The sequence below is a fragment of the Clinocottus analis genome, unplaced genomic scaffold (assembly GCF_023055335.1).
Source record: "Clinocottus analis isolate CAN_PGR_092001 unplaced genomic scaffold, fCliAna1.0.p SCAF_14, whole genome shotgun sequence".
Taxonomy (NCBI): Eukaryota; Metazoa; Chordata; class Actinopteri; order Perciformes; family Cottidae; genus Clinocottus; species Clinocottus analis.
In genome coordinates, this window is record NW_027175865.1 from 18,035,598 (window position 1) to 18,106,781 (window position 71,184).

The 71,184-nt window shown below is 43.6% G+C and overlaps 5 protein-coding genes, 1 long non-coding RNA gene and 1 pseudogene across 6 annotated transcripts in view; 5 read left to right on the forward strand and 2 right to left on the reverse strand.

The window, feature by feature from the left end:
* Positions 1-9,542: 9,542 nt before the first annotated feature.
* LOC137785046 (class I histocompatibility antigen, F10 alpha chain-like) lies at positions 9,543-13,358 on the forward strand. Its single transcript, XM_068576067.1, has 5 exons — positions 9,543-9,664; positions 11,331-11,597; positions 12,013-12,294; positions 12,543-12,845; positions 13,222-13,358. Exons 1-5 carry the CDS (start codon positions 9,610-9,612, stop codon positions 13,356-13,358), a joined length of 1,044 nt encoding a protein of 347 aa, XP_068432168.1. The 5' UTR covers positions 9,543-9,609.
* A 208-nt stretch (positions 13,359-13,566) lies between these two features.
* Positions 13,567-15,030, forward strand: LOC137784933 (uncharacterized). The gene is made up of 3 exons (XR_011077445.1): positions 13,567-13,785; positions 13,877-13,931; positions 14,112-15,030. It is a non-coding gene; the product is annotated as an uncharacterized lncRNA (long non-coding RNA).
* A 4,790-nt stretch (positions 15,031-19,820) lies between these two features.
* On the forward strand, positions 19,821-23,760 carry c1galt1a (core 1 synthase, glycoprotein-N-acetylgalactosamine 3-beta-galactosyltransferase 1a). The gene is made up of 3 exons (XM_068576136.1): positions 19,821-19,950; positions 21,474-22,138; positions 23,596-23,760. Exons 1-3 carry the CDS (start codon positions 19,821-19,823, stop codon positions 23,758-23,760), a joined length of 960 nt encoding a protein of 319 aa, XP_068432237.1.
* A 2,401-nt stretch (positions 23,761-26,161) lies between these two features.
* On the reverse strand, positions 26,162-52,423 carry col28a1a (collagen, type XXVIII, alpha 1a). Its single transcript, XM_068575894.1, has 33 exons — positions 52,297-52,423; positions 50,040-50,605; positions 49,106-49,126; positions 48,888-48,947; positions 46,970-47,023; positions 46,829-46,873; positions 46,173-46,199; positions 45,968-46,012; positions 45,824-45,868; positions 42,358-42,411; positions 42,183-42,251; positions 41,999-42,067; positions 40,906-40,974; positions 40,506-40,574; positions 40,329-40,397; positions 40,168-40,236; positions 38,843-38,911; positions 38,597-38,668; positions 37,734-37,802; positions 37,432-37,503; positions 36,351-36,419; positions 35,024-35,092; positions 34,755-34,823; positions 34,234-34,302; positions 33,800-33,868; positions 33,599-33,667; positions 33,210-33,278; positions 33,039-33,119; positions 30,793-30,828; positions 30,660-30,696; positions 28,564-28,712; positions 27,427-27,703; positions 26,162-26,706 (listed from the first exon to the last, which is right to left on the reverse strand). Exons 1-33 carry the CDS (start codon positions 52,421-52,423, stop codon positions 26,534-26,536), a joined length of 2,976 nt encoding a protein of 991 aa, XP_068431995.1. The 3' UTR covers positions 26,162-26,533.
* Positions 52,424-63,399: 10,976 nt separating this feature from the next.
* On the forward strand, positions 63,400-64,833 carry LOC137785048 (GTPase IMAP family member 7-like; annotated as a pseudogene).
* A 1,605-nt stretch (positions 64,834-66,438) lies between these two features.
* Positions 66,439-68,006, reverse strand: rpa3 (replication protein A3). The gene is made up of 4 exons (XM_068576240.1): positions 67,615-68,006; positions 67,465-67,539; positions 66,701-66,812; positions 66,439-66,619 (listed from the first exon to the last, which is right to left on the reverse strand). Exons 1-4 carry the CDS (start codon positions 67,711-67,713, stop codon positions 66,549-66,551), a joined length of 357 nt encoding a protein of 118 aa, XP_068432341.1. The 5' UTR covers positions 67,714-68,006; the 3' UTR covers positions 66,439-66,548.
* A 95-nt stretch (positions 68,007-68,101) lies between these two features.
* umad1 (UBAP1-MVB12-associated (UMA) domain containing 1) overlaps positions 68,102-71,184 on the forward strand; it is a 10,177-nt gene continuing 7,094 nt past the window's right edge. Inside the window, exons 1-2 of the mRNA XM_068576239.1 lie at positions 68,102-68,320; positions 68,532-68,620. Coding sequence (XP_068432340.1) covers positions 68,539-68,620 — 82 coding nt within the window. The 5' untranslated portion in view covers positions 68,102-68,320; positions 68,532-68,538. The remainder of the gene's footprint in view (positions 68,321-68,531; positions 68,621-71,184) is intronic.

Sequence of the window (71,184 nt, forward strand, 5' to 3'; positions counted from 1 at the left end):
CTGTGTGTGTCTGTGTGTGTGTGATTGTTAATGGGTAAATGTTCAGCGTTCCTCGCTGCACATGATAACTGGATACAAACACCACAGAAGAAGAAAGTCTCATCAGTCGCTGAATTAAGTCACTACATTCAAATCTGACAAGAAGAGAGATTTACCAAAACTCTGTTCACGCCCAGGATTCACTTTGAATTAAACGGTAAATAAGCAAACAAAAACAAACAAACGGAAAACAGAAATGCAACAAAAGAAGCGTTTCCCTCCTGGGAACACAGAAACAAGCGGCGGGATGGCAGCGTGACACGCCTCCATCTTGAAAGAGTTCCTGTCATTCGAGGATTTGATGGATTCTCAAATTAAAACGGGTGATTTGGGGAAGAGGAGGGACGTGCAGCGCGACGAGGCTCGGTGATCCGCCGGCACGCTAACGTGTTCCTCCGCTAACGGCTGTTCATGGACGGCTGCCTGCGTGAATGAGCTCTAATGCATTCTGGGAAAAAAAAGCTTTTTTGAAGAAGCTGTTGCCTCTCACCGGATAACGCATGGACATGTTCACACACACACGCTTTCCTCCTGTACACACACACACACACACACACACACACACACACACACACACACACACACACACACACACACACAGTGTTTGATATGCCCCATTTGCCGTCTCATTGGCCCACTGAACCACGTCTCTGTGTGTCGTGTTATTATTATTTTATTATATATTTGTTCTTTAACCACAGACTCCAGTCGGCTGTGATTAAGTCGTCGGCCTCAACGTCACCGCTGCCTGATTAAAGCCGCCGTCGCCACGGTGATATAAATGAGGGTCAAGACTTTGTTGTGAAAAACAAAGATGTTAATGTGGTTGCGGCGAGGAGACTTTGTTGCCATTTGTTTAAGGTTTTTTATAATAGTTTTTTCACCCAACCTTTCTTCTTCCTGGTCAGTTTAGCAATGAAGAGTTTTTTGTCCATCACAGACAATGTTGTGTGACGGACAAGCCCCGGATTTTAGATTTAACTCTCGGGTTCGTGGACGCTTAAAACCGTCAAAAAGGTTCAAGTCTGTCCACGAAAAGACTGAAGAAATAAGTCAACTCAGATTTCAGAGGAGCGTTAACAGCAAGTAGATTGATTAAAAGCCTGTAGTGTTGGCATTATATGTGTGTGTGTGTGTGTGTGTGTGTGTGTGTGTTGTCTTATCATGAAATATTCCTCTACACACCCGTTCTACAATATAAGGCTTTAAAAGCAGGGCTACAGACACAAGGCTGCTGCTTCTCTTTCAGGAGAAAACTCAGAGGCCCGTTTTCCTGAAAATCCTTTTTCTAGGAACTGAGAAAGCGGAAGGTTTTCTAGGAAAAGGGACCCCTGTACAAACACACACACACACACACCACACACACACACACACACACACCACACACACACACACACACAAGGCCCCTGTGTTCTCACCAGTCATGTTTTACTCCATTGCGTCACAGGTTTAACCTCTTGATTGCCCCCAGCCCTTCATCTAAGCATCTCTCTCTCTCTCTCTCTCTCTCTCTCTCTCTCTCTCTCTCCATCCCTCCCTCCCTCCCCTTTGACCCCACATTCCTTCTCACTTCAGCTCCCTCTCCTGGTTTCTGTCTCACCCTTTCTGCCTCTAGATTGTTTACATTTCATTCCTTCCTTGCTTCTCACCCTTCCCTTGTTTGCTTTTTTCCTTGCCCCTCATTTCCTTTTTTCTCCAGACTTCCTTTCTTCCTTATGTTCTTTCCTTCTTTTGTTTCCATTTGTCCCCATCGTTCCCATCACATCTTTATCTACACATTATTTTTTCCCTCCTTCTTTCTTTCCTTACTTCCTTCGTTCCTCCAATTCCTTTCTGATGTAACATCACCCTCTATACTTCCATTTCCTCTCCTGGACTTGCTAACTTCCTTTCCACCTTTCTTCCTTTCCTTCTGTCCCCATTCACTTCCTCACTCACCCTTTTCCTACACTTTCCTCTTCCACTTACTTTCTTTCCTGTTCCTTCTTGATTTCTTCCTTCTCTTTCATGGTTTGTCGTTAACCCTTCCTTCCCTCCATCCTTCCTTTTCTCTTATTGTTTTCATTGCTTCTCTCCTTTCCAAACTTTCTTGCAAGCCTTTAGTCCCTTCTTTCCTTCTCTTCTTTTCTCTTCTTCTCTCCTAATTTGGTTGCATCCATTTTCTACTTCCAACTTTCCTTTCGTACTTCCCTCCCTTCCCTCTGTTTCCTTTCAATTTCTCCCCTCCATCTCCTCTCTTCTCTCTCCTTCACATCCTTCCTCCTCTCTCCACCCTTCCACCTCCTTCCTTCACTTTCCTCCACCTCCTTTCTTCTCTCGTCTCCCCTCCTACTTCCTTCTCTCGTCTCCCCTCCGTCCTTCACTCGCATCTCCGGACCACCTTCCTTCACTTGCGTCTCCCCTCCACCTCCTTCTTTCTTTCCTGTCTCCCCTCCTCCTTCCTTCTTTCCTGTCTCTCCTCCTCCTTCCTTCTCTCGTCTCCCCTTCACCTCCTTCCTTCTTTCCTGTCTCCCCTCCTTCCTTCTCTCGTCTCCCCTCCTCCTTCCTTCTCTCTTGTCTCCCCTCCCCCTTCCTTCTCTCGTCTCCCCTCCACCTCCTTCCTTCTTTCTTGTCTGCCCTCCTCCTTCCTTCCCTCTTGTCTCCCCTTCTCCTTCCTTCTCTCGTCTCCCCTCCACCTCCTTCCTTCTTTCCTGTCTTCCCTCCTCCTTCCTTCTTTCCTGTCTCCCCTCCTTCCTTCTCTCGTCTCCCCTCCTCCTTCCTTCTCTCTTGTCTCCCCTTCTCCTTCCTTCTCTCGTCTCCCCTCCACCTCCTTCCTTCTCTCTTGTCTCCCCTCCTCCTTCCTTCTCTCTTGTCTCCCCTCCACCTCCTTCCTTCTCTCTTGTCTCCCCTCCTCCTTCCTTCTCTCTCGTCTCCCCTCCACCTCCTTCCTTCTCTCTTGTCTCCCCTCCTCCTTCCTTCTCTCTTGTCTCCCCTCCACCTCCTTCCTTCTCTCTTGTCTCCCCTCCTCCTTCCTTCTCTCTCGTCTCCCCTCCACCTCCTTCCTTCTCTCGTCTCCCCTCCACCTCCTTCCTTCTCTCTTGTCTCCCCTCCTCCTTCCTTCTCTCTTGTCTCCCCTCCTCCTTCCTTCTCTCTCGTCTCCCCTCCACCTCCTTCCTTCTCTCGTCTCCCCTCCACCTCCTTCCTTCTCTCTTGTCTCCCCTCCTCCTTCCTTCTCTCGTCTCCCCTCCTCCTTCCTTCTCTCTTGTCTCCCCTCCTCCTTCCTTCTCTCTTGTCTCCCCTCCACCTCCTTCCTTCTCTACCTCCTGATTTAGTTTTATATCATCCCTCCTCTTCACCTTCCTTTCATCTTCCTTCCCTTTCTTCCTGATGTGTCTCCTCCTGTCCCGTCTCCTCCTCTCTTACTTCCTATCCCTCGCTCCCTCTCTCCTCTGGAATCCGTCCGCCCCGCTCTGCTCTCAGAGGATGACTGGCTGGTTTCTCTTTTTCTAGCGAGCCAATTGGCTGTCGTCATGGAAACGGCCCCTAGAGGGTGGCTGTTTGGGAGCAGAGGTGGAAGAGGTGATGCTCCGTCATCCGTGAGCGTGTGTGTGTGTGTGTGTGTGTGTGTCTGTGTGTGTGTGATGGCCTCAGTGCTCAGGTGTGCTTGTACTTGGTGAGCGTGTTAAACTTCACTGTACTTGACATGCATGTGCTTATGTACATGTGTACACATGTACATGTGTAAGTGTGCATGTGTATGTGTGCATGTGTAAGTGTGCATGTGTATGTGTTCATGTGTACACATGTACATGTGTAAGTGTGCATGTGTATGTGTTCATGTGTAAGTGTGCATGTGTATGTGTGCATGTGTATGTGTTCATGTGTAAGTGTGCATGTGCAATACACACTGCCTGGCCAAAAAATAAATCACCACCTGGATGTAACTGCCTACTGTACAAGCCTGTGGGGGCATTGCTATGATCTGGGGTTGCTGCAGTTGCTCAGGTCTAGGTTCAGCAACAACCAGGTTCAGCAATGTTATTCCATAATGGATTGTTTCTTCCCTGATGGCACGGGCATATTCCAAGATGACAGTGCAGGATTCATAGGGCTCAAACTGTGAAAGAGTGGTTCAGGGAGCATGAGACATCATGTTCACACATGGAGTCCAGACCTGAACCCCATTCAGAGTCTCTGATGTGCTGGAGAAGCTTTGCAGCGGTCAGACTCTACCATCATCAATACAAGATCTTGGTGAGAAATTAATGCAACACTGGATGGAAATAAATCTTGTGACATTGCAGAAGCTTATGGAAACAATGTCACAGTGAATGCTGTAATCAAAGCTAAAGGCGGGCCAACCAAATGTTAGTCAGTGTGTGACCTTTTTTAGGGGTGGCGATTTTTTTTTTGGCGAGGCAGTGTATTTTTTAAAACCATGAACGGTAACCTCCAAGAGGGAAACAGCAACACCAAGTGGACAAAATAAGCAACTGCGAGAGCTAGTGGCAAACAGTGCAGCATAAAATAAAGAAAAACCTGCAGACGAAAATACATCACACATTGGTTTCTGGTCTCTCACTCTCTGCACATCCGCTTCCAAACAAACAAAACAGGATTCACACTGAGAAAATATATGTAATGGCGGCGTGATGACATGCAAATGGTGCCACGAGGCTAAATGAAAGACACAAAACCTACATTTTCACGGTCTCAATGACGCAACAGCTGGACACCGTGATGGTTTTAGAGATCATTACCGTGTGAAACATAACCGGTTACATTTTTGGAGTGTATAACCAAATAGGACGACATAATTTTCCACACAATTTACCTTCAGCAATGCAGAATATCAAATTGTGAAGAGAAAAAGGGACTACGGAAGCCTAGGAGGCGCAGAGCAAAAACCCACCTGAGAGGTCATTACCGCACGAACAGATGTAGGAAATACAACTAAATACAAATAAGAAACAATTTACACATAATCAACTAGATTGTTAAATGAAAACCCCAAAAAAATACAAATTGAAAATAATAAATGGGTAAAGGCCTAGAACACAGCGTTTCAACTCTTGACAGAACCGCAATTTAATATTTGTATTTTTGTCGCCAGTAAACAAGTGATATTGTTGAGATTAATATGGATAACCTTTCGTGATAATGCTGTCGCAATCCTAAATAAATGCTGCAGAAAGCCGCTCCATCGTAATGTTTCAAGAGACACACCAACTCCTGTGTGTAGAGATTCACTGTAGGATGTTATCTAACACAAGACATTTAAAATCTGAATGAATGTGTGCTGCACAGGGTACAATATCGTTATGATGATAAAGATACATGACCGTGGTCTTTAATATAAAACATTAGTGTTTTATCACAAGTTAATCTGAGCAGATCACACTTTCCCACTCTTTTAAACTCAAACTTGGCAGCATTTATTCATTTTTGTCCACCCCACTAATTTAAAGACAAGTTAAATTAACTTTAACAAATAAATAATAAAAGTCAACACAATGCATTAATGTGAATTTAACTAAGTTTAACTTGAACAGTTAAGTACACAATCTAAATCAGAGCTTTTATCAAGTTATTAAGGCCGGTGACTTCTCATTGAACTCTCCCTGGTTTAAACTTACACACCAACATGGCATGTCTCCTCATAGTCATGGTCCTGTCACACCTCAAGACCATCACCGACCCACTCCTGGACCCCCTGCAGTTCGCCTGCAGAGCCAACAAGTCTGTCACCATGGCCCTCCACTTCATCCTCCAGCATCTGGACTCCTCAGGAACCTATGCCAGGATCCTGTTTGTGGACTTCAGCTCTGCTTTCAACACAATCAGGAATAAATAAAGCCATAAAGACGTCATGTGGGCCTCTGTGTATTGATAACCGTAAGTATTTAAAAGGGTAGTCTGTCCTTTTCCTCCTAGACCGTTCTGCTGTCTTTGACACAGGGAACCACCAGATCCTCATATCCTCCCTTCAGAACCTTGTTATCACAGGCACTGCGCTTGCCCTCTTCTCATCCTACCTCAACGACCGCACCTACCGTGTAACTTGGTTCAGTGTCAGAACTTTGTCCTCTCACTACTGGGGTCCCTCAGGGCTCCGTCCTGGGTCAACATTACCGCAACAACACGTTCCTTAGCCTGCATCATCGTGACCCCCAGAGATCCCCATGCTTCACGGTGGAGAGATGTGTTTGTGGTGATGTGCCAAACACAACAGCTCGTCTGATGGCCTAAAGCTACATATTTATCTCATCGGACTAAAGAATCTTTTTCAATTGACCTTAGAGTCCCACATCATGTCCAGCGAGTTGGACATCATTTTTTCACCATCTCCTCACTTGTACTTTCCAATGATCTTTTCTCTGAGTTGCTTATACTGTTCTTTTGTCTTCCTGTTGCAATTCTAGCAAGTTATGAGCTCAGTTATTGATCATCAGTAATAAACTGAGGTATTGATCAGCATGAACTCAGGCATTGATCAGCAGTGAGCTGGATGATCTTTTATAAAGCAGAGTTCAAGCCTCAATATCACAACAAATAATAATCATAAATAAAGCTGTGATACTTCTACTTACTATTGCAGTATTTATGCATTATACTGTAATAATAATAAACAATATCGTAAATAATAATCTCAGTAAAGCAGTGAGAACAAAGGAGGAGTGTTTAATCCAATTTAACCTTTAATAAGTGCTTGATCAGCAATAAGTGATGAGCGGTGAAACAAAGTCTCAACTTAACATGAAGGTTAAGTTATAACTGAAAATGAAATTGACTGAAAACTTCAAGACAAGCCATTGAGGACTGAAATAATGAAATAATAAACTGCTCCAGATGAAGCTATTGAGCTCGGCCACTAGATGGCGCCCTTCACCAGACCATAATGCATCAGGCCTTTGACTGGACTGTTCACTACCTTCATGTGTCCTTATGTCACCTTCATTCTCTCAAAACATACTTATGGAAGCATTACCACCGGAAGAAAATAAAAAATATGATTATTATTAGTATTGTTATTATTATAGAAAAGTTACAGCTGATTTGCATATTGTGTACAAATAAAATGAACAGAGTACGTGAGGAAAGCTGTGTCTGCTGCCCGTCAGGAGTAGAATCCCGTCTGTGAGGTCAGAGGTCAGATGAGGACCAGAGACACATTGAACACTGTTGTTCATTGTGTGTACACACTGTACACATGCAAGCTTAGTTTGTATCAAGCAGCTCGTGACCCTCGTATCCGGACAGACAAGACCAGAGTGTTGTGTTCTTAGTCAGTACAAATACTTTACAGTCAACACATTCACCCTGCAGGTTCTTTTTTCTCCATGTGTTTACTGTCAGGGACCAAAGAGACACAACGATCCTGCAGAACACTGTCACACAACAACACACAAACGAAACCAAACGGCCTCATCAGGTGATTTCACAGAAACGCTCCAGAGGGATGTTCTGCTTCTGGCCAGCAGAGGCGCTCAAGACAACAACCAGAGAGGCCTCATGACCTGAACTCTCACAGAACCAGAGGGTTTTAATCAAGTTGCATTGTGGGCGGGTTCATTGTGACGTGTTTTTATGGGCGTATTCACTTCACTTTGCTGTATTTCAGAGCTCAGGGAAGCACGTCCAGAGCTGCTGATCTCAACAGCCCATAATATTCTGCCTGGTTTCTAGTTTCACTCAGAAGCTCAGAAGTGATGATGTTCCCAAACAAACAGACCATGCTGCTCTCTTTCTGAGTCTATCATTGTGATATTATACAGTGCACTGCTCTGAGCTGTGTCCTGTAAATAAAACCAACATTAGTCTCAAGTTTTCATTTTACACTCTTCACAAACGCTGTTTTGTTTTGTTGTGCCACAGTCCAGTTATGTTTTGTGTAAATCAAAATAAATGAAGAATGACTTCCTCAGTCAAGTTTTAAACAGAGAAGCTGGACGTCCATCTCAATGGTGTTTCAGAGGCTTTAGAGAGCATCTCTGAATATTTGGAAAGTAAAGATAATAAATGCCTTCACTAAATATTGGCCACAGGTGACCTTTAACCTACCAAGGTGTGAACAAGTGAACCTGACAGGATGAAACCTGTGAGCTGTGAGCTGCGAGCTGCGTCATGAAGCAGATCAACTAACTGGACCTGCTGCAACAATGAAGTGCTGCTCACACACTGAAGCCTCTGAACAACTGAGGATTCACTTTTGATTCAGAAACATTTAGCTGATAATACTTATGTACTTCCACTGGAGCTGGGTGTCGAACGCAGTACTTGTATTTGTGACGGAGTGTTTTTACATTGTTTTATTGGAACTTTTACTTGTTTGTCTGAAGTTGTCTCGTCAGAAACCGAATGCTGGTTTCCTTTGAGACAGTCCACTCACACGTTAGGGGAGCTGCTGCTTTTCTACAGTTTTCAGACTGTTGCTGAAAGTCATTTGGATAATATTGTATTGTAATAAAGTCTGTTATGTCATGTTTATTCTTTGCACAAGAGATAGACGATGAGTAAAAGCGCTTCTCATCTCCAAGAGCAGTCAGAGTGATCGATGTGCTGAGCATCACAAAGTTACAGGCTTCCACTCTGGAGCTGCTTTTGCATCACAGTGATGACGTCAGAGAGAAGTGAAGGAAGAGAAGAGAGTTCACAAAGGTGAAGAGAGATGATTAAAGAAGACAGATGATTTCACACCAGCAGCTCAGATGAAGTCTCATATTCACAATTTAAATATTCTCCTTTAGAAACACAGTCACACTAATTCATCAAAAGGGTGTCGGACCAAATTAAAATAAGCAATTATTAATTCACAAGCATTATGGATAAACACTTAGATGAAGTGTATACTCATATGATCACCTCAGTAAAGCAGTGAGAACAAAGGACGAGTGTTTAATCAAATGAACTTCCATAACCTTTAATAAAGTGCTTGATCAGCAAGAAGTGATGAGCGGTGAAGCAGAGTCTCAACTCAACTTCAAACATCAACAGAGGTGTTACATTTCTCTCCTTCCAGCAGTTTCCAGCGTCCACAGCTCGGAGTCACTTCAGCAGCACTCGGCCTGTCGGACAGAGATGACGTCATCTCATGTTGCGTTGGAGAAGCTCTCTGACTCTCTTCCTGCTTTGCTCCTCGTCTCTTTGCCTCTCGTTCTCCTCTCAGAGACAAACTCTGAGGTAAAAGACCAACAAGAGAAGCTGATGTGTTGCTGACAGTGTGACCTTTGACCTCCCACCGCATGAACACGTGTCTGCACGTTACATGACGTCACACTACAGACCATGACAGAAGACCCGAGCAGCAGGAGATGAACACGTGAGAATGAATGTCTCCTTCATCCCCTCACACAGGCTGAAACATCATCCTCAGCATACTTCCGCTTTGGTTCACAACCTGTGTGGCTCACTTCTACCTAGTGTTTAGTGACGTACGCGCTCAGCGTGAATTCTCATTGGCGCAGAGGTTGAAGGCTCCTCCTCCTCCTCCTCCTCCTCCTCCTCCTCCTCTCTCCCGCAGTTCAGTTCGGGTCCTGGAGCTGACAGGACGCGTCGCTTCTTCTCCTGGTGAACAAGCAGCAGCTCTTCCCGATGGAGACGTGGACTCTGAGTCTCCTGCTGGTGAGCCTTCACGGCGCGGCGGCGGGTGAGCGACTCCTTTGTTTCAAGTACTTTAGTGTCCGAGGAGACCGCGTTTCACCCGCTGGAGCTTCTTCTGCTGCTCTCGGTGTTTAGTGGCAGGACTTCCTCGAGACGATATGAAAAGTTATAAAGAGTCACAAAAGCTCTTCAAGCCCACGCGAGTAAACCCCGCGCGTGCAGCTCGTTGTTGGTGTTTCCTCGAGGGAGTGAAGAAGGACACAAGTGCGTTGTTTCTCTCCCTCGGCGGCCTCTTTGATGTGGCCTCTACGTCATCACACCAGGATGACGTAGAGGCCACATCATGATACAGTAATAAAGTAGATGTCTGAGCTTCACGCAGTACTCATGAGTTATCTCTGCTCTTCTTCACGTCAGTGTGCACTTCCACCTGGATTATAAAGTGTAGTCTGTCTCTGAATAATTCATGTTTCATGACTGAAGAGCAACCAGAGGAGCTTCATATTCTATATCAGCCTCTTGTAGGAAATACACAACAAAGATCTAGAGAATAATAACACTCATCAGTGAAGAGCATCAATATGAAGTTCATATTGTTTGATCTCTACATAGTCTCTGGAGGTGATGATGATGATGATGACTTCTGACTCACACACTGAAACACACATCAGCTTCTGAATTCTGAATATCTCCTAAATCCCAAGGTATATTTGAATATTTTAAAGCTATAATATACAGAAAACCATTGTGAATATAGATAATAAGTTCATATATGTGTTAGTGGTATATTAGTTTATGATAGTACACAGACAAGGGAAAAAAATAGATAAAACTAACTAAATGTTATTTATATATGTATATTGGTAAATATACATATTGGCTGATAAGTAACAAGACATGAAGTGAAGAAATGTCAATCTAAATTCATCAACAGGCTTCATACACAGTTTGTCCTCCAGAGGGCAGCAGTTCACTTTGAAACTTAGTTTCTATCTTCGTCACATGAAACAACAACTAATGAATGTGTATCAAGTGTTTATGTCATGTGTTCATATAAAAACACTGTCAGCTGATGTACTTCATATTTCAACTGTATTGATGTCAGTATCGGCCTCAGAAGGCCGCCTCCGTCTGGCAGTACTGTTGAAGGGTTTGATGTACGAACAGGAAGTAGATTTATTACCAGACAGATTTGCAAAAGAGTTTTGTGAGCAGTGCAGAATTATTAAGTCATAAATATGAGGAACATGCATTCAGGCGCAGAGGACAGCGGACGAGTATCTGATGGACAAAAGTCCCAGACACCTGCAGAGCGTTTACTCTGCTGAGACGTTCAAACATGTTTATTCTTCTTGGATTCTCTTCATCCAACTGATATTAAAGGAAACTCTCATAAATATGAGCGAGGAGACGCTGCTTCCACATGAAGCCGTGTCCATCGGGACTTTTCTCTGAGGCCGTCATGAAGTTCAGCAGCTGGAGTTTGACACAAAGAGATTTGGAGTTCAACTTCAACACAGAAGAACACGAGGAACGTTATGTCAGGAAGTAGAACATGTGTAATCTGATGAATATATGAAATATCACATAAATCACAGGCAGACGTCTTGAATGTTCTTCTTGATTCTGTGTGCAGGAAAACAACTTTGTTCAGAGATTTATTAAAGTGTGATATCAAAAGTGAAAACAATGACGTTGACTTTCTGTTCCAGTGATTCACTCTATGAAGAACTTTGAAACTGCGTCTTCTGGACTTCCAAACTTCCCAGAGTATGTGTCTGTTGGGATGTTTGATGAACTTCAGGTAGATCACTATGACAGCAACACCAGGAGAGTAGAACCCAAACAGGACTGGATGATCAGATTCACAGAAGAGGATCCTGAGTACTGGAAGAGTCAGACTGAGATCTATTTCAGCTCCCAGCAGGTCCACAAAGCCAACATTGAAGTAGCAAAGCAGCGCTTCAACCAAACTGGAGGTTTGTTTATGATTCACACGTTTTGTTTACATTGTATTTTAGTCAACAGATGTCACAGACACACACACACACACACACACACACACACACACACACACACACACACACACACACACACATATAATTTCATATTAAATATTGTTTATTGTTGATGAGACTAAAGAATGTTTCAGAATGTTTGTTGATTGATGGATAAAATCATTTCGTAATCAATAATTATAACAATCATCAGTTTTATCCATAAATATCTATATAAGGACTACAGATTAGATCAGATTACCTTCATGTGACCAATATATTTTAATTAATATTTCATATTTAATGAAAGGTTTTATCAACAAACATTCTCTCTCTCTCTCTCTCTCTCTCTCTCTCTCTCTCTCTCTCTCTCTCTCTCTCTCTCTCTCTCTCTCAGGTGTTCATATTTTCCAGAGGATGGTTGGCTGTGATTGGGATGATGAGACCAACAAGGTGGTCAGAGGTTTTTATCAGTATGGTTTTGATGGAGAAGACTTCATATCCTTTGACATGAAGACAGAGACATGGATCGCTCCAAAACAACAAGCTGTCATCACCAAACACAAGTGGGATCATGACAAAGCATGGATAGCACAGATAAATCACAGCCTGACTCAGCTCTGTCCTGAGTGGCTGAAGAAGTCTGTGAAGTACGGGAGCAGCTCTCTGATGAGAACAGGTAGAGTCACATGACCTGATGTCTCTTCATGGACACGATGCTCATGACCCTTCTCTTGTTGCTGAGCAACAGTCTCATGCAGAGACCCACTGAGTCTCTCACATGTCTCCTCCTCCCTCTGCCTCCTTCTCTCCTTCACCACACTTCCTACCTCTCTTCCTCCCTCGCACTCATCACCACTCCATCGTCTCTCTCTCTCTCTCTCTCTCTCTCTCTCTCTCTCTCTCTCTCTCTCTCTCTCTCTCCAGAGCTTCCCTTGGTGTCTCTCCTCCAGAAGTCTCCCTCCTCTCCAGTCTGCTGCCACGCTACAGGCTTCTACCCGGACAGAGCCTCACTGTTCTGGAGGAAAGATGGAGAGGAGCTCCACGAGGACGTGGACCACGGAGAGATCCTCCACAACCACGATGGAACCTTCCAGATGAGCGTCGACCTGAATCTCTCCTCCGTCCCGGCTGAAGACTGGAGGAGGTACGAGTGTGTGTTTCAGCTGTCTGGTGTGGAGAAGGACAGTGTCACCAGACTGGATGAAGCTGTGATCAGGACCAACGCAGGTGAGACTGAGACCAGGAGGGATGAAGGCTAACACGTGTTCTGTGAGTGAGAAGCTTTTAGTTTGTGTTGAATACCACTTTGTTCTTGTGTTGTGTGGTTTCAGCTGATGGACGCCCCAAAAAATAAAGTCTATATCTCTCTGTCTTATATTTTCTTTATGTCCGGTGTATAATTTTCTAAACTCAAGTGCACGTTGGTTTCGTTCATTAGGAAAAAGGTGTTTGTGCCAAAGTGGTTCCTTTATTTTTACGTAATTATTTTTGCAATTGTCACAAATGAAACAACGTCATTTTGTGTTTTTACAGAGACACACATCAAAGTCCTAACCAAAGTGATTCACTGCCTCATCTTTTGTCTTGTTCTTCATCTCAACAGAGAAGCCCATTGACACCACCACCACCACCACCATCATCATCATCATCGCTGCAGTGGCTGTTCTCGTCCTCGCTGTGGTCGGATTCATGGCTTACAGAAAGAGGAAAGGTGAGAAACTCAAGGATTTCCAGGTTTGACGTTTCCTGTTCTTCTTTGATTTGAGCCTTTGACTTCCTGCTTATCAGGTTGCAAAGTGAAAGCAGCTTCAGGTCACTTTCACAGTCTGAAGCGAGCAGCAGGAAGAAGCTTAAAGCTCAAGGAGTTTACATATGATGTCATTTATACTGTTGTCATTCCTACAATATTAATATATTTAAAATGAAAAAGTGGAAATTATAAAGTAGAAATAAAGAAAGAAAAGAATAACAAGAATAAACTCATACTGTACGTACACGCATATGAGTGGTGGTCAGTGGTTCTGGTCACTGCGCAGCTGTTTAGTTTAACAGCTGCGATCGCAGCAGCACCCACAACCCTCCTGGAGCTGCCTGGATTCATTTTGCTCTGTTTTTGTAGATGTGAAGACTCCACTGAACCCTTCTCCTCCTCCGATGAGCGAATCAGGTTCATATCCATCATCCATCCATCCATCATCCATTCATTCATCCATCCATTGACGTGACTCTTCTTCTAACTATGTATTTCTTCTCTTCAGGGTCTGACTCTTCTTCAACAGAAGGTGTAAACAGCTCCAAACCACTGATGTCATGGTAACTACTTCCTGTTCCTGTCTGAAATATCACATGTATACATATTTATACACATGTTCAGAAGTTGCACACATTCACTTCTCCGTCTTAAAGGTTTGACAGCTTTTCATTTCTGACACATGAGAGACATGTCGTTACTTTTTGCTCTCTTCATTTATGAATGCTTATTTATTTTTCCAGACACATGCGAGTGACAGCGTGAAGAGGAGGGAACTCCTCTCCTTCACAAATTGGCGACATTGAACATCATTAAACATCATTATCTACAACATTTATCAACAATCTGTCATCCAAACATAAAGAAAAGGGGCCACCTCACCACCAACATGAAGATGAAATATGACTTATGTTTCTGTGGCAAAAGGCAGCCATACAATGAGGCTTTAAAGCTGCATTAACACACAATATGATGCAAGAAGCAGGCTGCTGGAGGACGAAGAAAACACATTTAGACAAAAATGATCAGACATTTTGATCATGACAATATAATGTCATCAGTTATTAAATTTAGTTTCAATAAAATAAATTTCCTCCAATGAGGAAGATTGTTCTTGGAGACCTTCAGCAGAATGAAAGCATCACAGCTCTCTTCACATAAAGATGTGTGTGTTCATCTCAAACTAATCCACCATAGTTACACTTTAATACTTCTGCTGTTGGGCTTTCTGCTGGAATCAATATTGGTAACGCTCATGTAAATTCACATGTGTACACACACACACACACACACACACACACACACAATATCGACATCAGTACATTTATTTTCCAGTTGTGTAAATTGTTTGCTCGTGTTTTTCACATTTTAATATCTGGTTTCCGTACAGCTGAAGCAAATCATATTTTATGTCTTTGAGGTTTTTCTGAATGAATCATATATTTGTAAATATCATAGTATTTGTTTCTAAAGTAGTCGTGTGGTGTTTGAAGCTTCTCAGCTGATAGAAGTCTCCTTGAATAAATTGCTGCTGGTGTTTTGGGATGTTTTCCTGCTTGTTGTGTATAAATTGAATGTTGATGCTCTGGATCTCTTCTTAAAATGAAGTTACTCCGTTTCATTCTTTTTGTACTTTTGTCTTGCTTTTCAATAAATGATAATAAGTCCAAACGTTTGTGTCTTGTTGTGATTCCATCTGTGACGACTCCAAATCCCTGATGACTGGTTGTGTTTTTACTGCTCTGTGTCCTGTAAACTGTGATCTTCACTTCATTGTTCACGGATCACAACGACAGAACATTTCTAAATGATGTTTGTTGTCAAAACTTCTCCATGTAGTGACTCCAGTAGCTACTATGAATTTAATATTTAGTATTCTCCATCACCACCTGTACATAATACAAGTAAAGAGCAGGAAGAGCAACATGTTTGTGGTGATTATTCACAGATATCTGAAGTTTTACTTTCCATATGATTTAGTTTGAGATTGTGTGTGTGTGTGTGTGTGTGTGTGTGTGTGTGTGTGTGTGTGTGTGTGTGTGTGTGCGCGCTTCAGGCTGCTCGTGTGGCGCTTTTGTTTTCCACAGTAAAAACCTGTTGCACTGAAATCTGCCCGGCAACTGATGACTTGAGTTATGACAGTCAGGAAATTCTCCAGTTGTGTTGCTGCTCCAAATCAACTCTTTCCTTCTTGCAATATGTAATGTATTATTGTGATGCTCACATACATATAGAATATTACTCTTCATAGGAAATAGTTTGACACTTTTTATGTAAACTACTAAAAGACTCACCAAGGTCATTGGTCATTTATTACTTGTAATAATAAAATATAATAAAATTCTTCACTTCATGACAGTACACATGAGAACATGCACACACACATATTTACAAAGACAAATCAGGTGACCATAGTTGTCATAAACATTCAGTCATGTGCAGGTAGCTGTAGTCTGGTAATCTGGGCTGAATAAACATGTCACAGTGTTATGAACGTGTTTGACCTCAATAATCTCAACCATGTTGCTGTCTTTGACACGTTGGAGACAGACTGGGCAACTGCAACTATGCAACTTAACTTTGCAGACACTTTGTCTTTGATAGAATATCTATCTCCATAAAATGTTCTATGTTCCTGGTTAAAAGCTGTTTGAGGCCAGAGAGGCTGTTAGAAAACTCATCGTCATGTTGAGGTGGTTTGGTCTTTTCAGAAAAATGAGCTTCATGTTGCTACAATATTGGGACATACTAAATATTGTTCTGTCATACTAATATAGTTATAACACATACACAGATATAACATATACATACACATGTACAGTTATAACAATACAAATATATAGTTATAATAATACACACATACAGTGATAACAACGTTGTAACGAGGTGCTGTTCACTCTTCCTTTCTCTTCCGTTGTGTTCTTCTTCTGAGAAACTTGACAAAGCAGTGTGGAGACAATGCGCAGACAACCTCCTAGTGGAGACATGGCGACACCTACTGGCCGGTTGAGATATTAGGGATTTTGTGGAGTGAGCTGGTGAGAATCACCTGCTTCTGAACGTGAGCAAGACCAGAGAGATGGTGGTGGACTTCAGGAGGAAGACGACAGCTCCGAGACCTCTGAGCGTCCTGGGAGAGGACGTGGACATGGTGGAGGAGTACAAGTACCTGGGTGTCTCCATCGACAGCTGACCGTACTGGAAGGCCAACATCAACGCTGCCTACAAGAAGAAGGGGATGAGTCGACTCTTTTTCCTGAGGAAGCTCCGATCCTTCAATGTGTGCAGCAAGATGCTGGAGATGTTCTGCCAGTCGGTTGTCTGCTGGGGCAGCAGCATTGGAGCCGGTGACACCAACAAACTTCAAAAACTGGTTAAGAAGGCCGGCTCCATCTTGGGCTGCAAGCAGGAGCATCTGGAACAGCTGGTGGAGAGAACACTAAAGAAAGTGTTGTCCATATTGGACAACTCGGACCACAGCTCCTCTCACACACTGGAAGCTGTCAGCAGCTGTTTCATCTGCTCAGAAAGCAAGAAGGAGACTGAAGGTTCAGGCTGAACTAGAACTAATCATTCTGAAGGTTTAAAAGTATTTGACACATAGAATACAGTATGTTCATGTAATGTGTATGTACAGTATTTATACTGTTTATGTACTGAATGTGTTTCTAGATGTGTATTTATATTAGAAACAATATCATAATATTTCTGATATAATTAAATGTATGACAAAATGTATGTATATTTAATATCTTTTTGATTTCCATTGACTCGAAAGCTTTACTGTTATTACTGGTAAGTATTGGCTTTTGTAATATGACATGTTGATATAAATAAAATGGAGGAACATCCAGCAATGTGCATTATAATTCTTCCCAATCGTATTCAAATAAACTCATAAACATTTGTAATGTTTACTGCTCGTGTACCAGAACAGAAGGTGATGATACATACATGAAGCTGCAAGGGAACAAGCTGTGACCAGTGGCGGTGCGTCAATAGAGGGCGCTAGAGAGCCGCTCCTCTTAACATTTTGAGATTTAAAAAAAAGAAGAATAAAAAATAATAATATATACAGTATATTGTCAAAAAACATTGCATACCAAATAATTTAAATAAGAAATATACCATGTTGACGCGCTGAATGTGTGTGGGAGACCGTAAGCCCCTGTCAACAACCACTTAAGTTAAACGTGACCAAATATAAATATTCATCATCACTGAGAAAAGCCTCTCTCTCTTTCTCTCTTTCCCAAAAGCAGCGAGCAAACTTTTCACGGTCGTTACCAGGGAGAGCTTCTCATTGGCGGATGAAACTGAACGCAAACGTTTGCGCCTGCACCTGCACATCGCTTCTTATTTCAACGTGACCGGACCATGCCTGTTAGAGTTTAATGTTTTATCTTTCCCACAGCAGAACGCATGTTGGACATTGTTAGATTTGAGTGGATATCATGTCAGACTATAACTTTATCTAAAATACCAATTCAACCCCCAACAAGTTAGTTTGTGTGTTTGTGTTTTAGCTCCAGGCTTGAGCATCAAGGTGGCTCCTGGCCTTTTGTATATGTTGATGATCCATCAAGACACACAAAACATTGTTCTTTGTCTGCAGCCACGACAATGGTTGAAGTCAAAGGTTATTAGCATCTATACGGCCGTAGCACCAGGCTACAGCCATCAAGGTGGCTACTGGCCTTTTGTCTGATGAGCCATCAAAACACACAAAACATATTTTTTTGTCAACTCTGATTATTGGCTTTTGTTTATAAAGCCTGTTTGTAGTAGATATTTCCCCACAACTCTCTGTCTCTCTCTATATATTCATCTGTAGGTTTGTGACACCATACTTGGACACGCCAGAGAACGCGTTGCCTTCAAAGACCTCATCAGTGCCACCTTACTGCAGGGCCCCAGTGTGGATGCTAGTAGGGGCCTACTCTGTCAACCACCCAGTGTAAAATGTGAAGTATCTCTTCCTGAATCTATTCTGCTCTAAACCTCTTTCATGTGAGGGTCTGGGCTCCTCTTTTATTCTGTAAACCTCTGAAACCCAACCCAATGTTTTTTAAACCATTCTGCTCTGAACCTCTCATGCCCAAAGATATTTGTTATTGGACAGTGTTGAGCACTGTGTTTTCTTGAAATAAAGGTGTTTTTTAAAAAAGAATATTCTACTGAAAAACTCTTTTCTTCTCATTGTGGAGTGCTATTTAAACCGCGCTGCCCAACTGCGTCCACCCCAAAAAAATGTCACCAGCCGCTACTGAGATAGATATATACACACACACTGAATTGCATTAATAAGATGTCATTATGTCAAAGTGTTGGAATAAATGTTAAATATTGAACTGCAAATTAGTAATGTGTGATACCTTTTTTGCATTCAATCACACAGGGATGTTTGCTGAAATGTATTAAATGGCCCGACCAAAAAAAAGTCCACCAGCCGCCACTGATATCTATCTGTCTGTCTGTCTGTCTGTCTGTCTGTCTGTCTGTCTATCTATCTATCTATCTATCTATCTGTATATCTGTATATATGGCTGTATATATATATATATATATATATATATATATATATATATATATATATATATATATATATATATATATATATATATATATATATATATGTATAGTGGTGGCTGGTGGAATATTTTTTTTTTTGGTGTATGTATATCATTTGACGTGCAAATGATATACATACACATTCATCAAACATTTTGTTTTGACAAAACGAGTAAATAGATCATTTAAATGACTTCTCATCTCGTGAGGAAGACGTTCAACTCAGTGAATAAAAAGTGAGCAGAGTTACAGCAGTCACACCGGAGGAATCTCGCGCAGTGGAAACACCCGCGTGCGTGAGAGCAGGTGCGCGCGCCGCGTCCGGAGAAACAGAGCTGCAGCTCTGTCTCCTCATGTGTGTCGGTAAAGCTCCAGATGCTCTGCTGCTGGTCACGCATTCAGCACGACACACACATCCGTTTCACATCCAGCAACAACGCTAGATTCATATTGCTCAGATGTTGGGACACAAATCAGACAAAGCAATGTTCAGTAAACACTTTATCAGGATCACGTGCTGAACACGTCTGTAAAACGGAAACTCTGTCACCACTAACTGCCTGAGGTCAGTTTCACTTGTGGAGGAGATGGGGAGTCAAAAAAGAGGCGATTAAGGTCTTCAGGTGATGACGTGTTCATGGAGGGAAGCGTCTGCGTTTGGTGACGTCATGACAGGTGTTTAAATGAGCTTCGCCCAACTGGAATCACACACAGTGGAAACACCCGCGTGCGCGCAGGAGAGAGAGAGAGCTGCAGCTCGGGGCTCGTGCTGGTGTCTGATGGTAAAGCTGCAGTGCGTGACCGGACGAGGCCCGCGCGCGCGTGCGCGCAGCAGTGCGTGACCTCACGACCCCTCGTGTCCGGCGGCTCCACCAGGCAGGATGAGGGGCATCACGTCTCGTTTATTCTTCACCACTGGACTCATGATGGGGTTCCTCTCCTCTCGGTTTCTGTTGGACGATCACGCGCTTTACTGGCATATCAAGCATGAGTTCACACACGCACGCGCAGGTAGGCTCTGATTGAATCCATATGCATCCTGACGTGTTATGGCTGATGAGCCACAATAACGTCACGTCTCTGTTATTCCTTTAAGAAAAAGGAGGGCAACTCGTGTCAATCTACGGCAGGGGGGCGGGGCTGGTTGTCTCACAGCTTCTTCTTCTATGTTTGATTGTTTCATGTGTTGGTGATGAAGGTGAAGGGTCCTGATCATGACGGCTTCATGTGGCAGTTCTAAAAAACTGCATTATATGTCAGACAGTGAATGTACCAATGCCACAAAGTCAAACTGTCACTAGTGAAAGTCCAGCAGCATTATCAGTAAAATGTACTTTGAGTATCACTGAGCCCCCATGACGACTTAGTATGTCACATTATTGAATGTTATTGAATTCGACTAGTTTGAACTATTTTAGTAAATGTATTTCCAGTAGTTCTCCAGCTGGGGATCGGGTCACAAGAAAAATGTCATTCAACTGAAATCTGGTCTCAGTTTTAAACAAGAGTTAACATTTTAAATTGAAATAAAACCAAAATGCAACAACACTAGTTGGTTAAGTGTAGTAAAACATCACAGTTTGGCTTAAAATAAGTACATGTTAAAGTACGTAACATTTCCCTGAATGTACAATAAGTCCATGTTGACTCTTTGTGTCACACAGAACGCAAACAGCCTCCTGAGTGAAGTCCTGTTTCATTTCAATCTAATCACATGTAGTCACTGTTTGCAGATACTTCTCAGACGCTTTTCAGTGATGAGACACTCTCAAGAGAGCTGGCGTGAACAGGGTTTATGATGAAGGCAAACAAAGAGGGTGTGACTGATGGCCGCCGCTTCCACCAAGCAGCAAGTTGTCTGAGGTTGGCTCCGGTCCAAACTTTGAAGCGGAACATTTACCACCTGCCATCATGCCATATTAAAGAGCACGCCAGCTGGTTCTTCTCAATCAACAATGCCTACATCTTTATTGATCGACTGCTCACCACAGAAGAGACACAGAAGAGTTGTCTTCCCAGCGCTGGGTCTTGATCCGTCATGTCTCTGTACATTACATCGTTGGATGTGTCATGTTCCAGCACTCGTGTCCTTACAACCAGCCGGTGTCACCTATCAGCTGTGTGCTCGAGATCAGGCTGGAGATATAACCTACGTTTCTACTTTTCAAACAGAAAACAGATGGTTTATATTCTTAACTGGAGATGACATAAAACAGCGAGGTCATTTACTTTGATAAGGCTACGCCAGCCAGCTGCCACCTTTTTTATTGAGGTTTTTGTAATAAAAGGAGGTATAGCTCACTAGTCTCACTAGTTGTTGTGGCCACAGGCCATTGGGCCATGGTTAATATGGAGCCCTGCCATGATAGTCACCTTATTGTGATAAAAGCAGGAAACCGAGGACAGTATTGTTACCGTGAGAACGTTTACCGGCTTATGAATCCTGGTATATTCTATAAGTGTACTGTTCTGTCTTTAAGGTCTTAAACCTCCACCCAACACATTTCTGATGCTTTGATCTTTATTTCCTCCAGTTGAGAACAAGAGCTCAGCGGCTAATTCCTCCAGCGCAACGCGGATCTTGTGCTGGATCTTGACCGGGTCCAAGAACTTAGAATCCCGAACCAAGCACGTCAGGGAAACGTGGGCCAAGCGCTGCGACAAAGTGCTGTACATGAGCTCGGTGGAGACGGACTTCCCCACTGTGAAGCTGAACGTGAGCGAGGGGAGGGAAAACCTGTACTGGAAGACCATCCGAGCCTTTCAGTACATCCACCAGCACCACCTGGACGAAGCGGACTGGTTCCTGAAAGCAGACGACGACACGTTCGTGGTCGTAGAGAACCTACGCTACACCGTGTCCAGATACGATCCCTTAAAGCCGCTGTACCTGGGCAGAAGGTTTACCCCCTTCATCAGTCAAGGATACATGAGTGGAGGAGCAGGTTATGTCCTCAGTAAGGAAGCCCTGAGGAGATTTGTTGACGGGTTTGATACTGGGAAGTGTACCCACTTCTCCGACATAGAGGACATGGCTCTGGGCAAATGTATGGAGACCATGAAGGTGGAGCCAGCGGACTCCAGAGACGTGAAGGGGAGACAAACATTTCATCCTTACCCTCCAGACTACTACCTGGTCAGGCAGTCCCCAAGGCCGAGGCCTTGGTATCTGCTGTACGACCACTATCCTCCAGTAGAGGTATGCAACGCAGAACACACAGGCCTGTTGAGAAATGGGATTTAGACTCAAAATGCCAGTAAGACGGACACTATTCCTGAAGGGGAATTCATTCTTATTGCACAATTCTGCACATCACAATGTACATCCTGTGTCTATGTAAGAAGTAGTGTGGCTTTCACGTACAGAGGTAGGATGTGAAGATGGGGAGGTGTGTGAGGGTGAGTCAGTCGGGCTAGCGGCTCTGTCAGGGTGCATTTGGACATGGTGATGCTTTGCGCATAATGCTGTATAAATGATGATAGCATGGTAGCAAATGAATGTGAGCGATGACATGTAGTGCTAAAGAGCTGTGAGTGGTCTGGAGAGTAAACATCAAACATTGTAATATTCGTTTATGGCCTCAATCTCTAGTTTTAAGTCTTCAAGACGGCTAAATGCGTCATCTCTTATCTTAACAAAGCTGAGCTTTAACGTCGTTTTCCTTTTCACTCACTGAAGAAAGTAAAAACATGTCAACTCGATCAGGCTCAAACTGAGACTATCTGGTCTGTCTGGGGACCAATGGCATTGAACTAAAGTAGCAAGGTGAATACGTCCATGATGCCACCACCAGGCATGGACGGACTCATGCTGAATTCACACAGAACGCGTCAAGATTTCGACACGCGTCGAGATTTCATGTAGAGTCAATGTACAGCTGCGTCGAAGCTGCGTAGACGCGTATCTTCAAGCAGGCAGCGCGTCAGACGCGTAGAAGCAGCACGAACAGCCCGTTGGTCGCGGGGCGAACTCGGGTCGACGCGCGAGTTGAAATTTCAAATCAGCCAATCAGCGTTGAGATGGTCCGCTCGTCACCGCCGTCCTGCCGGTGCTGAATCAAACTGCTGCCGGTCACCCGGAAGGAGCTGATAGCGGCTTCATTCAGGCTGTTGTGGGACTACAGATACTATTATGAACCCAGACACCATGGAGGTGATGTTCACACGTTTTAGTGACTCCCACAACAATTATAAAGCAGAACTAGAGGTTATTTCATACAACGGAAAGAAACGCTCAATTTTTCCGGAGAGAAGCGGCTGAGATAAGCCACGCCCCTTTTGTGGCGCCGCGATTAGTCATGTGAACAAACTTTTTCTCGATGCCCGTGGAGAAAATTTTTGACGCGTTTGGTGTGAACAAACCATTGGACCCCCCCCCCTCCACACACACACACACACACACACACACACACACACCTCATGGGCCCCTGGTCCCGGTAGGCCCGTTCGTTGGTCCATCCCTGCTAACAGGCAGCTTAAAGCTGCTGACCCCAAAGGAGCAAACGCCGTTATTAATGGATGTAAAGGTCCTGGATGGAAGCTCATGGTATTCAACATTCACACCTGTGGATTAGTTGTCTTCGGCTTCCTGCTGCTGGAGCACACAGTCTGAATCATAACCGCTAACCTCTATTGCGGTTCTCTCCCTCCCTCCAGGGTCCAGGCTGCTGCTCTGATTTTGTCGTGTCCTTCCACTACATCTACGCCGTCCAGCTGTATGCTTTGGAGTACCTGACGTACCACCTGCGGCCTTATGGATACAAATACAGATTTAATCCAGATGAAAAAACTGATTTTAACGCCACAACAAAGTCCACATAAAGTGTTAACAACCTCTGCACTATAAGGAAGGGCTTGAGGGTCTCTGCAGGTCAGAGGTGTGAGGTGTGAGGATTATCCAGCAATGCACTCAAAAGACCTGCTGATAGAAAAACTACAAGTTGTGTTGATAAAGAACAGATGGGATGAAGGCCAATGGAAATGTGTCATAAAAGGTGTTCTGTTTGGCCACCAGAATAAATAGTTTACTGCTATATGTGCATCTGTCTATCCGGCAGGGCAGCACAATGCATAATGTACCTCACAATGTATTTGAATATTATCTACACTGTTGGTGCAGTATGTCGGAGGCATTAACTTATGAATTTGAGCAGAAGTGTTGTGTATTTATTGTTCGTTTAGGAAAATATAAAGATTAAATTATTCTTCCACTTCTTTATTATGGTATGGACCAAGTTGTCACCACTTTTGCAATAAATATAAAACAAACAGCTGGGAGACTTGACTTGGACCCGAGCTCAGAAACGTGAGGCGCATTTGACTCCAGATCAAACGTTCAGACTGGACTGAAGGTGAGACTATCTCGTCTATCCGGGGACGGATTTAAAACTGTTTTTAAACTCCAGCTTTAAGTCCTGAGACTTTAACCGACGACTTGACACCTGCAAAAGCGTGTACTGGTGTGTGTATCTGTGCTGCACTTTTGAAAGGGTTAATAAAATGGACGATCTTTAAGAAATTATATTTTTGTTTATTGAGAAAAAAAAGTTAATTTTGTCAAACTACCACGTTCTAAGAGTACTATTCCTTCTGGCATTTTAATGGTGATAAACCATAAGACAATATATTTTACAGTGTGTCTCTTTCCATTCAACATTCATCTTAATGGAGGGGAAAAGATTTTGTCTTAAGATGAACTAAAACAACTACAGCTTAAGAAATCAACATTGAAGTAGCTACACATGGTGTGGATATACCTTAAATGGGTTAAAGGGGTAGTTTGGGTGTTTTTCAGTGGGGTTAAAGTACTTATCCATGGTCACAGTAGCCACGCCCCCAGGATGGAGAACCAGACAGGAGTAGCGGCGAGCTTGGCTTTAAAAACATGACTTCTAGTTCAGCTGCCCATCCCAAAAGGACATAGAGCATGTAGACATAAACTGATATTGAGTATGTTGCTGCTGGCCCGTCCACTGGAGGTACTACACTGATCACGGAGAAGAGCCTCACTTCAACACACCCATCCATCCCTGTAGGAACAGTGTGTCAGGCCGCTGCTTTGTGCACCACTCTTAGAGAAACGTCTACAAACAGTGACCCACGAGACAAGGCCCAGGATCGAATGCCCTAAAATGAAGTGGAACAAGTGTTTTATACACCGTGAGTCCATAAGCTACGTCCTTAACAATATACATGGTGACTATATTCACATTGCAGGTGAAGCGTCCTCAACTCTGATGTTTTGCCCGGTGCTCTCTTCATCGTCATATTCATACTGAATTCTTCCTGCGACGCCCCGCTTCACTCCGTTTGTCCTCCGCTGTGAGTCTGCGTGGCCTGCGGTGATCAGGGAGCGTCGTTTTGCAAACACTGTACACTCTGTACTGAGATGACAAGTTTCTGCTGCTTTCAAATCCATTGAGATTACATATGGGGCATTTTTGGGGTATTGATATAAAAGTGTTTTTTTTTTTTTTTTAACACAAATGAATTAAAATAACGTAATGTGTACACAATGCTTTTGGTGTTAACAACCTGATGAAATGCAACATGCAAAGATCTACATAATGTTTCGGGTCACACATCAGAGGGTTGAGTCACATCAGATGTATCATGTCTGTCCCTCGTCTCCATGAACCCATCAATATATTTGCTGTTTGGATTCCACATTCTGGGTAGTACTATTTGCTTTCTGGCAGGTGGTTTTACATCCGGACTGCTACTGCTCTCATACCTCGCGTCTCGCACAAAGAAACACAAAAGATCAGCTGATCAAACACGCATGAGGGACGCGAGGCAAACTGGTAGCAGCCTAATTAATACTTCATCAGTTAGACATTCCTAATTTATTTTTCAGCTATTCTATTCACGTTGTTTGATGACAGTATTTTATAGATGAATCATTTGTCATGCGCATTGAATATGTTGTAACTGTTACGTTCTGGTCACATGACATCTGTTGCTTCTGTCCATCCTGATGAGGATCCTCCTCTGTTGCTCTCCTGAAGGTTTCTTCCCTTTTGGGGAGTTTTTCCTGATCCGATGTGAGGTCCTGGGACAGAGGATGTCGTATGTGTGCAGATTGTAAAGCCCTCTGAGGATGATTGTGATTTATGCTCTACAAAACAAATGTAATTTAGAATATTTTGCCATGTGGTTCATGTCATATTGTAGCTTTCCGGTTGTGGTTTGCGGTTAAGAACTTTCAGGGGAACATGCTCAGGGCTATAAAACTTTGTTGTGTCCGGTCCAGTGTAGAGAGGAATTAGGCTGAAAACAGACAACAAGAGAAGGAAAGTGACAATACAATGATTTGTTTCAGGGATGCCGTGTTTAACCCAGTGGTGTGTATTCTCCTTGTAGTTGTATACTTGCGTATGAATCTTAGAGCAGATAGAAGTCGTTTCTAGCGAGTACGTGTGCAGCAGTTGTGAATTGAGCAGGAGCCCCTGCAGTGTGAACGTAGCCTGAGAGACGCTGAGGAGGCGCATCCCCCCCCCGCCCTGCAGCGGTCCACAGGGGGGCGGTCTGTTCCGGCCCTCGGCGGCGGCGGTGGAGCATGTTCGCTTCGCCCTTTTTCTCCGAGCGCAGTTCGCTACGTGTAGACGCAGGAACTCCTGCAGCTGGCTTCGGACTCAAAGTTGTTTGCGTTGCCCTGACAACTTCCGTACCAGAACTGAGCGCAGGCGTTGGCCTCGGGGTCGTAGTACCACCTGACCACGTACTGTCGACAGGGACCCGGGTCCAGAGGCTGACCGCACCCCTCACCTGAAAGGACACGAAGGGTGACACGAATGAGTGGGTTTGTCTTCACCGTGCATGGAGCAGCTCATGTGTGTAACCTCGACATGATGCTGACTGAGGCCCCGTCGAGACCTCACATTCTCTGGCCTCTTGGGGATCCGACCACACCTGGACCTGGCATTAGAAAGCCGGTCTGGTGTCCACTTGTGATCGGATCTCACTTCCCCTCTCTGCAAAGACCAGATCGTTATTTGCAACGGGCCGAAGGTAGAAATGAAAACCAAAGTGCCCAATCGGAATCCTCACAATTCCACTTTGTGTGCTCAAAGTGTGCGTTTAGCATCTGTTGCGCTACAAATATCTGCCAATAAAATCCCCTCAATGTGAACCACTCAAGTACCACTGAATCTATTGTCATTAAAATAATAATTGAAGACTATTTGGTCTACTAAACATTTAAAGACAACACAATGAGAACAAAGAATAAAGGCCTCCTCTGTGCGTTTGGTCTCAACGTGATTATCTTATCTAACAAACCACCAATGAAGGGAAGGTATTTGAGGAAGGAAGGTGGCCGTATGTCCCCACCAAAACAAACATACTATGTGATAAGCAGCACAAATCAAGAGGTCCTGTTCATGACGCCATTTGTCTTGTGCCTCTCGTGAACAATAAACTTATCAAAAACATGTAATGGACATGTATCGAAGGCGTAGTCCATCTGACGGCGCTCTGCTTGCTTACCTGGCTGCGATGAGGTCGTCGGGTGGGGAGGTGGGGGGCTGACCGGAGCCTGTTTGCTCTCAGCCTCATGCGTCCGGCGTCGTGTAGTCTGAGGAGCCGCCACGGAGGTCAGGCCGAGGCCCTGAGGCGCCCTGCCACCGGGAGAGGCCAGGGGCATGTCGGGCAGCTCGTCCCAGGGCTCCACCGTCAGTTTGGTATCGACCAGGTTCTCGTCCACCCGACCCGACTCATGGGACTGAGGAGTCGGGGCCGTTACTGGTTCCACTGGGAGTTCAAGCTGGGAAGTAGAGGAGCTCAGATCAGACACACGTTTACATTACAGTTGAATTATTTTTTTCCAATGCAGTATTTTCTCCTGGAGGCGCCGGTGGAAAACAAAGAAAAGCAACTTGCAGAGACAGAACGGCTCGATTGCCGTGACATCTTCTAGTGTTCATAATCCCCAAAGGATGATTTAATGAAGGCCTGGAAAAATCACTCACTCACGCTCTGTACCTTGAGTGATGCCATCCTCCAGACTTAATATCAACAGAGTCATGTGACTGACCTCAAGGAGGCTTGGGGGGGAGGGAGGGTTATGCCGCTTCCTCCTTTTCCTACTCGTCTCATCCGAAAGTTCAGGGATCAGAGGTTCATTTCATCCTGAGTGGTTAAGTCTATTAAACTTTGTGGCAATACATTTACTAATTGTTGAGACATTTCACTTAAAGCTAAGCATATCTCATAGTGCAGAGAGAGGACAAGACAGATCGCAGGTAGGTTAATGGAGGTGAAAGTCTTCCCTGGCTTCAATAAGCTGAGAGGAGCCACAGGCTCACCTGTGCTATCTGGAGTCTGAATCAGACACAGGTGAACTCTATCTGCCTCCATCAGGTGCTCCAGTAGCTCGGCCATGACGCTCTCTCAAGCTCTTTTGGTGTGTCCACAAACTCCCTCTCCCTCTCTCCATCTCCCTCTCTCCCTCCCTCCCAACGCTAGCAGACGGCTGCTAACCCTAAGCCAGAGTGCAGTGTAGACCTGCTCTACATGAAAAGTGTGTCGAGATAACTTCTGTAATGATTTTAATTAAATATCATCACCTGAATGCTGAGGTCAACAGTATTTAAGTCTCATTTTTACAGATAAAAGATGCATTACTTGGATGTTTTCCTCAACTGGGAACTCGTTGGAGCGGCCCTCCTCCGGAGCTTCTGGGTGGAGCTCCACAGGTGGGAAGACGGAGTTTGGTAGTAAAGCCTTTCTGTCATTCTGCTCACAAATGTGGTTTAGTATGCTGCTTTCCAGATCTGTTCAAAACAAACAATGCAATTACAAAATGACTCATTACAGGTTGCACTCATCACAGGATATGACAGATATCTTCTTTTACAGTCATTCTTGCACAGTGTACATACTACTGTAGACATGCACACAGTACACACTGCTGCAGACATGCACACAGTACATACTACTGCAGACATGCACACAGTACACACTACTGTAGACATGCACACAGTACACACTACTGTAGACATGCACACAGTACACACTACTGTAGACATGCACACAGTACACACTGCTGCAGACATGCACACAGTACATACTACTGCAGACATGCACACAGTACACACTACTGTAGACATGCACACAGTACACACTACTGCAGACATGCACACAGTACACACTACTGCAGACATGCACACAGTACACACTACTGCAGACATGCACACAGTACATACTACTGTAGACATGCACACAGTACACACTACTGTAGACATGCACACAGTACACACTACTGTAGACATGCACACAGTACATACTACTGTTGTAGACATGCACACAGTACACATTACTGTAGACATGCACACAGTACACACTACTGTAGACATGCACAGTGTACACACTACTGCAGACATGCACACAGTACACACTACTGCAGACATGCACACAGTACACACTACTGTAGACATGCACAGTGTACACACTACTGCAGACATGCACACAGTACACACTACTGCAGACATGCACACAGTACATACTACTGTTGTAGACATGCACAGTGTACACACTACTGTAGACATGCACAGTGTACACATTACTGTAAACAGCATGTTATATAAAACTAAAGCTGTATGGATGAATTCTTTGGTGAATGTGTCAGCATGCCGATGTTGCCAGTCGTCAGCAGTGTGGTTGTGGTTTCAGACGACATTGATTGCTTACTGGGAAGTGCCCTGAAGTCCTCAATGAGGTAGACATGCTCTCCATCAGGATCAGAGGCAATGACGTCCATCTGAGCCTGGAACTCTGCATATAGGTGGTCGGTCTTGTTCACAACTCCTACTGCAAACATCTCGATGCCCTCCGCGTGGGCGTCCGATGCCGTTTCTTCAAACTGCATGACGTCACGGGGGTCGGCCAGCCCGTCCGTCAAAACCACAGCCACCTTCCTCACGCCGGGCCGCGAGGCCCGGAACAGCTGATTGGCTCGATGGATGGCGCTGCCCGTGAAGGTGCCCTCGCCGAGGTAGGGCATCTTGCGGACGGCGGCCTTGACGTCGTCCTGGCTGGACTGCTGCTGCAGACTGACCACCACCATGTCCACATGGCTGAAGAGCACCACGCCGACACGACTGGCTTCCCGGCTCACCGACACGCGGTCAATAAGAGCGTTCACAAAGTCCTTCACCAACTCAAAGTTGTCTGGTCCCACACTCTCAGAGCTGTCTATCACAAACACCAGCTCCAGAGGGCTTTCTCTGCACTTGAGACCACAGCCTGGGCAACACACGTCAGAGGTACTTGAGAATCATTAAAAACATGAACCATTGCAGAACAACTTTGCAATATGGACTATCACTTCAAAACTTCAGCTCAGCCTTATTTCCACTAAACAATTTAGTCTCCACTTAACTCTGGTATGTTTTAAGCACGTTAGTGGGACTGCATGAATGTGTTTTCTACTTAAGGTCCAGCGTATTGGATTCATGGGGATCTCTTAGCAAAAATGTAGTTTAATATTCATATTAGTTTTAATTAGTTTATAATCACAGTCAGCGTGGTGCAGCTCCGTTAGTGAGAATACTGGCTCTAAAGAAAGCCTTTACGTTTTCTCGCTGAAGTGGGCAAAGGTTAAATGCCACTAAATCCCACACACACATTTACTGGACACATGAGCCAACGAAGCAACACAAAAATATGAATACTGGCTCAGCATTGGACTGCTGCCAAAGCTAATAAAAAGTGTAATTTACCACATATTTCCTTTATTATCCGGATGACCTCTTCTCTCTGTGTACAGAAAACAAATAACAAAGTAAAATACGCTTTACATTGTAATGTCAGGAAGTAAAGCTTGAAGTTATGGGAGGCGGTCACTTTACTCACCGAGAGTCCTGGTTCTCCCTTTCCTCCAGGTCTCCCCTGTAAGATTAAACTCACATGAGGAAGTGTCCGGGCAAAGAATTAAACATGTTTAATAACAGAAACACAGCTAACTTATGTGCTTTTGTTTCTTATGTTTGTTCCAATATTTAACAGTAAATGAGTCAAAGTTTGGGTATATTTGACCCGTGTACCACCGTGACATCTTTTCTTCTTCCGACTAAATAGAAACGTCTTTGTGATAGTGGGAGGAAATACGTTTCCCTCAAAGTTCCCTCAAATGTAGTTTGGTTGTCAGGAGATGGAGACCAGGCTGGTTTTCCCTGAAGTGTCTCAGGATTGCTCCTCTAAGAATCAGCCTCAAAGTTTAAAACTCTGACCCAAATTTAACTCAAATACAACTGAATCTCCAGAAAATATGAAAAAGAAAATGCCAAATGGTGAGCATTGCTATCCACAATTGTTATGTGAATATTAAGAGATTTGTCACTTCATTTTTCACTTCTTTAGTGACCTCTTCCACTCTCCTCCTATTTTGAAGCAAAAACGCCTGAAATGACGTACTGTAATTAAAATGTCTGTAGCTTCTGAACTATCGACTGCATGCTTCAATGAGTTCTTGCCAGAAAGAAAACGCCCTACAGTTTATTGTGAAAGTGTCAGCAAACCTGTAGGTCATACAGGAAGAGAGCAGTGGGCCTTTGACATCAGTAAAAATGAAAGATGTGTGTCTTCCTAAAATAAAAAAGTATCTTTCAGTATAAATAACTGCCTTTGTTTGTATCTGTACAGGAAAAGGATCATATGGGACTCTATGGAGTCAAAGTTATATTTTGCACGCTTATTATTGGTTATTACACAGTTGTACACATTGGTATATGTCTGTGGTAACACCAAAAATCAATTGAACGGTTGTAAATTGTAAATATGTGGTATCTGTAAGTAGCAGCTATGCGTAATAGCACACGAGCGAGGAGGCAGGCGGCTCCGTTACACATGACTGCATACGGCCAGGAAAGCTCAATCTGTACATGCAATACGTCATTAGAAAACCTGAAGTCTCCTCGAGACGAAGGGATGGAACAAGTCTAACGTGTCGCTAACTGTTGCTCATGAAATGCAGTCAAACAGAATCCTCGTTTTCAAGGCACGGCATGGATAACTCAGCCTCCTGCTTCAATACGTTACTGTGAGCACACAACGCCGAGCTACACAACGCCGAGCTACACAACGCCGAGCTACACAACGCCAAGCTACACAACGCCGAGCTACAGGACAACCTTGAGACCTTCATGATTTATTCACCAAGTCTGTTTGCACTTTGTGAAGCTAGTTGTTGTTACACAAACTGTTTCACTCCAGTTCAGCATCGAAACTAAGAAAAAAAGGTAACGGAGGTATTCAGTCAATCTTTCATCTCAAGTTGAACTTGCAATATAGATTGAGGGTGAATGGTCCTATTTCTGTGTAATAATATGATGCTAAACGGTATAAATAGCACATACATATAAAAGCATATACATTTCAAAGTGATATTTACCAATAAACTATTTGCATTAGGCTACAAGAAAACAATGGCAAGCTATTTGTATGGATACAACAATAATTGAATATACAATTTTAACATATAATCTATATCTTGGTCAGTTTGGACCTATTTCTAACTCTAAGACACTTGATTCATACGGGCTGAGGGTTATTTTAGGGATTTTAGCCAAACCACCTAAGTTGGAGTTTGAGGAATAATATAATTCTTATTTTACAAGAAGAATGTTGACTCAAATAGTTTTGCAAGATGGAAACACAATCTCTGGAAATACAATGTCTTCCATGCCACATAAATACAGCACATTTATAACAGAAACTATGATTTTAGGTGTTACTTTAGTGTTTTTTTGTTTTCTTCAGTTGGAGAAGTCAGAAATGTTCAAATCCAACCAATAGAGACATTAACAACGGGACCGAATTGACAATCAGTTTAGACCCACTGCATCCTTTAGATAATAAATTGATGATTGACACATTTTTCCCCAACTGGTCATTGACACAAAAGAAATGCCATCAGGAACTTTCTTTTTAGGTTCCATTTGACATGAAACACAGAGGACGGCATTGCCTCCGAAAAGGAAAGGAAACCGTGACCCAGAGAAAACTAAAGCTGAACTGAACTGTGATTATCACAGACCTTTTTAGGAAGTACTTGAGATTGTTATATAAACCATGAAACAAGATGGGACAGGCTTTGTTACCATCGGTCCAGTAGATCCAGGTCCTCCAAAGTCTCCGCTGTCTCCTTTCTTTCCCCGGTCCCCAGCACTGCCTCTGTGGCCCTGTGGTGAGTGAGTCTCTTAATACAGTAACATCTGGAGCACTGGTAACCAGAGGCAATATGTCACAGGCCATGCGTTGGCTATAAGTACCTTCTCCCCTGGAAAGCCATCCCCTGGTGGTCCCCGAGGGCCCATAAGCCCCTGAAACCCAGGTTCTCCCTAAGGATATAGATGATGCATTGGTAAGAACAACAAGAGCATCATCTGCATATTGACGTACCTGCGAGCCCTGTCCATGGAGTGAAACACCACAGATGGATGGATTTGATGTGACATCACAGGCTTATGACTTAAGATGAGACAATGGTCTTCTTTGCAACACAAGATAATGGATCAACATGCTCGGCTCCATTGGTTGAATCCTCGAAGAAAGAACCTAACCTATTCTTGTGGAACAACATGATACAGTTGGGGCACATTTGTGATCCCTTTGTCTTGAAGTACACCGTACCAGTCGAGTGAAGGCTTTTACTGCCTACCTTTGGTCCCTGGATGCCCTCTCCAGGAGGCCCTAGCCGGCCCGGTGGACCCGGCTGCCCTGTAGCACCCTGGGTAAACAATGCATCACAGCGTTTGTCAAGTTATATGCTAATATCATATATCTATAGAGGAAATGGTTTATAGGAACAATATAACTTGACTTGGTTGACTCCCCCGTCATACTGACGACACACACTAACCTTTGGTCCATAAAGTCCAATTCCAGGAGGCCCTGATGGGCCCGGCATGCCCGACAGACCTCTGTCACCCTGACGCAGAGACAAAACAAACTTTCCACTGTTTCTCCATCTTATACAGCATCTTAAGCACCAATTAGTTTGCTCCAATTACAGTATTGTTCCTTTACATATGATCAACCACACTAAACACGGGTCAACGGTCTAACAGGAACCACTGCAACACTGTCACAACCACATGTATGTTGATTTTTGCTTCTTTGGTGTTAAAGCTGATTTTCAGCAGTTAAAATGAATCATATTCAGGTTATGGTTATTGTGTAGAAATATTTCACAAATGTTTGTGAATATAAACTACGTTCTCACTCTGGTATGTTTATTGGTACTACACTTCCCATGAGCCTCAGTGAATTTATAAAGTAACACTTGTGCCTCACCTTGTGTCCAGGTAGTCCTTTCCCTTCAGGCCCCATCTCTCCTTGCACTCCTGGTAAGCCGGGCAGCCCCTAACGATCAAGACATTTCTTTTTTATTTACAAACAAATTTATGTTTAGCAGCTCATTTATTTTCTGGTATCCACATACAACAGTTCTTATGATATCTTCCTCAAAGACATTTTTCCTTTTTTGAGAGTTCTCCTGGATAATCAAACAAAACGAGTGACCTGTGTGTCCAGCCGACACAATTACTTTGTTCAGCTTTTGAGGAGACCGGGATTTGGGTTAAAATAAGGTACGTTAACTAACGCCACATACAATAAATATAAATAACAACATGAAGTGAGTTAAGGGCCACCTCACTGCGCTGAATGTGTTGCTCAGTGAACTGCTACCCAACTTCTTTTGAGGCAAGCCAGCACGAATTACAAAGCGCTACTTGTTCTACGTAGAAGTACAAACAGCCTGATTCCTGACATTAAATTAAAGTTTACTTTGGTTGTTGACGGTTTCCTCTCACCTGTGGTCCTGGGAAGCTATCCCCCTTCATCCCCGGGGGCCCCACAGGTCCAGTGGTTCCTTTGTTACCCTGATAGACGAAGAGGAACGGCTCAAATACTGAGAGGGACACACAGTGAGGAAACACTGGTGTATCTACAGATTCTCATCAATACACACTACATGTTACAAACACACTGTCCTGTGATAAGACTTCAAACACCACTTCATCTAAAGTATTTTGAAAAGTGTGATGTATTGGTAGGTGAATATATGGTGTGCTCGTGTTACCCTCGGCCCAATGATTCCTACTCCAGGTTCTCCATCAGGTCCCGCTGGTCCCACAGGACCAGGATCTCCCTGTTATTGGGACGGATGATTAAAGCTTATAATTATACACAATAAAAGTTAAATTGTATTTTTGTGCATTAGGAGACAAACAAAGTTGTAAACAGATATGTAAATAGGTTATGTTACATTGACTTTACTCCAATAGATTCTTGACAGAATGTTATTCTATACACATACATGTGGTGTCTTATGAAAGAGAACAAACTGTTCAACTAGAAGACAGACAGCCGGACAGACAGACAGACAGACACACAGACAGACACACAGACAGACACACAGACAGACAGACAGACAGACAGACAGACAGACAGACAGACAGACAGACAGACAGACAGACAGACAGACAGACAGACAGGCAGGCAGACAGACAGACAGATCCAGATCCAGATCCAGATCCAGATCAAAGCTCGATCAATGACAACATTTAGTCTCAAGCTTTAATCTGGAGCTGCTCTCTACACAATGAGATGGATTTGATGTTGTTTCTTTTTGGAGCTTCGTGCTATTGCCGTTAGGATTCCACCAGTGTATTTCCAGCCTGCATTGGTGAATAAAGAGCTGCAGGAATGACGTGTTTTTGGAAACCAATCCAGAAGTTAGCATCATGACGCTGATGTTTTTTTGAATTGCATTTTTGGATTATTGCAGAAAATAAGCTGTGACAAACAGCCGTGTATGATGCAAAAACGTTTTATTTAGCAAGACAATCTTTATCAATGATCTTTGCCGTTATGATTTTGTTAAACGTTAATGCAATCTCCAAAAGTAAAACGCGAACGTTCTAAACAAAGCGTACCGTTTGGTCGCTTCTTTTAGACACTTCTTAGCAACCTTTGCTGAATTTTGAAGCGTTGACACATTTTAACAGAAGGGTATTTAAACATTGAATTTGAGACAAAATGAAGCTGAGTGGAAAAATGCTGACTGATGTTTGAGATTTAGAATGCGTTCCTGCAGCACACTTTTCTGGAGTTTATGACAGCAAAAAGACCATAATTCATCACCAGTCACCAGCTAATTCAATTGAGGGTTAGCATCATTGTTAGCGCAACTTTGGCTCAGGCTCATTTCAGGTGGCCTGACATTAGTCCACCATTGTACACGTGCACCCTGCATGTTGTGCACGTGCATTCGTGCAATGCATATTTACCATATAGTTTGTATTGTGGTGGCAGTTATAATTTCTTTTTCTCTACATCACTACCATTGACATTGATTGTTCGTGCGTGCATGTGTGCGTGCGTTATGATTTACTAGTTTTCATTACCTTTGATCCCGGTAAGCCCCGCCCAGCCGTTCCAGGGAGGCCGACGGGTCCCGGACTCCCCGGCTCTCCCTGAACAAAAAGGCCGGTGAAATGAAGTTAAGCAGCAGATGATAACTTCTGTCTCGAATGCCATGAAAGCAAAGCAAATAATTATCACGTCACCTTTGTCTCTGGAGCTTAAATAAGTACAGAGTACAGATTAACCTCACTTCAGCAATAACAGCTGACAGGTGGTCCTTTGGGTCAAAGTTCATTATCAATATTCTGTTACATCTTAATATGAATCTTTTTGATTAGAACACGTTTGAATTGTAATTCTTTATTTTCATATCTGACAATCTCTTAGACCATTTGCCAAAAACAATACTTGCCAATGTCTCCTGTTTGAACTTATTTACAGATTCAAACGTAACTTAATTGTTTTTTAAGGGGGCACTTGGGAATTATTTAAATTGAATATAAAAAAGTATTGAATACATTTTATATTCAATTTAAACACATACAGCAGTACTTTTTGTAATATATGGGTACATCAATAATCTATACTGTCATGTGAAATGTTGAACTGATTAATTTATTAATGACATTTGGGGTTTTCTGGTCTAGAAACATTGTTTTTCTTGCAACTGGTTCTAAACCATAAGATAAAATAAGATAATCCTTTATTAGTGAGGAAATTACAGGATTACAGCAGCATTGCCCACAAGTAAATACAGATAACAATCAAATAATATAAATAAACAGTAGAACGGTAATAAAACAAAATTAGCAGTAAAAAGAATATTAGATATAACTTGATTGTGGAAGTTTCCAGCAGTCATGTGGGACAACCCTTAAATTTCTCTTGAACCTTGACCCTAAACTAAGCAGCCAACCATTCATCAGTACCAGTCTGCCAGGAACAAATGTCGACTGGGAGCCAGTTCAGCTCCAGGAGCAACATCCTCATCACCTAACTGCTCGGTGAGCAGCCGATGTGTTTTTGTAAAATTAAAACTAGAAGTGAAAGAATGTCATGTCCCTACATGGATTAGTCAAGTAAACCTTCTCGTGGTATTCATGGGTAACCTATACAACATACCTTAGCTCCAGCTGGTCCAACGGGGCCTGTGGACCCTGAAAGTCCCCGAGGTCCACGGTCACCTCGGTCTCCCTGAGGAGCAACACATGCGCATGATGACAGGAAGGTTAAATACAACGTGTCCAGATAGACGTTGCATGTGTATGACTGAGTGCATGAAGACCTTGAAGGTACAGCGATATAAATATCTACAACAACTCATTTTTACAATTGTCACATTGATGCTAAAAAAACAAACAGAAATCCAGATATCTTCTAAGAAATGAAGTTTACTTTTTGCTCAGTAGCTGATTATGGATTACCTTTTCTCCAGGGATGCCTTTCCCCGGCGCTCCTTCGAGGCCTCGCAGACCTGGCAACCCCATCTCCCCCTAGATCAGACAGCAGATCCAACCGCAGCACGCCATTACAAATACATTTCTGAGTGAGAATGAAGGCAGAAGAGCCGGAGTGTAGTTACTTTTTAGAGGCACCATGAAATGGCTTCTTTCCTTCACCGCGCTGAAGGTATCGCCAGAGATAACCCAGTATCACAGCGGATCAAAACTTCTCCAGTCAAACAATACCTGCAATGAATCCTGTTTGTGCTCAGATCTCGACATTAAGACAGTTTGCATGGTGCTGAGCGCAGCCAATCACGCAAGCGTTCTTCAAACTAAAGCACCGTGTGATGCAGCGCCAGGCGCTGTGCGGCGGTGTTAAGCTAGCCAGTGGACGCGTGGCTTCCCTTCACATGGTGGGTACTGAATGAATTTCTGTGCACTCTACTTGTGTCTGTATCACTTCAGGTGTTCTGGTGCTCCATCGTAGTTGTTTCATTTTGCATTTTTTATTTGATTTCCTGTTTTCTCTCCAAACTTCAAGCTGCAAGACGTTTTTTGGAGGTAAACCCAGAAGTTAGCATCACACTGGTTTCTCAATAAAAACCCAACGGGTTGGGTTGAAATTATATTATTTTATTAATAATATCTTTTTAAATACTCTAATGTTGTTATTTAGTCATGGCTCATGTCATATTTTCACTGTCTTCAAGTTGTAGTTCAGTTATGTCTTTTCATAAATACCCATTTCCACATGCAGGAAGTAACATAACTGGTTGGTAACTGGTTCAACATCTGGACTCAACTCAACTTGGACCATTTGATCAAATGTGACCGTGACTCACCTTCGGCCCGACGGCTCCGTCCTCACCAGGAATGCCATGTATGCCTGCAACCCCGTCTGGCCCTAGCTCCCCCTGGAACGACACACACATACACACCCCGACAAACACCCCACCCACACACGCACACACACACACACACACACACACACACACACACACACACACACACACACACAGTCAAGATTTCTGGGTTGCACTGGTCCTTCTCCCGAGCATGTCTCATTCAATGGGGACTGGATGTCTTACCTTCGGTCCTAGTTCACCGACACCCCTCTCTCCCTGAGGTCCGGGCTCTCCGGGGAAACCTTGGTCGCCCTTGTGACACAACACAAATCACATCGACAACTGAAAGATTCAAATAGGTGTTTGTAGCGCTCTAAGGTGTCAGGTAAAGATCATATTTTGAGATTTTACAACTTTCATTGAAAGTCAGTGACAGAGACAGTGAGGGAATGCAGACTCTAAACTGGAGGAAATATCATGTAAAACTAAAGGCTACGCAGACTCTATGCTGAACACATGTACACAACATCACAGCCTGCAGACTGGTTTTAGTGTTCATTGAGAGACTATTAGACATTTTGTCTGCACTGGTTTCAGTTTCACCTCAAAATGAATCTGCTGCTGGTTTGTATGGCCTTTAACCTGTCTCATGTATATATATGATGCTAGTTTCTTGCCACATTAGATATATTTGTAGCGATGTCACAGGTGAGTACAATATTATCATAACTATTGTGTATAGTAATCAATTGAGTGTTTCTGTATCCGTCAGGAGGTGATTTAAACGAGGACCCAAACACTGTTGGAACAGATCAAAAAGTAAATTTAATCAAAAACTCAGGCTTAAAAAAACACACTAAACTAACACAGAGGTCTCGAGAACACTTACAGCGGCACAAACAGAGGACACACTGTAACACACTGTACAATCAGACAAGGAGTAAGGAGACAAACCGGGTTTGAATACAAGAGGAGGTAACAAGACACAGGTGGACACAATGAGGGCAGGACAGGTGAAGGGAATAACAACCAGGAACCAGGAAACCAATCACAAGGGCAGGAAGTGCAGGGACACACAGGACACAAGACTACAAAATAAAACAGGAAACAGAAACTCATATCCTGATATTAGTGGGATGAATGGATAATGGAGTGTTTTCTAGTATCCGACCACTCAAAGTGTTCAAAGTGCTTTAACACGACCGGTCATCATTCACACCCATTCATACACTGACTGGAGGTACCATGCAAGGTGCCACCTCTGGAGTCTAACTAATGTATTTAATTTAATTTGAATTCATACCATTCATGCCGATGGACTAGCAGAGCTGAGGATTTAACCGTCAGGAAATCCTGCTTTATCTGGTGCCACCAAACTGTAAATAAAACAACGGCAAGGCCGGACTTCCTGTCCTGTACTCAATGCTTTGTGACCAGAGAAAGATTATTGACCTTTACCACAGTTTGTGCTTTCTCCTTCATGTATAAAATGTATAACTTACTTTAACCTTTACTCATTCTTTTAAATTATATAAACGCTACACTCTTTAACCATAACTGCTCCTGACCTTTGGTCCAACGATACCCAGTCCAGGAGGTCCCCTGGGACCAGAAGGCCCAGCTGGCCCTAAGTCCCCCTACGGCAAAGAGAAACATCAGAATGTAAAGTAAAGTATAGCTCTACAAATAAAGAATGAACAGGTGGAGGAAACATTTTCATTGGCCTTGCCTTTTCTCCCTGCATGCCTGCACCGGGGAACCCCACCAAGCCCGGCAGCCCGGGGGCTCCTGTGTTTCCCTGAGGGTCAGACAGGTGAGAGGTCAGACAGGTCGTCCTTTACAGGATCACAGGCTTTCACGAGACGTGCATCTGCGATCCCAACCATGTTTAACAGTTGACCCGTACCTTGTCACCTTTGTACCCGACTCCTGGAGGTCCACGGCCCCCTTTGGGACCCTCATAGCCCCTGGCACCCTGCAAGACAAAACACTGGGAGGGTTAAGAGAGCAGGAAGAGAAACACATCCGACCTCGGTTCTATCTTTAGACTTAAATCATACAACCATGTGCAATTCATGAATAAAACTGAATTTTTAAACCGATCTTTCATACAACCATGTGCAATTCATGAATAAAACTGAATTTTTAAACCGATCTTTCTTCACTCTATGGTTTTAAAACAACAATATGTCTTCTCTCATATTTGAAAACTCATTGTTTTGGGAAAATTTTCTCTATTTCCTCAATAAAGGAACAATTTAATGACACATACTCGTTGTCGTGAACCAGCTGGTCCTGGAACTTACCTTAGACCCTGGAAGACCCTCACCTGGAAACCCCGGCAATCCTTGCATCCCTGGTGTCCCTGCTGGACCCTAAACGCATCAACACAAAGACAGTCAGCACTGACTGAACACATGTAGACACCTGCTCCATGAAATATAGAGCAGTAGTTTACTTTGAAAGTCAAGTGCTCAAGTCAAATGGTTTCCAAAGTAACATATTTACTTTATATTTATTGTAAATTAGAGGTTAGTTGAGTGCGATAAAAAATCATTTATTTAAAAGCGACACATGCAGATATGTTAGCAGGTATCATATCATGTATTATGAGGGCTTTACTTTGAGGCTAACATGTCTCACAGGCTAACATGTCTCACAGGCTAACATGTCTTACAGGCTAACATGGCTAACATGTCTCACAGGCTAACACGTCTCACAAGCTGACATGGATAACATGTCTCGCAGGCTAACATGACTGACATGTCTCACAGGCTAACATGTCTCACAGGCTAACATGTCTCACAGGCTAACACGTCTCACAAGCTGACATGGATAACATGTCTCGCAGGCTAACATGTCTCACAGGCTAACATGAATAACATGTCTCACAGGCAAACATGTCTCACAGGCTAACATGTCCCACAGGCTAACATAGCTAACATGTCTCACAGGCTAACATGACTAACATTTCTCACAGGATAACATAGCTAACATGTCTCACAGGCTAACATGTCCCACAGGCTAACATGACTAACATGTCTCACAGGCTAACATGGCTAACATGTCTCACAGGCTAACATGACTAACATTTCTCACAGGCTAACATGTCTCACAGGCTAACATGTCCCACAGGCTAACATGGCTAACATGTCCCATAGGCTAACATGGCTAACATGTCCCATAGGCTAACATAGCTAACATGTCTCACAGGCTAACATGTTCCACAGGCTAACATGTCTCACAAGCTAACATGGCTAACATGTCTCTGTCCCCAAATAAAACGAGTGAATCACCAGTGCACGCATTGATAGGACATTCAGTGACAATATCTAAACAGTAAAGCTGAATGAGAGGACAAAACATTTCTATGGCTTTGACTTAGTTTGGTGAACTCACCGGTGTTCCTGGTTCCCCCATACCTATTGGTCCAGGAGGACCTGGTCTCCCTTGGTTCCCCTTGTCACCCTGAAAATGAAGATTCAAATTGTGATGAGAACTGGGCCAACACGGGCCTTCCTGCAGATGAGCAAGGCGGACAATGTTCCTAAGTCAATCAACTTCTCATCAAACCCAAATGTACCTTGGGACCAGGGAACCCGATGCCGCTATCACCTGGAGGTCCTGCTGCACCCCTCAGTCCTCGCTCACCCTGTTAGGGCAGAGAGGAATGAACAAACATGTAGAGCTTCAACCTGCGAACAAACTGATTCACATATTAGTGGATATATTTTAAACTTGACTGCCAATGTTCGTACTTTAGATCCAGATGTCCCTTCTGGACCCTGCTCTCCAGGTCCGCCCCTGGCTCCCTGAGACAGGAACAGAACAGGAAGGGCCAGTAAATATGAATGAACCATTAATAACATTAAAGCAATTTTATAGAAAAAATACTAAACACAACTATCTTTAACATGAAGTAGTCAATATTTGGTAATGCAACCAGTCTTCCTTTCCCTGCTCTGTGTGAAAGTCTCCTCTGATCCCTCACCGGCTCCACGGACTAATAGCAGTGGAGAGAGAGTGAGTCGGGGCCCTGTGGAGGTTTCTGAGAGCATCTTCTACTGCAACACCTACGTGTGCGTAGTCATGTGTTACATATGGGTTATTAAATATGGAATATTACATGTGAGACTGTTTAAAAACAAAAAGAGCAGAATCAGGAATTTTCTTTATTCCATACATGTTTCTTCCTCACGAAAACCTGGCGTCTACATGTCCCACAATGCAACTTGAGCCTGTTACCTGGTGTCGCCTATAGCCCCTATGAGGAGGTAGACTCCTTCTTTTGAACTTGTAGTCTTCAACTTCAGCTGAAGTGACATCAGCTAAGGCAAGTTAGGGCTGAGCGTGTTAAAAAGCAACATGCCAGCTATATTTCCCTCATGGATTCTGGGATCAGAGTGCGCAGTGGCTGTGAGCTGTGACTGCCCTCTGCTGGAGGGAACCAGCACTGCGCCAGCTCTACAAAGTCATGACTGTTTGCTGTCCTCCACGGTGGAATGAGCTCTCCATTGACATCAGGGCAGCAGAAAGTCTCTACATCTTCCGCCGTAAACTAAAAACATCTTTTTTTGACGACACCTTGAATAAGGAAATTAGTGCAGGAGCAGCACTTTAGTAGCACTTAAATGTCTCTTACTGATAGCTCTTTGTAGTTATTGACGAAATTGTACTTTGCTGATTCTTGTTGTTCTCAATTTGTTCTCACGGTTGAATGCACTTGTTGTAAGTCGCTCTGGGTAAAAGCGTCAGCGAAATGAAACGTAATGTAAATGCCGCTCTGTTTACTTTTATATTCAACAACTGTTTGCTTTTCAGAGGAAAGACGTCCAGGAAAGTGAAGTGAACGTGAAGTTCTCCTCCTGCTTCTGTTGACCCTCCAGCTCACAGAGCTCCTCTCTTCCTACCTTCTCTTCCTCGGTTGTACTTCTCCCTTTTTGCTTCTACGTATCAGCAAGTTGATTATTGAAAATAAACGTTGTATATTCTAGTTTTGATACAGCCTACTTTTTATGTTTTTTTTTATTTCAACCACATATTCACTTTGATCCAAGAACATTAAATGGTTGTTCATCTTTTACATTTTGGAGGGTTGTTAAAGTTCAAAGTGGAAGTTAGAAAGAGAGATGGAAAGATGGAAGTGTACTTTCTCCATCTACTGTTGGGTTTTACTGTTGTATTTACTGTAACTGTGTGTGAGTGATAATGGTTCAGCCATTGGTTCATGGTCATATCTTTTTTAATGATCCCACCACCCTGAAGTGAAGTGTCATCACTTCATGCACCTCTACATGTTTCGAGCACTGGACAGAGAAGTTGGGCTGAGATGCCAAGACAACTTCATCACTGACGATGACGATAAACACCAAAATAAATACCAGAGAGCACTGCAGAGCCGTTGGAATGAATGCTGATTGTAACTTTACCCACTGAAGACAAGACATGGGGTGTTAGTGGCTAGAGGAAACACACAGCTGTTACTGGAGCCGTTAATGAGAGCTCAAGCAGTTACAAATGAAAAAAGAATAAAGCTGACATGTGACGATGGTCCAGGTTGAAAATGAGTTGGTTATTGAGGGAAAGTCAGTCTTAAAGGTAAACTAAGATAAGGTGTGGTTGGGAGCTGGTTGAGATTACTACGGCCTTGTAGGTGTATGCTCTGCTCCCTCAACATGAAATATGTTGTAGAATGTTTTGAAGAGGCAGAGGCAGGTTCCCAAAAACGTAGATGTTTCTTAAATTGACTGTTTGAACTTGTCTTGTTCTATGTTTTCTGTCTGTAATGTGTTTTTTATGCTGCTGCCTGTCTTGGCCAGGTCTCCATTGAAGAAGAGATTTTTAATCTCAATAGGACTCTCCTGGTTAAATAAAGGTTTAAATCATTTTTTTTTTTAAATAGCTCCTGCCTCAGCATCTGTCCTCACATTCGGTTCTGAGGGGCTCCTCACAGCTCCATGCAGAAGCTTTGGGAAATGGAATGAAAAAGAGATGAGATTTGACGTAAAATGGGCAAAAGAAATGCCCAAAACACGAGCTGGTCCTTTGGATTGAGATGAAGTTGTTGTAATCTGATGATGAGACTGTTGAAGCTGCTGAAGCCCTGCTGGATGCGACGCTGTGACGGCGTTCGCTGTGCAGCTGCAGCTCTGTGAGGACTCTCCTGACCGAGTGGAGGTCGATCCCACGGGAACCAGAAGCACCTCAAACCTAACGATTGGTTGCTGTTGTTCTACCGACGCTGAAGGGGCAACAAGCATTTAAGGAGAGAGGGACTGGATAACATGTGCCCAAATGCTAATCCTCTGGGACAACGTCTGCTCAAAGACTACAACCAAACACTGCAGGCTTGGATTCCCCGCTTTGGAAAGGCTACATTAGGAGGGGGATAAGACCTAATCCACAGCTCACATTCCACAAGTGCAGAGGCAGGAGATGGACCGCAGTGTGTGGCGTTCACCAACGCTGACTGTTTCAGCGTTGGGGGGTGTGAACGAGGGGGGGGGGGTCTTTCTATTTGACACACAGACATTGAGGTATGAGGACGAGGGCTCATACCTCACCTCCTACTCATAACTCGTCTCAGTTGGGTGGACTGTGTGTGGTAATATCAAGCTTTTATATGAAACATACGGTCATATCTTTTTAAATATGGAACCAACCCACTGCGTGAAGCATCTCCAACAATAAACACTAAAAAGCAACATGTGGTGAAGCATACCTGGGTATATTTTACATTTCAGTGCAAAGGTTCGCCACTTCTACTCTGTCATCATCTTATATTGTGAAGATTTGTACTTGTTTGATTATCAATAGTTTTAATTTAGGATGTAAATCAAATGCTATAGAATGCAATACAAGTCCCTATCAAATAAAATAAAAAGTATACATACAATATATTCATATATGCCTTTCCCAAGGACACATTGATATGGACTGGAGGAGCCGAGGGAAAAAAAATCTCCCTCTTTTGAAAAAAAAAATATTTAAAAAAAGCAATAATAATTTGACTTTTTTATTTGACTTTGGATCCATATTTGTGAAACGTTGCAGTTGGTTACCTGAATAGACTTTGAATTGATCAGAGAGCATGACGTCATTGAAGAGACAATCTGCTGTGATGTGAAACCGTTCATGAGACTCTGTGGATAATGTCGTGTCTAGACATTCATAAATGCAGAACATTAATTATTGTGATGAGGTACAACAATAAAAACACTTCACCTGCTCTCCTCTGGTGCCTCGGGGGCCGAGAGCTCCATCTGGGCCCTGAGGACAGACAGCAGTGTGTCACCATGAGGACACACACCTTCACCACAATGGAAAAGTCATCGTGTAGATTAAAAGCAAATACATATTGAAACCTACTTGTTCTCCCTTTTTACCGGGGGCGCCACATTCGCCCAGCTCCCCCTGGAAACACAAGCAGTGACTCAGCTAGTGAAGCTACTGTATTCATGGGATGTCCAAATCCCAGAGCCCTTCAAGCATGCATGGAAAATAAGACATAACTAGGAACCTTATGAATGAAAAATATATTTTAAAAACTACCAAAAATGAGATTGATACACACCTTTTCCCCTCTGCCGCCGGGTCGCCCCTGGAGAGAAACACCTTGTAACTTTTGTATCACACAACATTTCTTGGGTGAAAACAGCTGTCATCACAATGAGGTCACAGCAGAGTGACCCCAGAGTGATATGTTACTATTAACCTTTTCTGACTAGCCAGAAATACTAGGAAAATTATTATTATTATTTATTGTTAATTTTGTATTTTACGTAATTGTGTATGTCATTTTATTATACTCTAATTTGAGTATATGTTCTATGTGTGTGTAGAATAAATTGTGTTTTTTCCCAAAGCGTTACACTAAAGCCTTGTTCACACCACGTCGTAGACGCCACACAAATCTTCGGCACTTGTCGCGTCTGTACATTGATTAGCATGTAATCTGGTCGTGCTAATAATTGCGTTTGGTGTGAACACGGCATAAGAGAAATGACCTAAAACCAGAGAAGAGGTCAAATTAGTCAGAATGACTTTTGCCTGGTGAAATGGTCCATTACTTCTTCCCAGACTTATTATTTACCATCACATGTTTTCATGGTAATCCGCTGAAGAAAAGGTTGCAAGAGTCCCTCTGGCGCTCCCTCCAGCCTCTCACAATAACAGAATACCAAACCCTCCAGCCTGCAGGCAGGAGGTCGAGAAAGACATGATGCTTACCTCAAGGCCCTCCATTCCTGGACGTCCGTTAATGCCGGGTTCCCCCTGCAGTGACCGAGCCCAGACAACACAGCACATCAAACAACACTTCATGGACTCTCTGTTACCAGCGCTGGATTACGGGAGACAAAAGGGACTTACACGAGATCCCTTTTGACCCGGAGCGCCATCAAACCCCGGCTCGCCTGGTTTCCCCTAGATCAAAGAAAAGGGAGAGATTGTGCAGAATGAGAATATTTGGGCCCCCCTTTTAGTTTGGACTGTGTGTGTATAGGCCAAGGTGAGACGGGGCGTGCTCAGGGCGACCTGTCTGTGACCCCTGCCCAACATAAACCTCCACCTCAGTGCAGCAGGTTCTCAGATCTTCTCAGCTTTGGTGTGTTTGCTCATATTTAATCATCCATCGTTGGCCTTTGCTTCTTTCCAAGGGCCTCACTGCCAGTGACAACAGCCCATTCAGCCGGGCCCCCGCACCACCTGCTACACTTGCATTGTGGGAAACAGTTCACATCTTTTCCCTGTAGTGCCAGACGCACCTGCTGGAGGAGGCCTCTAGTCCCGGGTACTGAGGCTGGGAGAACCCCTCCTCCCTCTAACAGGGTCAACAAGTCACTGTGGGAGGATGACAGGGTCAACCTGAAGCCAGCAGCACTACCACAGCTGGTACAGTGGGACAGGACACTGGTGAAGGACTCTGGTGCAGTATACTGGTGCAGAACCAGCAACCAACAGGATGTCGTGCTTCTGAAGCAAAGATACGTTCGTCTCAGCCTCGTGTCGCGCTTTCAGAATCACACAATGTTCTGTGGCTGACGTTGAGAAATGACTGCTTACAATCAGGCAAACAAACTCCTTTGTTAAAAGCAAAAAAATCACACAATAATGTTACTCCTGTAAATAAATAACAGCCGTTCATAGCGGCCTCTCTTAGGTATCGTGATGTAACAACATTTCCTTTTGGTTTCACACGGGACACGTCGAGCGGCCTCCTGGGTGAAGGTCCTGTGTTTGTTTGACGCCCTGAGAGGACTTTGTCACTTGTTGAGGCCTACTCATTATGCTCCAGAACTTTCAATAGTGGTCGCTCAATGAACCTTATCACTCGCTCTGACTGCATGCAAAAAATTGACATTTGTCATATTTGTGGTTTGCAAAAATATTCAATGCCAAAAGAAGAATGCAGGTGACTGGGCTGGCAGTCCAAAAGTCTGCAGGATGTCCGGCCAGGACGGCAGCTCATTCCCACTGCTCTCTTGACTAGAGAAGTTCATTGTCTCCGGGTGAGTGGATCAGTACCAGCTGGTGGCCCGGCTCACCCGGTCCAAAACTACTAGCAGGAAGATCCTCAATGGAATTCAGTCCAGACATTCAGGATCCATTGAGGCTCGGCCATATAACCTAAATCTATGTCAACATAGTTGGACTAAACAAACCCAACTCAAGGTCCAGCTTCTTCACGGCGCGTTGATCTCTAGCGTGGGCCACGTAGAGGAAAGGGGCGTCGTCAAATGCGACCGCGCTCACATGTCCACGGCCCCGCCTCCATTCTCTAGTGAAGACCATGTGGTGGAGATCCAGAACGAGCTCGTTAGTGGACTTTGAGTTGGGATTGTTTTGTAAAACTGTGACGATGTAGATTACATCACATTTCCTGGTCCTATTTTGTGTCAGGAAAAATGTTTTGAAAAGCAAGTGGGTGAACTTTTACTCACAATTGTTTGTGAAACCACTGTTTCCAATGTCATAAAGATACATGATCCAATTTATATTGTTTTAATAGTAGTATTTCCTTTTTTATAGTGGCTCGCATCTCATTGTTGTTTGTCCTGTTACATTAGACCAGTTATATATTTGGGGTTTTGGTTGTCTATAAACACGTGTTAAGATTTGAAAGTACATGAAAATCAAAGTCAGCAAGAGACCCATCCATCCATCTAGCCATGTGAAATGAAACCACAATATCTGGTAGTATGGCAATCTATATGTATGATATGTTTGAGAAATGAAACATCGATGATACAGAAGATATCACAGTAAAGCAGCACAGTGCAACACTCACCGGGTTACCGGGGTGACCCCTCTCCCCCCGCTCACACAGACAGCTCTTTGGCTGCGGGCACTGAAATAAAGACCGAGTTACAATGTAAACTAAACACACAATGTGCTTTAGATACCTCCTCTTGAATTAGTTTAATGCATTAAGAACAGTATCAAAGGACAACACTGCGGTCAAAATGATCAGTGAGTGAATAATCACGGGATGATCTTAGTACTTACCCCAGTCTTGACAACTGTGTTCTGAAAGAAGAAGAAAAAAAGAACAATAGTCACTCAAAGTCCAATCCTGCAGAAATAAACTAAACTTGGACCCAAAGCAACAGAACCTGATCAACTCTTCTTCACTTCGCTGGAGTCAACAGCCAACCGAGGCACAGCCGGTGAGACGGTGTGAAGGTGTGAAGGTGTGACGTATCACGATGTGACGTATCATAATAGCATTACCACCTGCAAAATACTTCTTATACTTAAATAATACTTAAATCCATCAATCCTCTACCTCAGTGGTGCCCAACCACCAGGCCGCGGCCCGGTACCCGGTCCCTTGGCACCGGACCGCAGAGAAAGAATGAATGAAAAAAGTTTTATTTTGAAAAAAGACCGGGTGCATCCGCCTGCGCATAATCTCAGACTTTCAACTTGGTGTTCTGGATTAAAATCAAGGCAGAGCATCCTTGAGATCCCCCAAAAAGCTTTGAAAACCCTGCCTCCATTTTCAACACCCTGTCTTTGTGAAGTGGGTTTAAATGAAGCAGCAGACTGGACATAAAGGTCTAATTTATGGAGTTAACGCGACATAAACACACGTCGGGTGAAGTTTTCTCCCATCACACCAAGATGGGACCAGCTCGTAGCAGAGAAACCAGCTCAGGGCTCCCACTGACGCGGCATCATGGTGAGTTGTATCTTTAACATCTGTGCTTGCAATGGATTGTACGTCTCATTCATTAATATTAATATGCCACACGTATCATTTTATTACGGCATATTTACTACGTTGTATTTATTGCCCACACCGTGAAGGCCGGTCCGTGGAAATATTATCTGACACGAAACCGGTCCGTGGCACAAAAACGGTTGGGGACCGCTGCAATGTGAATTTAACCGATGTTTCTCACCTCCAATAACCTGAATGCACTCTGACATGACTGACCAGTTCACTGAAGAGTCTGTCGTCCAGCTGGCTGTCGGTGAGGCTGAGGACGTGCTGCTGTGGGGGGGCGCTGGCGATGGATCTCAGTCTCGCTCCCATGGAGCCGTCCCTCGGCGGGTCCGACAGCCCGATGGCGAACACCCTGATGTTGTGCCGCTTGGCCTCAGAGGCCGCTGTCACCGCGCTGGGGCTGCGTGGGTGGTCCGCCCCGTCCGTCATCAACAGCGCCACCCTCAGGCTGCTGGAGGACGTCTCGCGGCCGAACACCTGGGTGGCGTTGGTGATGGCGTAGGCGGAGTAGGTGCCGTGGCCAATGAAGGTCATGGAGGCCACGCGGCTCTGGAAGACGTCCAGGTCCTGCCAGTCCCTGAAGTTGTGCTCCACCGACACGGTGCTGCTGTACTGCAGGGCGGCCAGCCGCAGGCGCAGACGCCAGCCGGCCGACTGCAGCTGCAGGAGCTTGGTGCTGAAGCGCAGGACGAAGTCTTTCTGTCGCTCGAACAGCAGAGATGTGGCTCTCTCCGAACTGTCCACGATGAACAGGATCTCCACCGGGCAGATCAGGGCTAGGTGGAGCCAAAGCAGAGCCGGCTTACATTCTGATAGCAGCAGTCAGAGCAGCTGCTGCAGATACACTCATGTTTCTACACACTGTACAACCTCCCAGCTCATCTTAAGAAAAGAAATAATTAACTCATTTGATCCAAATTGATTTTACAGACAGTGGATGTGTTCGAAAACTTAGCTGATCCTTGATCTGTCGCTAAGACAGATTACTTAAGTATACCTAACAATAAATACTTGCACTAGGAGTACTCCATTTAAGTATTTCTTTCCACTAAAAGGATTTGAGTTATTTAAGTTAAATGGTTCAAGGTAATGGGTTTCCTTTAACTATTTGAGTTGGCTTTACTCATCAGGTTTTACAGTGCAGTTAACTTCTTCCTGCATGTTTCACAGAGCCGTGGGCTCCATTGCTCCACCAGCAAAGGTACCTCCACCCATCCAACCCTTCAGAACACTTCTTTACCCCTTCAGCCAAAGACGAGACATCTCTAAACCTTATGAGTGGGTTTTCATTAGAACCCAATACATTGGCTATTAACTGTTCCTGTAGTATTTTAGTGACAAAGGGGAGATATTGAACTTAGGTTCATACTTGTATCTGTGGGAACCCAAAGATGAGAGCAAGAAGTCGATAATGATAGACATAGCACTGCATATAGCTCCTTATTACATTTGATTGGCTTCTGTCAGAGAGTACAGAAGTGCACCCTTGACCTTGTTCTGGCATAGAAATATAAAATGTAATAGTCTTTCCCAGGCGGCTACCTCCGGTTCTGACGAGGGAAGCCAAGAAGGAAGTGTCTTAAAGCTGCATTCTCTCTCCTGACCACCAGGGGGCGACTCCTCTGGTTGTATAGAAGTCTATGTTTCATGTCTTAAAGCTGCATTCTCTCTCCTGACCACCAGGGGCGACTCCTCTGGTTGTATAGAAGTCTATGTTTCATGTCTTAAAGCTGCATTCTCTCTCCTGACCACCAGGGGGCGACTCCTCTGGTTGTATAGAAGTATATATAAGTGACTCTACTTCTCTCTTGATGTATTCCCTCAGTAAACATTGTAAACATGAGTTTATGTCTCAATCTCTAGTTTCTAGTCTTCTTCTATACAGCATGATGCTCATTTAGTACATTATGGTCATTTAGAGTCAAACAGACCATAAAGCAGGGGATGCTTTAGGGCGGGGCTTACTGTGATTGACGTCTCTATAGCGTCTCTACATCACTCCCAAACATTCTTAATGTGATCGGTTGCAAAAAAAACAACATGGCAACAATTGTAATCCAAGATGTCGACGGTGAAATCGTCAAACTCATAACCTTTACTTCTTATAGCCGTATAGTCTTACTATTAACTGCTTTTAAAGCAGTTACATAATGGAAAACTCACTTTTTCAGTTTTCAGCACTTACCAACCCACAAAGTGTGGGCTGCCTGGACCAGAAAACATGTGATTCACAGGTGATTGAAGAGTGTCTATAAGAGACAGCGGTTAAAGCCAGAGGTATATTCAATGGAGACATTTTAACATAACAAATGCATGACCCTTTAAGTCATTGAACAGCCTGATGTGTAATCAGACATGAGCTTTGAGGTCAGGTGATGTAAGCCGTTCTACAGACGTCACTATGCACCTCATCTTCAGACCAGGTGACGCAGCATTGATACGGTTCATGGCTGTTTCCAACACTTACTTTTGGCCTCGTTAAAGATGACCTGGTTGTCGTCTCTCTGCCCCTTCCTCCTTCTCTTTTGGCATGTGGTTGGACTGGACAGGGCCAAAGTGAGGATCAGAAGCTTGAGGAGCCGCCGCGTAGTCATCGTTCAGCCTGGAAAAGCGTAGCGACGATTAGAGCAGCGCCAGGGGTCAACGATGCTACTGAGGCTCATCAATGGACACATGAGGATATCTGCACTGGGAGGCAGTGATGTCTCATGGACACCAGAGGGAGACAGCACCGCCCCCTGGTGGATCCCTCAGCATCCCAAAGCCACAGCTTCACAGCTCTCTGCTCCTTGTTCCAGCTGCTGTTTGACATCATACCTCCACATCTGCTTTTACCAACCACTCCTGCTGCTGCACGTACCACTACATACTACTGCTAATGCTGGTGCTAATACTGGTGCTAATACTCCTGCTAATACTGTTGCTGGTATTGTGAATGCTCCTCATGCATCTACCCCCAAAACTACATTCCAGTGCTGCTGCAACGACACTGATCCCGCCGCTGCTCGTATGTATAGCAGCTCGTTGGGTTGGACACGAGGATGATTTATACTCTGAGATAATATACATTTATTCCATAAAGCTTTTTAAAACTCTGGTAACTATTCAATCAATATTTCAGCTTGTGTATAAGCAAAGGGAAGGACTGATTTATGTCACTATTTTATTCTATGGGATTTTTTGCATTAAAATAATCCCTGTGTGGTGACTTCAGCTTCATGCAATACAGGATTTGATTCATATCACACCACTACTGCGATTACTACCTCAGTTAGTGCAATTATTTCCAATATTAATATATGGCAATTGTTTTTTATTACTAATAGCTTACTATTGCTTTTATGTATAACTCTATTGTAATATGACTACTGCTCTGCTGAAATACTTCCACCTTACAGCTAATGATCGTGACTCGCTGTGACTCCTGATTCTGATGATACCTGCACCCGTTAGTGGTGCTATTCATACCTTTGAATCATACCGGTGTATGAAAATATACACAATATGGCTGGTATAATAATAATAATAACAGTAATAATAAAAGCAAAAATGTTTCTGTGATCCAGCAGCGTGTGTGTGTGTGTGTGTGTGTGTGTGTGTGTGTGCAGTCTGGCCTACCTGTGTGGAGTGGAGCTCCGGGTTAATCCATCAGTGAGCCAACAGGCGGTTTGAGCTCTGGACTCCAACCTGCAGCCCTCCTGATGGTCTCAGCACACCGGTGACAAGTCACCCACATTACTACAAGTACGACTTCCTGTTGGACCCCTTCACAATAAAACTTTTACTTCAGAAACGAAACAACAGTCTTTTACATCTGGAGTTGTACACATGACATGAAGGCCATGTGTTCAACATATAATCAGGAGTATATTTCAAAATGCTGCTCGTAGTTCTGAGTTGCGCCAGCGGCTTTTATTTTGAAGGCAAACTGACGTGCAGCTGCTTCTCTCGGTCTGATGAAGGGACTGGCATGCCACAGCTTTTACACTGTGAGAAGCACCAGTGCAATAAACATGAAAGCACTCATTTACAAGTGGAAGCCATGCAGTCACAATGCTCAGAAGAATGATCAAAGAACTGGAAAAGAAAAGTATTGAAACTGCAGAATTTGTAATATTTAAGTGATTATCTGTGAATCATAAGTGTGTTGAGTGTAGTGAGCTGAGCAGATGCAGTTCAGCAGAGTTGGATGAAATGTTTTGTGCGAGCTGTCACAACATGGATACAATATTTGTAGAAAGCCACATCACATTTTTTAAAAGTTGGGAAAGGTTGTGTAAAGCTTGTTGCAACTAGCAACCGTTGTTCACTGCTAAGAAAAACTAGCATGAGACCAAAAGAATACAAGCGTATCCTAAAAATGACTTATAGTGAGAGGGAGGCTGAACGTGGAGTCTGGGGTTGGACTGATGCATGCGTCTGTCAGGGTGGGGCAGAGAAAAGGACATTTAGGATGTTTTAATCCTAATCTTTATACAGTCCTATGCTGAGTAGCAACCTGAGAAGGCTAAGCGTCTGTGAGAGACGTACCTGGAGGATGTCGGTATGAGAAACCTCTATCGGCTGCTGTCATAACTCATACAGACAGGCTCAGATGAGGCCTCATGCCAATTCCTGACATAAATCACTTAAATGTCTGAGACGTGCCACTGCTCTCGCTGCAGAAAGCTACCGATCAATCAATGAGCTTTAGCTGCAACCTCTGAGGAAACTTTCCACCTTTATAATTTATTGGTTTGCTTGGATTAAACTGAACTGAACTCACAAGCAAAACAAATAGTCAAAGGTATCTGAGCTTCATCAGGAGATGAGGAATTCACAGTGGTCATGGAACTGTAGTTTTAAATTCAATAAAATACAAAGAAGGGTGGCTTTTAAGTTCAGCTTCCAAGGCTAAGAGTGAACTTTAAATGTCAGCCTGCTGTGATGTTTTATTTCTGCATTCAAGCACACCCTGTTGCTAACAGCGTGAAGCCAAACAGGCCCTGAGTCCTTTAAGACAACATCATGGTGTCATAGTTTTGATCTCAGATGAAATCTTCTACATAACACACAGAGTGAATGTTGTTGTTTTTTAAAAGCGTGTTATTAAATGTGTGTAACATGTGAGTGTGGATGTGTGTGTGAAGACAGCAGGCCCCGTGCCGCCGTCGGCCTGGGAAGAGACGGCGGTATCGCCGGTGGTGGCCCGCTGTCTGCAGACAGCTCTGCGTTAACACAACACAGCCGGGCAGCAACAACACCGACACCGGGCTGCGAGTTTGGAAGGCGCTTCCTGCCGCTGTTCAACATATTTTCATAAGGCCGACGACTTTCCACAGCACACAGCTGACGGCCAGACGCTTTCGGACACAAGCACGGCCCTGTGGAATGCCGCCAGGGCCGGAGTGGGAACCAAATTTGTCCCTGGCACTTTGTCAATGTCGGGTACCGTGTAACCCCTCGTCACACGGGCCGCTCCGCCGGCAGGTCCGTTGGTATTCCCACCATTCGTGCTGGTGGTGGCCTCGTGGGCCGGCCCACTTGGCATTCGTCTGAATTGCCTGAAACTGAGCACGGGAGCAGGATGTCTTCAGCTGCATCCCACAGCCTGATGGCGGCCATGAGACGAGCCGCCTGCAGCTTTGGTTTTTAAAAACGTTTTATAAAATTATTGGGAAATCGGACTTTTTTGGACATCTTAAAACAAAAGCCTATCAGGTCTGAAACACATTCTTTATATAAAAAAAGACGACAAATCACATTGAATGGGATGAAACATGACAAAGCAAGACGTTGATAGCTTCGTTACCTTGCTTTTGGTGTGTCTTGATGGCGTGGTTGTGTTGTGTTGTGATGCGCTGTTCTTTGTAAGACTTCGATCTGTATTATATTCTATGTGAAAATGAAACTGCACTCAAAACATAACCAGGAGTGGGAGGGAAATCATTTCTTGACAATTTTGTGACCGTGTAACCCCTGATCAGATGGACTGTCCCAACATGAAGTGGGCAGTGACATTGTGGTTTCTGTTACTTTCTGGAGACATTGCTGTTGAATGTTTGCAGCACCACAAGTTGAACCTGAACACGGCTCACGGTGCTCCAGCCTTGTCGCTCCTCCATGTAATGAGCGATCCAAAAACAATGAATGAATGAAGGGATTCATTCAGATCTAAAGAGGGCATTAGCTTTTTAAAGGCATGTCAGCCTGAGGAAGGCCATGAGATGAACTGGGCGGTCGGTGAGAGGTGGACGTCCCCCGCTGGGTTGTGGACTGATGTTGTGACGCCTCGGCTTCAGCATGTCATCCGTCTCCATCTTCAATTCTGGCGCTACAACCAATGAACAAAAGTTAACATATTTGAAATGTGGAGGAGTTGATGTCGAGGCGCCGTATACGTGTCTGGTAGCGGCAGTAACCTGTCAATCACAGTAAACCCGCCCTGAAGCATCCCGTGCTTTATGGTCTGTTTGACTCTAAATGGACCATCATTTACTAAATGAACACCATGCTGGTATCAGCTGTAGAAACACAGCTAGCACAAATAAATAACTGCTCTTACGTAATGTTTCCTAACAGAGAAGAAGATTAAAGTCCGTGTTTACGTCGGGCACCAGGTGGTCTCCTGGTGAAGGTCCCGTCCAACTCTTTGTCCCACCACTTAACTATTAATACTAGTCACTCGACATTCTTCCTCCTTTAAATCACGCGCCACTCGTTGAGCTACGTCCCTCTGAATGTAGCGCGAAAATCCTCCCGCTCCCATTTTAAGTCCCAGCATGCCCCATTCAGATAATCTTTTGGCATAAAATGCATACTTTTTCAATTTTTGAACCGAATGACACACTTTTTTGACTGAAACTCCTTCCTAACAGGCCAAGACTTTGTTTTATTGTGATTTTTGTTGCAGATGTCGATGCTTTAGGTCCTAATCTTTCCAAAAAGGTGTCTTATTGACGCTCCAGGAGGCTTTTTTGGGGAATCTGGCTCATATCATGCTGGATGTTCATAGTTACGATCAAAATATCTTTTAAAAGTGATTTTTTTTTGCAGATATACATTTTTTTCCCAAGACTTTGCTGAAAAAATACATACAATAAACACAAGTATTGTATTCTATGACGACCCAAACACAGGGGAAAAGAGGCCCAGAGACAAACTTGGTTCCTCAGTTTTCAACGGGTTAAACACTTCCCCGCTTGGCAGAAACGCACCACACCAACGATGCTCCCCTGGTGACACAGCTATTGAGGAATATTAAAGAATGTAACTTTTGCTGTGTTCGCTGCGTTTGTATGAGGCACATGCTGGCTCCTCTTAGACATGTACGTTTGGTGTGTTTAATGAGGTAAAATGTCTCACTGTTTGAACAGTTGAGCTCTCAGACGTGCATCCAAACAGACCGAGGTTGAGCTGAACAGTGTTTGAGGAAAGCAGCATTGTTTTGTGTAACTTCAAGGGGCCACATAGCGCCATATATCTGCCGCACCGGGCCACAACGACAGTTTTAGAGCCTTTATGAATGCTTACACGAGGAGCTCGCAGGTATGGAGTCTTCCTGAACTTGCCACGCTCGGATGGTTTGTTGAAGCTCCCCGTGGCACTTTGGCAGGCCTGACAGCTTCATGCGGTCGGCCCAGGAGCCTCGCTCAAGGGCCCCGGCTCAGGGGCCCCCGCCCATGTGGTAGATATGCAGAGGTTGTCTTCGACATGTTGGCTCACATTGCATCAGGAGGAGAGATGCTGCATTCAGGGGGCAACTGCCGAATGAAAGGAATCACGGCGTCCAGCTCGGTATGCAGAATACGAACTCATGACCTCGGGGTGGTGATGGCTGAGTTTTACAAGATGCAGCTCAGTCCAGCAGTTATTGTGGTCATGTCCCGGTTAACGAGCAGAACAGAATGGCCCCATAAACATCCAGCCCTCCAAAAAGAAAAAAAAGGCTTCTCGAAATCACCTTGAGGGGAATTTACATTAATATGACTGATGATGACTTACACGACGGGACCAGGGCACACAGACTCAGGCCTACGCTGATATATGAGTCCGGTGATGAATTAGTAGATAATTGCTTTTTTAAGGGCAGCTCTGTGTCCAGTCAGCGGGAACCCACCAACAGGATCAAGAGCATCATTTTATTTGACAGTTTCAGGAGCGTCTGTGTGTAAAAGCTGCGAGGAACGTGCCTCGTTCTGCTGAGGGAGCTCGACTCACTCAAAGAATTTATCTTAAAAGCAAAGTTGGAAACTAAAACAAATACTTGTCATATTTAAACATTTTTAACGCATAAAAACGGTAAATTTAAAGCTATGCTAATTAATGTTTTATATATTTTTTGGGAAAAAATGGTTACATGAGTAGCCTCACAGTAGCCTCATAAACATTTAATCAAAATGGCTATAATTTAATGGTTTGATTCTGCAAACTGTCTATTAACTTTGAGGGTAGTGGGAGGGTTTATGTTACATGTTACATACCGTCTGATTACATGTTACATATTACATATCACATGTAACATGTTACATATCACCTGACTACAAATTGCATGTTACATATCACCTGGCTACATGTAACAAGCTACATATCACATGTAACATGTTACATATCGACTGGCTAAATATCACATGTTACATATAGCCTGGCTATATATTGTATGTTACATATACACAACTGTTAGTTTTTGTTGTAAAAAAGTAAAGTAGACGGAGAAAAGCAAGAGAAGAAGAAGAAGGAAGGCTTGGCAGCGAGTGCAGGACGTTGACAGCTCCAGGAGGAGAAAATGAAGATGTTTCCATGACAAAGTGTGAGATGAAGCGATAGCGTTGGTGGACGGAGGCGATGCAGCAGATGCAGCAGCGCTACAGTGTCTGGACTTGCTGGAGCGGGGCAGCTGGCTTCCTCCAGGCTACTGGCTCCCTCCCGCCCTCAGCAGCCTGAATGCAGCTCTTTGGTGACGATAAACACCATGCAGCGGTTTGCCATGAAGATATTCACAGAGAGCTTTTCCTCCTCGGTCACATTTTGTGCCACAATTCAAAGTGAAGAAGACCATTACAATCTGAACCCCGTCAGCAGACTCCCACCCAGCAGGCTCTGTCTGTCAGTCAAGTCTGACAACTTGTGCAGGGAAATACATTAAATACATTACATTATATACATTACTTAACATAACATTACATTATATACATTACATACATTACATTACATACATTGCATTACATTATATACATCACATATGGTATTAGCTCAGGTAATATTTGTCTCATATAAAAATGTGTTTGATAATATGATATCATATCAAAATGTAAAATCAAGAATGGGGCAAATACTTGTTTACAGCGCTGTACCACAATGCAGTTTGTTTAACAGGTAACTACAGAGAACACATCCCCACCCTGACACTGATGATAACTATCTTTATTAGCACAGTAGGGTAACACCATTACATTAAGTGAAAACATATACAATCATTTCTATCAACATTTTAAGTGGATTTTTATAAGAATGTTTGCTAAAAACTGTCCAGACCAGAAAACAAGTTTGTTCCACTGATCATGAGTTCAGACACAAACTCCATCAAAAGGCTCTCCAGCTGTTAGAGCCGACTGACAGCTGACCCAGACCTGATCAGCTGATCCAGACCTGATCAGCTGACCCAGACCTGATCAGCTGATCCAGATCTGATCAGCGTCCAAGCGTTGTCCTTCAGGGTCCTGGTCTCCTCTTCCAGACTTGTTCTGTGGTTCTCCTGGAGGAGCTTATTTGTCTCCACTTGTTTAGGAGCGCTTGTTTCGGTCACCTGTCGGTGCAGTTTGGAGGTAAGCTGCTTCACCATCTCCTCCGGCAGCAGCTGATGGTTTCATCCCTTTGCTCTGCCACCTTCAGCTCTCCCTCCTCCCAGACCTGGTCCTGGAGCTCCTCCTTGAGCTGGGTGAGATCTGTTCGGAGGTCCTGACTGACCTCCTCCTCAGCCTGGAGCTCAGAGACCAGCTCCCGGCTGTCTGAGGCCTGTTTAGCTTTCAGGTCCTCCAAGTCTACTGTGGAAACAGTAAATAAATAATAAAAAGAAAAAAACATTTAGTAGTAGTATTAAAGTATGTGTTGTATCAGATTGTGTATTGCAGTTATTATCAATGTGTCTTCATGTTAAAGGCTCACTGGTTATGGATTTATTTTAAAGGCCGACCTTCACCCTTATTTGAGGGTTAGAGTTGATGGCAACGAAACACCAGAGAACCAAACTAAATAACGAGGAGAGTTTGGTTTTTGAAAATCTTTCTTTTGTTCTTTCTTTTGAAGACATGTGCAAAGTGAGGCAGGTGACCCGGATAATGCTCTATGTTATTGATCAAAACATCAATAACCTAGATCATTATCAAAGACACAGGTAAATAGAACTAACTGTATGCTTGACATAAACCTGTACTGCCATCTGCTGGTAGAAAGGGGAACACCTTCACTCTGCGTCTCCTCGTCCAGGCTCTGCGTTAAAATGTCCCACACATTCATGGGTTAGTATGAATAGTCCAATATGACAATAATGGAGCACTAAACTTGATTACTCACTCTACATAACAGAAACTACAAATATGTTTTCCTTACAATAATTCTGCAATTTCCATTTTGGAAAGAGTTTGACATTTTGGTTAATATGCTAATTCCCTTTCTTGAGTTAAATGAGCAGATTGTTACCTGTGTGGTATATATGAAGCTAACAGCCGATTAGCTTAGCTTAGCATAAAGACTGCAACATAGAAACTCTGCCAGACACCTCTTGTGTTAAAGTGCTTACTGTGATTGACAGGTCCAGATATGGTCACTTCCGTTCACTGGTTGCACAAAAACAAGATGGCGACGGCCTGGAAGCTGCAGATTATCACACATAAATCCATCTTGTCTTGGCTTCAAGTTCTGCGTGTCCAGTTAGCCAGAGATTGGACCAATCAGCATCCTGTAAGCAACAATGGGCGTGGCTTATGTGAGTGTGTAACGACACGGAGAGACCACCATAAGACAATGGCAACTCCTGGAGGTTAGTTCAAGGTGTGCTGTGTTGAACAGATCGTAAAGCTCCCTGAGGCCAAACCCTTCGCTCAATAACAGCTTCAACAGTTTGGACGTCAGAGGGCACCAAAGACAAATAGTGTTGTACACCCTGCAGTTAGAAATGTCTGACTTCATGTCGGACCAAGAGACCCTCCAGCTCCCTGAAGCTTCATCAGAAAAGCTTCCACATCTTGTAAAACCTCCTCACAGGTCACAGCCTGAACTAGCTGCTCACCTCCTCTTGGCCAATCAGGGACGAGCAAATGGAACCAATCAGCAGCGTCAATGTGGCTGTTTCTCAACATTTTGACATTGCAGTTTTGTTTGTCATTTCCTCAGTACATTAGGCTTTATGCTGATAATATTTAGCAAAATATGTGACATCAATGTGGCATTTTTTGTATTGTAAATTAAATTGCAATTGAAAACTTAGCATGTTTTCATTATGGGCTGGGTCATTAAGTGAGGCCAACAAGAAAGAGCTTATAAATATAATAATAGCACCAAAGGAGGACTTTTTAACGATAAACTGCATCTACATGCATCAAACCTTGCTTGAATTTATTGTGGCTCTCCTCTTTGATGTTACAAACATGGACAGAGCGTGTGACAAGCGGCCGACACGAGCTCTCACATCCAGGGACATCCTATAATGCAGATGAGCGTGTTGCCCACAATGCTGTTCACCTGCTATGGCGTTCAGCGTGGCGGCACACGCAGCCTCGCTGGACCACGGGGACATGGCCGACTGGACGCCTCCCTCCTTGAGCCGGGCCAAAGCGAGGCCAGGAGAGGGAGGGGCATGTCGCGTGGCATCTGTGACCCGCATCATCTTCATCTTGTCCAGCGAACCGGTGAAACCAAACCATACTCATCCCAAACTCCCCTCCAGTGTGTGTGTCTGTCCTCTGTGTTCTAAACACAAGCATAACAAAAACATTGTAAAAGTCATCCGTCAAGTCCACACACCTCTTCCTGACCGATGATTTAAATATTGTTTCATATTTATTCTGATTATCTGCGTGCTTAAGCTCTTTCTCGTAGTCAGTGTTTTGCTACATTTTGTAAAAACAAAGAAAAAACTGAATGAAACCTTAAGTAAAGACATTTACATTGTGTACAAAGTCATCTGCCTTCATCATTTCAAGGGTTGATTGTGAAAATAAATGTTTTTTACCTCACAACGTCTGTTTTTTGAAGAGTTTGGTTGAAAAACACTTTAGCGCTCCCTTTGTCTCGATGAAGTATCAATATTGAAGCATCTGAAATAATGTAATGTGAGAAAATAACGTGTTTTATATTCAAGCGTGTGTGCTGGGACTTGGTTATGTCTTTGCAATGAAGACGACAGTTGAAAGATTATCAAGATTCAGAGAACTGTGATTCTGCAATTTCCCTTTTTATTGACATTGTGAAGAAATAAAAGAGAGTAGACATTGTGAATCACCAGACCTGGGTCTTTGTACTGGACGGATGCCAAAGACGTTCATCCAGTTGAACCAAAATGATCCAGAGGATGTTTCCTTCAATTACAGATAAAACAACCTGAAGCAGCAAAGACTGCCACAGACTTTAAATCCAAAATGACAACATTTGATTGGTGCAGTGCTACATGACATCACCCTCTTCTGATGAAGCCCCGCCCACGTGTCTTTATGTAGGACCATCAAGCTCCTTGAAAGAATGTGTTTACCAGCGGTGAGCAGGGATCGTCTTTCAATCAGAGGATCGGCGGTTGGATCCCCGGCGTCGCTACCCCATGTCGATGTGTCCTTGAGCAAGACACTTAACCCTAAATTGCTCCTGTAGCTGCGCCTACGGAGTATGAATGAGTATGAATGGTTGACTATACTGATGGCACCTTGCATGGTGGCTCCTCCCATCAGGGTGTGAACGGGTGAATGATGTCATGTAGTGTTAAAGCGCTTTGAGTGTTCGGAAGACTAGAAAAGTGCTGTACAAGTACAGGTCCTCTACTGTACAGGTACCCAGAGCGGGGCCTGGTGCCATCGGCCCCTAAAGGTCCCCTCTCGCCCCCCGAGCTCTGATGAGCTGGACTAGTCTAAGTCCATCTAGACTTACAGCTGAACTACTTCTTGTTTGAAACAGTGGAAAATGTGATTATGGTTTTATTTGATAGTTTCTGCTGTAGAATTAAGACACCCAACAAAACTGGAATGGGAGGAAGGAATGTGATAGAGCTACTGTTGTGACGGTTAGCGGTGTAGGAGGTGTGTCAAAGTAAAACAATGAATATAAATACATTCACATTCAATCTTGTACGACTGACTGCGGCTCCTTCATTACTTTCCTTTTGACAACATGGACGGTGAGTTCATTTCTTTCTCTGTCTTTCAAACTTTTTTCTTCATATTGTTGGACAGTGATTGATACTGTTTGAAGAGATTAGATGCTTACGATGTGTTTGATGCTTGTGGGCCTCTTTTTTATGCTACATCATTCTCTTATTATAATGATGCAGCTGTTTTATAAGTAAAGTACCAACTGCTTTATATTTTAGTGAGACTTTTGAACAAATATGATTTTGAAATCTACTAAAAGATAAATGTACAGTGTCATTGATAGACATTCTTCTCTTTCAGAGAAAAGAATTGTCATTCTGGGAAAAACTGGAGTTGGGAAAAGCAACCTGGCTAACACCATATTTGGAGAGGAAGTGTTCCTGATCGACCAAACTTCCATCTCTGGAACTCGTGAATGTCGAACAGAAACTAGACCTGTCAATGGAAGAAACATCACTTTGATTGACACTCCTGGTTTCTTCGACACAGATCGATCTGAGGACGAGCTGAAGTCTGAAATAATGAGGTGCATCATAGATTGTGCTCCCGGGCCTCATGCCTTTCTCATTGTGCTTAAAGTGGAGAAGTTCACAAAGCTGGAGCAGGCTATCATCACAGAAATAACACAATACTTTTCTGAAGAGGTTTTCAAGTATGCGACCGTTGTCTTTACTCATGGCAACCAGCTCCCTCCAGACCAGAGCATTGAGGACTTTGTCAGCAAGAATAAGCTGCTGAGCGATCTGGTGAGGAAGTGTGGAGGCCGCTGCCACGTCGTCGATAATACATACTGGCAGCAGGACGAAAAGAGGTGCAACCGGTTCCAAGTGCGGAAGCTGCTTCAGACAATAGAAGAGATAAACAATGGAAGCTGCTACACCAATGAGATGCTCCAAGCAGTGGAGAAAGGAATAGGACAGCAGGAGGAGCACATTAGACAGGAACCAGGAAACATGTCAGAGAAAGAGATCAGAAAGCTGGCTAAAGACAGAGAATTCCAGAGGTGTTTAATCAACTTGGCAGGTATCACAACAGGTGCATTGTTAGGAGCTCTTCTTGGTGGAGTGTTGATGGGTGTAGAAGTTTTAATCATGGCAGCAGTGACAGGACCAGCAGGACTAGGAGGACCAGCTGAAATGGCCACACGCGTAGCGAGAGAGGCTGCTGCAGGAGCTGTAAAAGGAGTTTTAACAGGATACAATGCAGCTAAGGAAGCAAACACACCATGTGAAGGAGCAGAGAGGGCAGCAGAGGCCGTCAGGGATAAAGCAGGATCTACTCTATAACGTGTCTTTGAAGCACTGGGTTATGCAACCAAGAATAAATCTGAATAATGTCCTCTCAGCGGCCCTGACTCTTAAACTCTTTGGCCCCGAGCACCCCAAGCCTCGCGGCGCACATTATCGGACAAGGAAATAAAAATATAAGTCAAGTGACGTTTCCTACAGGATCTCCAGAACTACAACGTTGATTAACTTCATTTAAATTGTTGAAATACAGTAAAGCATTGTGGGAAGAGTTTTATATGAACAGAAAAAACTTACCTTTAAGTTTATGTCATTACATAAACCCCGTAAACTCGCTGTCACTTTTGCCCGCGGCTGTAACGTCTCACTAGATCGTTAATAAGTACACTTTACAAAGTCAGATTTCAATAGAAGACACCTCTCTGTAACTCTCGGAGCTTGTGGGAAAAAATGAAGTATGATATATCATTGTGAGTATATTGTGTATATTAATTAGTACCTGAAAAATCGGGAGATGTTTCCTCGAACACATCACACGTCTTAAACAGGAATTTGTGCAAATTTGAATACCCAGCATGCCCCAATCTGAGCATATTTAGGCATAAAGGTTATAATTTTTCCATTTTTTAACTGAACGACAGTTTTTATTTTTTTACTAAAATCCTTTGTAACAGCCCAAGACTTTGTTTTATTGTGATTTTACAATTCTTTAAGTCATTATCTTTAGTTGGAAAAACTTGGGGCTCAGATCATTCTTGTTCATAGTTATGATCAAAATATGTTATACATTTTTTATTTAAAAAAACGTTAATGTTAAACATTGAGCTGATCGTGTAATATGTAATATTTCAACATCTTACCTGGGCTTTGAAGTTAATTATTAATCCGTACACACATGTACCTGTACTTCATATTCTCTTTTCTTATCTTCGCCACACAGTGCCTGATGTGTTGTTTCAATATCTTTCATTTATAAGATCTTAAGAAAATTCACTGTTCACTGATTGCTGTTCCAGAGTGAATAATGAAATGTTTCATAATCCATGTACATCATTTTGTGAGACAATAGTCGGGGCTCTTTGTGGATTATAATGTATCACCAAGACGATTATAAACAATGAATAATTGAAATCTGTGGAAAATATTATTTGAGCAAATAGAGATTTCTCTTCTAAAAACATTACTGATTAGTTTTCAGTACGCAGGGAACCGCGCCATGTTAGCGACTGAAGTCAGAGGTCAGAGGTCACCTGGAGAAGCGCAATTAGAAAAACCACAAGGACTTTACACACACAGATGGATCAGATGAAACACTTTAAAAATATTTTTGTATGAGCTCATGGAATATCATAAGACTCAGAAGGGCGAAAGAAAACCCATAAGGACGCACGGTGGCACTGGCGTCACTGGCGTCACTGGCGTCACTGGCGTCACATGTCCTTTTGGACTCCAGAGACCCATATATGGGGACGTACCTCTTGATCCTTGTGTTCAAGTGGCCGTATGAACCCCAAATGAGTTCTAATATTTAATATCATTTTTTTCCGATTTCTTTTTTTATATATATATTTAAAACAAAATTATGAGCAAGATTTGCCAAAAACGCTCCTCGAGCGGTCCTCAAGTTCTTCCAACTCCATGGTTCAGGCCTTAACAACATCCCACATACTAATAACACATTTTTTGGAAAGGTTAGGACCTAAGGAATCAGAAAAAAGAAGCTATATATATGCTTGTTGTATTGGCTACAATAAGGTGTACTCATGTTATTACCATTTGATTGTATTGAATATTGGGTCCATTGGAAACAATGGAAAGCATGTCTGAAGGACTGATCTAAACTCACTTGGCCCGGCAGCCATCCGTCCAGCGTTGAGGACCATGACGGAGGAACAGGAGCGCTATCATCTTTTAAATGTAGATACTTTCTACACATATACTGATCTTAAAGTCTAGAATGCAAACTTGAAAAGGTTGTGGTGTCATGATGAGAATGTCATGTGGAAAATAAATAAATCAAACTTTCATTTGGTCTTTACAGGTTTTAATTTACTGACAGAACTTTACAGACTCTCCTTTGTACAAATGAATTTCTCCTCACAACAAAAAGTGGTCGCATGAACCAAACGTCCGATCTCCTACACTTGGAATGGGTAGTGCTGCGGGAATTCGTGGATGACTTTCAGGGCTTCGGTGTAGAGTTCCAGGTCTGTGGGATGAGAGGACAGAACACAGTTTAGAACCGTCACAGGTGTCCGGTTCCCCGTACCGAGTAACAAAGCAGACCTACCAAAGGGGATGCCCTTGTCCTCTCGCAGCAGGTTGTACGTGTTGGCCATTATCGCTCCTTTGTTGGACACCATGCCGATGACCTCGATAATACCGCTCAGCTCTTCTTCAAGCTGGGGAAAGACGTATAGAAAACTCATTATATCATACTATAATTCATATGTTAAAATAAATAAAGGGATGGCCTTTTTGATAGAGTCAATATTAGGAATATTCATGGTTCAGACACATTTTGACCAATACATTTCCATGACTTTAAACCAAATTTCCATGACCAAACAATTTGTGAAATCTCAGTGTAGACATGAAAAAGTAAGAAAATTGAATCTTTCTTTTAAAAGCATAGTCATTATTTCAAACCCAGCGTAAATGAATGTCATGAACATTTGAATAAAACACATTTACATGACTTTTACAAAACTTTTGGGATTTTTCAATGACTTTTCCAGGCCTGGAAATAACCTTTTTAAAATGCCATGACCGTAAGAACCCTGATTTTAGCATAGGCAGAAATATGAATGTATACTTTTTCCTTTCTCCTTTAAGTATCTTAAAAAGTACAAATTGCACACTGTGGCTGTTACTGTAGCTTTCTGACAAAGCTAACGCACTGTGGCGCAGAGAATAAGGGGCCATGACGTCAGTGACCTTTGACTCTCATACAGAAGCTGGTTATTAGGAAACGATTTGAGGTTCAGAAGATTACGCCGAAAGGTAGCTTATCAAAGACAAATAACCGCAATGTGGTGAAGCGTCGTGACTCACAGGGTCGTTCAGCTCCACTGTTGCGGTCTTTCCTTCTCCATCCGCGACAGTGAACGACTTCCCCGTCGGGTGAACCTGGCGGAGCGGGAGAGAAGTCTGTCATGCACCTGATAAAATAACATTACTAAACTTCACTTAAGCTACACTGACCTTCTCCACGCGCCCAACGAAGCAGACCGGTTTGCTGATGTACTGCGACAGCAGAGCGCAGGTTATTCTGGGTTTGGGGAGCTCCAGTATTCCTGCCATCTTCACGGCTTTTATAATTAAAAGCCGTTTAATAACGTTATGGCGTTGCTGAACTCAGTACAAAGCAGTATCGCGCGGGAAATTCTTCTTCTTCTGTGGTGTTCAGGACAAACCGCTTCCTTTTTGCCGCGCGGGAAATATTTAGTTGAATACGTTATACATCACATACGAGCTCTCGCGGGCGGGGTTTCTACATCTACGTTGAAAACCCGCTGGGTTTGTAGTTACGGCAAACGCAGGGGGAGAAATCCAACGCCTCCACCTCTGTGTGCTGACATTTTGTTCCCCGGAAACAACACTCAAGAGCTCTGCTGCATGTCGCCGACAGCATCGTTTGTGTCGGAACTAAAGGCAGCGTTATTGTTTCTACACGAACCCGGACCGTGTCATGGTCAGTGACGTCAGCGCAATAACATAACACGGACGAAATTGCACGGGTTAAAGTACCGACGGAAGATGAATTAGGTCATAACGTGTGGTTAACAATAGCTTGCAGGGCCGTGCTGAGCCGATAGAGACCGAATGAAACCGAACTTGTTGAAACTAAAACACGAACGAACATGAACCGAAGTAATTTCCGCCTGTGAAAGTCAGGACGACAAGACACGTAAGACCGTCATTGCAGCTTTTGTCTGAGTTGATGCAAACAGCGGATATATGTTCATGCATGTAGAATACATACTGTATTACTGCCCCTTGTTGTGACGTTAGCTAGCTAAACGCATCCGAGGAAGTGTTAGCTGAATGTTGAACAAAACTATACATATAATCATATCTCAGCTGTCTATGGTCTCACTTTTAATGTCGTCTTTTAACAGAATCATCATGTTCAGCTTCCTTGGACTCCGGAAAGACTCCAAGAAGTCAGCAGCCGATAAGGAAGCGGATGGAGGCTTTGTTATCGTCGGTGAGAAACGCAATCTGATCTAACCTCATATCAAATAAACAGTTTGGCGTTTTAAAATGCTTTTTGTACATGGAACACTGTATCTGTCTTTTCAAATGTTCTCTACAATGTAATCACTAAACAGCAGGATTGGCGGCACGTTTAGTTGTTGTTGTTGCCGTGTCACTGCTCAAAGAGGGGCTCGCACTGTAATGCCTTGGAGTAGGACGTCACAATCAGTTTTCACAAACAAGGACTATGGCCTGGCGAGAGGGGCATAACTTTGAACAATGAACAAAAAAATGTTTTAACAGGAAACAGTGCAATAAATGGGAACATGAGTATTTACAATTGAGTCTACAGTAGAATTTAAAGTTAAAATAAAGTGCATGGAATGTAAGTCTTATATGACAGTGACCAGTGTATGATAAAGTCGCAATCGGATATGAAGAGGAGGGATGGAGGGATGGGCAGGGGAGTGACGAGGAGGACATTTTCTGGGGGTAACAGCGTCAGTCAGTGGGTGACCCGGGCTCTGTTGATGAACCCGACTGCCGACGGGAAAAAACAGTTTAAGTGGCGTGAGGTCTTGGTCCTGATGGACCGCAGCCTCCTGCCAGATGGAAGGGACTCCAACAGGTTGTCGGCTGTTGGTCGGCTACAATCTTTTTTGCTCGCTTCAGGGTCCTGGAAGCGAACAAGTCCTGGGGGGACGGCGGATTGCAGCCAATCTGCCGAGAGCGGATGATGCGCTGCAGTCTGCCCTTGTCCTTGGCTGCGGCTGCAGCATGCCAGAAGGGGATGACGTTGTTAAAGTGACAGCTTTTTGAATTGAGTTTGGTGTGATATTCCCCTCATGTGCTGTGTGAGGAACTGCTCACTTTAAAGATCTTCAATGGAGCAAAACCTTTGACAACCGTGTCACTGTGAGAAGGTTAACGGAGCTCGGTTAATGTATTTTCCTTTCCCGTTCATTTGAGTTGGGATATTACAGATGTAATGCTTCATAAAAACAGATAATCAACATTCATGTGGTGAACTTTCATGTGGCATTATGCTCCAGTGCTATCATCCACAGTGTGAGGAGCTCATAGAGATGCCGAAGGGAAGAATCCAAAAGGAAATACTGGCCAGCACAGAGAGTTTGTGGTGGTTCACTGTTGTGCTCCTTGTCTCATGATCATCCTTTACCGTGTGACCAAAATTGAACTATCACACATAAAGCAGTTTCCTCGGAGTGTGACTCTGTTTTGCAATCTGGAGCACGGATGTCATTGGTTAGCTGGAGTGTTCTTTAATGAGAGTGTGTTGCTGAGACAGAGACATATCTCAAACAGCGTTTGAAAAAAAACAAATATTTTAGTGTCAGAATGTCGGGGAGATTGTGTAAAACAAATGTGTCCGATATTTACTTTGGTGACTATGAAGCGATAGAATGGGTCATAATCTAATAAAGTTCACTTCTCCCTTTGGAGTTAATAAGCTCTTAAAGGGGCGGGGCGGTGGCAACACTCAGGAAATGACTCTCAGTGGGCCGCCGTCTTTCTGCAATAAGTTGCGTAACTCTTGGACCCCTTACTCGCATCTCGTGGTCCTCATCATCCTGGATCTTGAGATTCCATCATATACCACCACCTGTCACCACATGACAAACATGTGATGCTGAGGTCACATGACAACAACTGAGCTAACCCCATCATACCTGTGCAAGCTCCAGTTGTAGATATGTATTTATGAATGACAAGCCCTGAAAAGAAATGTGATTGACAGCTTGTTTATGCTGTTGTTCAGAATAGCCTTCACATTGCATAACGATGAATGTTTACAGCATTAATTCTAGTTTAATATTTAGCTTGAACTTCCTGGTAGTTCCAACTGAATCCTCCAAACAGTTTTTACCTAAAATCCCAACGAACCACAGAAGCGAGCCGTGACCTTTGCCGTTAGCCCTCGGCGTGGCTTTGACCGGAGCGGCCCACTCAGATGGTCATGAGGATGTTATTGTTCTGGCAGAGGAGAACAAGTGTCTGTTTGGCCTGGATACATCCCACTGAGCTCACGCGCTGCTGAACATGTACTCAAGTCCTCGGTCGGGCGGGCCGGACCAAGCCCAAGTCTGTGGGCCGTCCCAGCAGGCCGAGGCTGCGGGTCCGTTCTGCTGACGTAAAGCATCGCCTTGTTTGAAAGGAAGGCTTCAAAAACAAAACTGTCTGTGGTGTCGGAGGAGTCACTGCTTCAGGGCTTGAAGGTTTATGATGCATGCTGCAGCTCCATGTTGTGTTTTATTTAAAACAGGTGAGTCACGTGCGCAACAAGCAGAGAGATATAGTCACGTAGTAAAGACACAGCGTGACAAAATCCAGATCTAATAAAACCATGACGACACATTTTAAACACGGATAGGATAATAAAACTCTACGAATATGTCTTTAAATAGGATTTAAATATATCCAGTGCTCTAATATGATATGGATTGCGCTTCTCATTGGAAGGATGGCTGCAAATAACTTATTTCCACTTGAAATGAATCTGCTGACATTTCTCAATAAATCCGTTATTAGTTTGGTTTATTAAATGTGAGGTCA

Bases quoted from the DNA above. Each gene is read 5' to 3' on its own strand.
- LOC137785046 (XM_068576067.1), top strand. From the start codon at position 9,610: ATGGAGACGTGGACTCTGAGTCTCCTGCTGGTGAGCCTTCACGGCGCG. The intron at 12,295-12,542 runs GTAGAGTCACAT...CTCTCTCTCCAG, and splicing joins CAGCTCTCTGATGAGAACAG to AGCTTCCCTTGGTGTCTCTC. The intron at 12,846-13,221 runs GTGAGACTGAGA...TCATCTCAACAG, and splicing joins TGTGATCAGGACCAACGCAG to AGAAGCCCATTGACACCACC.
- c1galt1a (XM_068576136.1), top strand. From the start codon at position 19,821: ATGAGGGGCATCACGTCTCGTTTATTCTTCACCACTGGACTCATGATG. The intron at 19,951-21,473 runs GTAGGCTCTGAT...TATTTCCTCCAG, and splicing joins GTTCACACACGCACGCGCAG to TTGAGAACAAGAGCTCAGCG. The intron at 22,139-23,595 runs GTATGCAACGCA...CCCTCCCTCCAG, and splicing joins ACCACTATCCTCCAGTAGAG to GGTCCAGGCTGCTGCTCTGA.
- col28a1a (XM_068575894.1), bottom strand. From the start codon at position 52,423: ATGACTACGCGGCGGCTCCTCAAGCTTCTGATCCTCACTTTGGCCCTG. The intron at 46,200-46,828 runs GTAAGCATCATG...GTTTCTCTCCAG, and splicing joins CAGGAATGGAGGGCCTTGAG to GGGCGACCCGGCGGCAGAGG. The intron at 28,713-30,659 runs GTAAATTACACT...TGTTTTGAACAG, and splicing joins GATAATAAAGGAAATATGTG to ATCTGGAAAGCAGCATACTA.
- rpa3 (XM_068576240.1), bottom strand. From the start codon at position 67,713: ATGGCAGGAATACTGGAGCTCCCCAAACCCAGAATAACCTGCGCTCTG. The intron at 66,813-67,464 runs GTGAGTCACGAC...GTCTTTCCCCAG, and splicing joins CAGTGGAGCTGAACGACCCT to CTTGAAGAAGAGCTGAGCGG. The intron at 66,620-66,700 runs GTAGGTCTGCTT...CTCATCCCACAG, and splicing joins GGACAAGGGCATCCCCTTTG to ACCTGGAACTCTACACCGAA.